Here is a 72,089-nt window from a genome sequence, read left to right on the forward strand (position 1 = left end):
TGATGAAATTTCCACGTTTTATGCAACAGTTACATTCATCGATTACAGTGATCTAGTGAAATGTGCTTCCAGCTAGGTACCTGGAGAATGGAACTCTAAGGATCATCCTATGGATCAGACGTTCCGAATTTGGATTGGACACAAAGGCATGAAATTTGCATAGGATCAACAAAAGGACTTTACTATCTTTGTACTGATTTTCGTAGGGCAATTATCCACCGTCATGCCAAGTCTTTGAACATACTGCTTGACGAAAATCTCTGGGCTAATGTTTCTGATTTTGGATTATAAAAAATTGGTCCGGAAATTGATCAAACACATGTTCTTATTGCAGTGAAAGAAAGTTTCAGATATCTTTATCAGAAGTATTTGACGAGGCAACAATTAATTGAGAAATCATATGTCTATTCTTTTAGGGTTGTAATGTTTGAAGTCCTCTGTGGCAGGCCTGTTATGATTTCACTCTTCCCAAGGAATCGGTAAATATGTCGAACGTGTGCTAAAATATTTAATGACAGGAGAATCATAAGCAATTATTGATATTAGGAGTCCACGCGAGAAAACACCAAAATCCTTGATGTTTGTAAACACTACTGAGAAATGCATGGTTGAATATGGTGCAGATCGACCGACTATGGAAGAAGTTTTGTGGAGCTTGGAATATGCATTGAAGCTCCGAGAAGAAGACAAAAAAACAACAGAAGAGAACGAGATCCGAATAATCAATTGGATAACAATGTGTTAAGTACAAAATACAACATGGGGAGTATGACTGATCTTGCTGGTGTTTCAATGAGTAAAGTGTTTTGCCAAATAGTGAAATCCGGAAACAAAGACTTATGTGACATATGTTAAACTCTGCCTCTGGTTTGTATATTTGTCTTCTCTTTTCTTTAGATTATGTATATAATGGAGACTTTTGTTGCATGATAGAGCACAATACAAATGCGTCTGTTTGAGAGGGCTAATGACCATTTTATTTGAAATTTTGTATGTCCATTCATCAGCACAAATTCACAATTCAATATCATAATGCTATTGGATCTATAATTTTTGGTTAGTTTATGATATTCTTCAACTATATTTTGACAAAACTCTCTGAGATTATACAAGACATTTACTACCTCTATGCACCTGTGAGATGAACACACTCCATCAATATTAAAATGTATCTTGCTGATATGTTAATTCCTTTTGTCGCCTAAGTTCAAGAGGGTTCTGCTAAAGATTATCCTTTTTTTCAAGTGAACTATATGTGAATTGTGATTGATAATTAACTTCTATGAGTTAAAAGTTTCATTCCTTTGTTAATGTTTCCTGGAGTATTTTATCAGAAGTAAATTTATTATGTACTTTTTATGTACACAAAAGCAAAAAACAAATGGTGCTAACAAATATTACAATCCGAAAATTTAGAGAACATATGTAAGACTTTTGCAATTTTTCAGTAGAAGTTCTTGAGATATATTAACGACGTTAAATTTACTAATTAGAATGTTCTTACTATCTTTAGTTTTTATCTTCTTATTTTTAACATTTAAATTTGTAAGTTTAATGAAGTCATAAATCGCTGCTTGTGCGCAGCAAATTACCTAGTTGACAAAAAAGATAAATACCAATTGCCATACTAGAGAGGTGTCACATCACCTTTTCTATGCCTAGCTTTATATTATATGTAGATAGATTTATGAAAAGCAAATAGCATAGCAGTGCATATAGTTACTAGATTATGGAAAACGCCTGTACACCTTCATCTTTCAATAACTATACAAAATAACTCAATAATAATTTAGATTTGTGTCCGTTTCAAAAAAAAAAAAATTCAAGGTGCACAATGATGTATAACATTACTTCCCCTTCTCTTCTTTCTAACAAAAAATAATTATGAATTGGTAAGACCTTCTTTCCATGAGAGCAGATTGTTGGTATCAACTATCAAGGTACATTTTTCTCCATTTGCAACGTACAATTAATTTGCATGTGTCAAGTTAGATAACTTTATTCCTCGTTTCGTTAATTTTTTAAATATTATTGTGGTAATATTAAAGATGTTCTTTCCTTATATACTTTTCTAGAATCGTTATCATGAATTTGTACATCAAATTGTAAAATTGTTTGTTTGCTTGAAATTTAAAAGAAGAATTGTCTAACCTTATTTATGATTCTGGAAGAATGTTGCACAAATGTTCAACTGCATAAATTATTTTCTCAATCTTTTATTTACATTTGTTGATACAGATTTTCACTTTGTTCAGTATATATATTAAATTAAATTTTTTATTTTATTTCTTCAAATTGTGCCTGCTAGCAGCTTTTAAAGTTGGAAAGCCAAATTTGGAATAAATAGTTAAATTGCAAAAATTGCTCTCTCCAATATATGATGCTTTGAAAGATTATTTTATGATATGTTTTGATTGTAGTATCAAACTCCTTGTCAAATTCCTAATGTTAGCTTGTATTTCCCGCACATGTTTTCTCTTATGGATAACTGTACGTCACACTCTCAAGAATGATATTAATGCTCATAACAAGAGTTCGGGTTATGACAAACATTATAATGGGAAATATACCACCAAATCATCTATAAGTAGGTGCTTGAGTGAGACACGATCATATCACATGTTTGTACCAAAGAAAATCAAAATTTATTTCACTACACATCGTACTTACATAACTAAAAATTTACTTATTCAATTTTCAAATGTTAATCATTTCACATTTAACAATTAAGTGGATCGAATAAGCTCAACAATCATTAGTTTGAGCTTTTATTTTTCGCTTTTAATTAAATTTCTATAACTCATCACATATATTCTAATTATTTATATTATTTTAGAAATATTATACTGATTAGCATAATATACACATGCAACACACGTGTCGAAAACTAGTTTGTTGAAAAGTAGCACAGTTATGATAACATGCTCATATAACTTAATAGTCATGTTTTGATGTGAAACAACTAACAGATCAGTCATGATTTCTATGTGCTAATTCATTTTGCTGATCTCAAAAAGATAATGAGAAATTTACAACAGACGGAAGATGAAAAATCAAAAGTCTAGTGACTATTAGATTTTCCAGAATTTTACAGATATATGGAAGATACATCAGAGGTTTAGTAGGCATTTGGAGATAGATTTAGTTGAAACTTAGGAAAAAAAGAGGTTTTGAAGTTGACATTGGAAAATGGTATTTGGAAGCCGTGGTGTATGCTATTGAAGAATATCAAGGATTCATGATTAAGAACCTTAATTACAAGAACAAGAATGAACAAGAATATAGGAGAAGAAGAAGAATATGTTTAGAAGAAGAAGAGAAGAATCATTTCATATTCAATTGAGTATAATGAAGTACAACATTGTATATATACACAATGAATTAGTTAGCTAATCAACTACTAATCATGATTACTTAACTAACTAAGTATAACTAACTTTGACTAACTACTTCTAACAGTTTAACTAACTACAACTAACTGTTAATGACTTAGTTACCTTTAACTGCTATACTCAACACTCCCCTCCAAACTTGGTGTTATGAAGATGTTGAAAACACCGAGTGTGGATACAAGATACTTATGTTGTACTCTATTTAGCCCTTTTGTCAATGCATCAGCTGGTTGATCATTGGTTGATATGTATTCTGTTTTTATCAGTCCTTACTGAATCTTTTCCCTCACAAAATGACAATCTATCTCTATATGCTTGGTTCTTTCATGATAGACAGGGTTAGCAACTATTTGTTCCACTGCCTTGCTATCACTGTAAATGCATACTGGAAACTGAATCTGAATTCCGAAGTCCTTGATCAGTCCAATTATCCAAGTGAGTTCTGCAATAGTTGATGCCAAACTCCTATACTCAACTTCTGCTGAACTTCTAGACACTGTAGACTGTTTCTTTGATTTTCATGAGATCAAAGAGTCACCAAGCTTCACTGCAAAACCTGTAACTGACTTCCTTGAGAAAGCACAAGTTGCCCAGTCTGCATCACAATAGGCAGTTAGAACATCTTTCTTGTTGCTGGATAATAGAACTCCTTGGCCTGGTTTTCCTTTCACTTATTGATGATTCTTAGTGCAGCATTCATATGAGACTTTTTTGGTTGTTGTAGAAATTGGCTCAACGTTTGCACACTGTATGCAATGTCAAACCTAGTAAGAGTCAAATATAGTAGCTTTTCTATAATTCTTTGATATGCTCCTTGGTCAGTTAACTCTTCATCATTTGGATCTATGAATTCTTTACAGTGTTCCGTGGACTGTTTGCAGTGTTCATCATATTCTCTAGTTGTCAGTTTGTTAGTAGTATCCATAGGTGTGTTTGCTGGTTTTGATGCACTTAGACTAGTTTCTGATATCAACTCTAGTGCATACTTCCTTTGATGTATCACAATGCCTTCCTTGGATCTTGCAAACTCAATTCCACGGAAATATTTCAACTCCCCTAAATCCTTCATTTTGCATGCCTTGTGAAGAGCAGTTTTAGTTTCTATAATTTGCTCAAGATTGTCTCCAGTCACTAGCACGTCATCAACATATACCAACACTATAGTTATTCCTTGTCCTATTCTTTTAATGAACAAGGAATGACCATATTGACTCTGATGGAACTCACAGTTACGAAGAGCCTCACATTACTTGACATTCCACTGCCTTGGTGCCTGTTTCAGTCCATACAAGGATTTTGAAAGTCTGCATACTTGCTTACTCTCCCCTTGACTTTTAAATCCTTGTGGAAGGTCCATATAAATCTCATCATGAAGATCCCCTTGCAGAAATGCATTGTACACATCCATTTGATGCATGTGCCAATGCTTGGATGCAGCAATTGCCAAAACTGTTCTGAGAGAGACCATTTTTACCACAGGAATGAATGTTTCTTAGTAATCAATTCCTTCTTTTTTACTGTACCCTTTAGCTACTATCCTTGCCTTGAATCTTTCCACCTCTTCTGCTGCCTTGCATTTGGCTTTGTATATCCACTTGCATCCATTTGGTTTCTTGTCCTTAGGAAGTGGAACAACATCCCAAGTATTGTTGTTCTCTAGTGTTGCTATTTCAGCTTGCATTGCCTCTATCCACTTTGGGTCCTTAACAACTTCTGCATTAGAAGCAGGTTCAACAATATTAGAAAAGGCTGCAAGATAACTCTGATAAGTAGGAGATAACTTTTCATAAGAAATATAGTTTGATAATGCATTAGGTACACTATCATGAACATTTAAAGATATAAAATCCTTCATCCATGCAGGTGGATGTTTTCCCCTGGCAGATTTTCTTGTATCATTTTGTAGAGGTGGTGCAGGTTGTTGTTGTTGAACTTCCACAATAACTTGTGATTGATCATTCTGTTGTTGTTGCATGCAACAACTATTCATTGAGGATTAGATGCTGCAGGATATTACATTGGTAATACTTCCTCAGTTAGTTCCATATTTGGAGGAACAAATAGACTTAATGAAGCTTGAGTGTTGTTTGTCTTAAAAGGAAATACATCTTCCCTGAAACTGACATCCCTATTCACAAAAAACACTTTATTAGCAAGATCATATGTATATGTATCCTTTTTTATTTTCTTAATATCCCATATGCACTGCTTGTTTAGTTCTAGACATCAGTTTATTTGTGTCCTGAACTATCTTGGCATGACATAAACAACCTAGAACTCCCAAATGTATGAGTGAAGGCTTTCTGCTATGTAGTTTCTCATAAGGTGATATGTTGCTTATGACAGTAGATGGCATTCTATTTATGAGGTAAGTAGCAGTTTTAACACCATGACCCCCAAAATCTCAAAGGTATGTTCCCTTGAAATCTAACAGCTCTTGTAATTTCTAGAATGTGTTTGTGTTTTCTTTCTGCAATACCATTTTACTGAGGTGTATAAGAGCATGATGTTTGATGAATAATACTTAGATTTCTAAACAGTTCATTACACATAGAGTTTATAAACTCAGTTCCATTATCAGTTCTTACAATTTTATCACCAGTGTCATATTGAGTCTTCACATAAGTAAGAAAGTACTTAAGCACAACAATAACATCAGACTTTAGTTTCAACAAAAATATCCATGTCATCCTGGAAAAATCATCTACAACAGTTAGGAAAGATTTATAACCATCATATGTGTCAACCTCATAAGGTCCCCACAGATGCATTGCACTAATTCAAAAGGTTTCTTAGTCACTGATGAACTAGGAAATGGAAGCCTAGTTTGTCTAGCACTAGGACAAATACTGCATTTATTTAAAACTTCTACTACAACACTTTTTTGCCCTGGAAACAAATTATGTAAAGTATTGAAGGGAACATGTCCCAATCTCATATGTCATAAGCAGATATTCTCATTATTTAGTCTAGCTGCTGCATTATTTGAGGTAACACTAGCTGTCAAATTCCATCCAGATTTTCTTTGTCTTGGTAATCCTTGATTGACAAGAAAGTATAAGTTATCCTTCTCTCTACCAATCTCCTTCACTTTTCCATTATAGAGATCCTGAAACACACAAAAGTCAAGAAAAAAGGAAGCTGGACATCTTAACTATCTTGTGGCTTTAGAAACTGATAGTAAATTATATTTAAACTGTGGTGCATATAAAACACTTTGTAGGGTACTTCTGCTTAAAATATTACTGGTGCCAGTGCATGTAACTTGTGAAATATCACCATTTGGTAAGAAAACCTTCTTTGAATTATCATTTTTAGTGATAGTATTTTTATTTAATAATTCCACATCTGATGCCATGTGGTTAGTAGCCCATGTGTCAATGATCCACTATGGTGGTTCATTTGTAACCAACAGGGCACTACTGTTACCTACTGTTACCTGCTATGTTGACTGAGTTGGCTGACGCTACACCACTACCACTGCTTTGATTTAGCTCAAACATCTTGCATATTTGTCCATACTGCTCTTAAGTAAGCTTAGGTGGTATGGCTATGTTGCCCAGACTTGCATTGTTCATAACACTGTTGTTGGACAGTCCTGCACTGTATTTACTGCTTGAAGGTCCTTGTTGTTGATAGTTTGGATCTTGAACACCTTGGGACTGATAATGTGTAACTTGATGTTGTCCTTGTGGCACGTATGCACTTTGAGATGGGCCCGGTGAACTCCAACCTTCTTCTGCCACCACATTATGTGCACTAGGTCCAATTCTTCTGTGCTTGAACCTATTATCATAGTTTTCCCTCTCATTGTTGTTTCTGAACTCATGATTTCTGTTCTCAATACCTCTATTCTCATTGTACTTAGGATGACCAGGTGGATAACCAACCTGTAACAATCCTTCTTATAATGTCCTTTCATTTACAATTATCACAGAATGCATTTGGATTATAGTTGGAGTTAAACTCTTTGCATATTTCCCTTTTGAAATCTAGTTCTTGAGTACATAACAACTGAATCATTCACACCAGGTGGTACTCCTAACGGACCTTATGCATTAGCAGTTTGGGACACAGCTTTTTGGACTTTCATATATATATATATATATATATATATATATATATATATATATATATATGAATTAGTTAGTTAATCAACTACTAATCATGATTACTGAACTAACTAAGTATAACTAACTTTGATTAACTACTTCTAACAGTTTAACTAATTATAACTAACTGGCAATGACTTAATTACCTTTAACTGCTATACTCAACAGCTATTCGCATGTGACATAGTATTAATTGACGAGGACGCGTGTGGAGTTAACGATGGAGTCGAAGTTTGGCGTCATGCCACTGATTCTAAAGATTTCGGATGTAAGCGGTTAACTAAAATGTTGTTGAAGTAGTTTGTAATAGTAGGAGGTTTTAAATGAAACGACACAACCGTTCGTGAAGGATGACGTACGACTATTCTCAACAGCTATCTCTCAATTTCTATAAATATGAAAATGGACATTTGTTAGAGCATAAAAAATCGCACATACTAGAGCCTTTCATTGAACTCGGGCTTTAATCGTACGTATCTCCAAAAGAAATATAGGGCAATATCTCATTAAGGACAATTGATTTATCCATATATATTAGATTGGTTTCTCGGTTAGTCTTTTTTTTTTTTTTTTAAACTCGTCTTAAAAAGACTATGACAGTAGAACCAAATATTTCTTAAGTTTACATTTGACTTGTTTTAGGTAGTCTTTTTTAAGACGAGTTTAAAAAAAATAGACTAATCGAGAAACCAATCAAATATTGTGAGAAAAATCTAGATTTCCCTTGTCTTTCTCCATAACTTTCTAGAATTTACATTACATTATCAACCCACCATGCTTAAGGGACAATAATACACTATTTATGGGCAGTGGGCACCATGTCTTGTTAATTGTTATATAGCTGTTTGAACAGATTTTTTTTTCCTTTTTTTCAAAATAATTTCACATATTTTTTGGCTATATATTGACTGGTTTCTCATTTAGTCTTTTTAAGACAGGTTTAAAAAAAAAAAAAAAAAAAAAGACTAATCGAGAAACCAGTCAAATATATAGCCAAACAATATGTGAAATTATTTTGAGAAAAAGGAAAAAAATATCTGTGCAAACAGCTATATAACAATTAACAAGACATGGTGCCCATAAAAGGGTGTATTATTGTCCCTGAAGCAGGGTGGGCTGATAATGTAATGTAAATTCTAGAAACTTATGGAGAAAGACAAAGGCAAATCCAGGACTTTCTAACAATTGAACCCAATGCACTTATATCTTGAAAACATCTATGTCGATGCTTACCGTACCCCACGTGTGGAATTACACACTGGGTAGGTCATGTTGTTGTTATCATGTATGTGCTTTGTGCAAAAAAATGATGGATTGATCATATAGACAAGAGATTAGAATTTTGAAGAAATGAAAACATCTGCTATGTTTCTCCCCAGCTGTCAATAACAAACAGCATATATATACATTAATCCTAAGTTAATTCCTTTCTCAGAAATATACACATTTTTTCATATTTATCAGATCAGTTTGTTCATGTTTCTATCTGTACATTAGAGGGAATCTGCAAATTGAGGAGCTCCTAAGTCAAGCTCTTGTTTCATGACACAGTTCATAAACCAGTCACTGCTGAAAGTCCATATTCCCTTCTTTACTGCTGACAATGCTTCATCCATGTCTTCTTCGCATGCGACGAACATGGCTTTAGATTCATCTTTCACTTGATCAAGTCCACGTATAACCTGAGAATTTGATAAGAAATGCACGTCATAATATTGCAGAGGAAATTAAACATGTCCATTGGGATAAGTATTTTATATACCTAGAAGTGTCCATAAAAATAGATCCCCAATAAAGGGAAGCGTGATGCACTAAGCTCCCCCTACGCATGGGTCCTGGGAGGGCCGGACCACATTGGGCCTTATGCACGCAGCCTTACCTAGCATTTCTGCAAGAGGTACGTTTCCATGACTTGAACATGTGATAGATGCTTAATGGAGCTATAAAATCTATAAAATGTAAGGATGCCATAGAACCAAATTCTCCCAAGAAATTTGGCCAGTGTTCTTTCATTCCTTTAGTTTCATTTTATCCTGTAGTGCTGGTGTTCTTTCAAGTTTGACATGATTTTGGAACATAAAAATCATTTTTTACAACTTCGTCCTAGTCCAGCACAAGTTGGGATCAGCTACATGAATCCAGAAAAACATTCTGAATATTCTGAAAAATGCTTTTTCGTTAAGTAAATGTTAAGTTGTTAGCTCACATTTCCTCCTGCAGATTTCACAATGGCTGATAAGGTACCAACTGGAGGATGAACATGAGCTGCAAAGCATATGTCATAACCCTTGAGTAGAGCTTGGGGGTATGTTTTTGCTCTAATAACTGCCCCTTTTAGCTCAGTTCTGTACTTCAGTTCATAGTCTTCATCCCTCAAAATAAATGGCATTTCATCTGAAAAAACCAATGGGACTGATCAACAAATGTCCAAGGTATTCCAACTAAGGTCATAATTAGCAGTTTTGACTCACCTACAAATTTGCCATTCCGGAAGCTTTCTTTCAACCAACTTGGTGACGGTATCCAAGCTCTGATGACATTCCCACAAGACCAAAAGCGAGAAAACATGCCATCAAATTTAGAAGTCTAGCTACTTACAAGATGTAATTCTGGAAACCAAAAAGTAAAGCTGGAAGAACAAGAAATAGAAGTAAATAAATGAAGTACTGTCTATACATTTAGAAAAAGTAAAGACAGTAGGCCTGAGTTTAAAAATCCCAAGGACATTTGAATAGCATCTTAGCATTTTGGCACCATTACACCAAATTATTTCCAGCCATGATACTCCTACATATTTTACTAAAAGCACAACCAAAATCAACTTATCAAAAAGTTGTCCTAATGGATGCAGACCTAGATTTCACATAGGTTTGGATCTGCATTAAAATTTTCCCTAATTTGTTATTTGCATGTGCTGTGACAATTTGTACACGCTCTTAAGACGTCCATCTTATACAAAATATCCTTTTCATGAAGGAAAGCTGAAAGTAACCTTAAGAAAGAAATGATCATCAATCGACCAGAAATAATCCAATAAAGTAAAATATTGTCTTTGATTTGATCGTTCCTCACTGACTGTAGTTCACATGGCCATGGCCGGTATTGAGCTAGACTTAAAACGTGGACTTACTTCTGACTATTCTGAACTATTACTTTAGCCTAATTAACAAAGCTATATGCTTTTTCCTTTCCTGGCTTTTTTTTTGTTTTTCCCCTCTCGATATTACTACTGATAAAGAAGGACAACATGTGACCTAGCTGAAACAGTGGACAAAAGAAAATAGAAAAACAACGAATCTCAGTTTATGGATAGTCAAGAACTCAAGATAGATGAAAATGTCATAAAAGTTGCAGCAAGCAGCATCCGGAGGAGAAACTGACCCTAAGCAGAGAGCAGAGCAAAAATTCCAGGTTTTCCTCACTTTGCCAGTGACTACGTGTATGCTTAAACTTCCATTAGAAGTAACATCTCCACCAAGGTCTCTGATTATCTACATAAGCAGCATAAATGTGCATTTAAAAGGAAGAATAAAACGAGAAGAATACCTCAAATCAGTGACAAACACTGTTTACAAATTTATATTAGGAAAGGGGCTAAGCTTAAGCATCATCATCAACAACATGCCCAATAGGTTCCCACAAGTGTTGTCGGTGGAGGGTGGGGTGTACACAGACCTTAGAACAGTATCGGGGGAAAAAGTCGGTAATTAGAGTACCTTGGTCAAATTTGCCTTTTTACTATCATCAGCAATGTTCATCAGCATAATTCTGAAGCTTGTCCCTCTTGAAGAAATGCCTTGACTACAGTGACCTTCATTTGTCAAATTAACTGCTGTAGCTTCTTCAGCATTCTTTCCCAGAAAGTGGCTTGTCAAACTGTTGTTAGGAGTAACATCTACCTGACATTTGCTCTTAGAAACTGCAGAAGAACTATTCCCCATAACACTTTCTAAACTAGTGTCATTAGCATGCAAGCCGCAGTCAGTTTGATGACCTCCCTTTATTTTTTTGGATTGAACAGAAGTGTATGACGTTTCCCAAGTCCTCTTCTTTGATCCTGATGCTGAACAGGAACATCTCTTCAGAAAAGCTTGGCTTTCGCTTTCCTTGAAACCCATGTGCCCGTGCTTGCTGCTCCTGACAGCACCATCTCCAGGTTGAAGGTCTTGGCAATCTTGAAAGAAATACAGAAATGAGAATACTGATACGCATGGATGGACTGGTCGTGATATGCTGTAGACTTAATTTCTATCTTTCAAATTCAAAAATTACTAAAGCTAATGTTGATGTAGACAGAAAATTAAGGGTTATAACTTATAAGATTATCGGTCACCATGGAGCTAGTAACTTGTTTTGATGTGTAACAAATAAGTAATGTTGCAGGGATAAAAAAAACTTACCGTGGAGTTGATACAAGATGAAAATTAAAGGCCATGCTTTTAGTTGCCTGATTTCTGTGCTGGGAATGGTCATTTCCCTCAGACAGAGTATCCTTTTGCTCTTGGAGAACTAGAGATTGGCAATCCCCTTCTGAAGGCTTTAAGGGGAACTTCAGATTTAGATATACTGCAGAATCGTGTAAGTTAGCCTTATTGAAATGAGAAATCATGAGATCTGGGAAACACAATGCTTTCCGAATATCAGCCTTCATAGGGAGCCTGCGAGCTCGGCATTTTGTGTCGACTTGACCAATAACTGAAAAGCCCTACACATATTGCTTAATATCATAAAGTGTAGTAACAGCAGTGTAAGCATGTGCTCACAAGATGTGTAATTATTATCATATGGCAGTACAAACAGCATCTATGCACCTCTTTGATTTGGGTTATCAATATCAAACTATTCATGGGGAATGCAGAGGGATCCATCAGAGGGTAAATACCATGATGCATTTTGATATATTTGGTTTTTGGTTTGATAAAGGTCATAAAAAATATGAAACTTATCTTATAAAGCATGCTTTTTGAGAGTCTTTTGTATTAAGAAAATACAAAGGATAGGTTATATTTCAATCTCATACAAGCATCATTGAAGGTTTACCTGCTTAAGCCAAAATCCTTCAGACTCCTTATCTCCCCAGCAAAGTACTGTTCGAACACCCACATGTTGCAATCTTTTTCTCAGCTCCAAATAGATTAAGTGACCAATCCCCTGCAAGCTCAAAGTGTTAATACTGTCCCAAGTTCCTATACCATTGAGAATTATCAATTGTGATTTTTTTTTTTTCAAAATTAATGCATGCAGATGTTTAAAAGCATCGAAATGTTAAGCTTTTTGAACTTACAAAATAGTTGCACCTTGTAAGAAATTCAGAATAGTTATGAAGGAATTCTTGAATGATGTATACGGTGTTATCTAAAAGCTTAAACTGTTAATGATGGATAGTCTTATTTGGTTAATTTGGGTCTGTAATAGGCATCTCTCCTATAAAGGACAGAGAAGAGTAAATAAAGAATAAAGAAGAAAAAGTTTAACAAGTTTAAACAGAAAACTACATCTATGTTTGTCCCAAAGTTCACAGTTCTGACAGCAATATTTGCAGTTTTGCATCCATAGCTCTTGAAAGCTAGAGATGCATGACTGTGAATCAAAGCGACAATCACAAGTCAACATTAATTCATATTAAAGCAAGGGAACAACTAGATGACCTTGAGTTGGTACACCGATTTAACAGCAGCAGGAGGAACCTCAGCAAATTGCATGTCAGCTGGGACCATTTGACAAGTGACTGCAGCAATGACCTTGACAAATTGAAAAGAGAAAAAAAAAAAATTAGACGAAGATTTCAGTTAAAACTATGTGCATTAGATCATAACTACTGATATAAGGGACAGACTATTATATAAAACCAGCAAATCTTCAGAAACACACAGACTTGTACACTAAAGTAGTAATGTTAGTACGTAGAAATCATCTATATACATGCCATCATGCTCAATGACCTGGAGGATGGAATTTTTTAGTTCCATTTATCCCACGTAGCACATTATAAGTACAAGTGTAGCAATGCTTGAGTGTATACCTCCCCAGGGTCTATGTCTGTCTTTGGTTTTCAGAACTAGCGTGCGGTACTTCCTGCAAAAGCTATCAACATTCAAAATGCAGATTGTAATTCATCCGAAAATTTTGTGAAATCCTACTTTGATAATTCTTATTGCAAAAATGATACCCATTTGATACACATCTTTCAAGGAATTGTGATTCTTTTCCTGTGTTTGCAGCATAGTTCATGGCCGGATGCTCTTTTGAATAAATGTTCAATACTTCCTGCCACAACATAGACAGAAAACAAGTGAGGATTAGCGAAGGCTCAGCTCAGCGTAAGCAATTAGAACAGCCAATTTGTCTACAACTATTAAACTGGGTAAAAGACAACCACAAACACCAGAGCAAGTAACACAACCTTCATTTGATACACAACACGTAATGTGCCCTGTTCTGATTTTGTCAATCAATGGACCTAGAAACAGTGTTATCAAAAGCGAAAAGCACAAAAAAGCTCTAAGGTCTGCCTGGGGCTTTAAGCGCAAAGCACAAATAAAGTGTGCGCTTTAATGGAAAAAGGCGCAATGGTGGAAAAATACAAATATATATATGTTTAGTCCAAGACTAATAATAATAAGCATGAATAACAAATATATGGACAAAGAAATTGTAAAAACATTGCGATAAAGTGAAATATCAATTATCTAGTGTCACGTCTTCAAGAGAGGCTCATTGGCAAGGAAAGGTATGTCTTAGAGCCTTGATGATGACACTGAAGCACACATAAAGCGAGGTGAAGCGCTCAACATGTTTTGAGCCTCGCTTCAGGGCTTAAGCGCGCCTTTGACAACACTGCATAGAAAGGTCAATTAATCGCAAAAGCACAGACATAACAGCTTTCCCCTATCACCCTATGCCACGCTTTTTCCCTATTACTGATGCATCTATTTGTCGATGCTCTACACAAACATATTAAATTATGGTCCGACGCACACTTAGAATGCCAGACACCATTTCCTGGCAGAACTCTGTTGAGACTTGAGTATTGACAGAGACAAGCAGGAAGTTATCTTCGAAAATACAGAGCTAATATTAACCAAGCAATCATTTACTTCGGAGAATGGTACCACCAGATTTGCATAATGCTGGAAACAAAATGCCAACCAAATTCTTCTAATTTTTCTTATCAAATTACCATTTCATTTCTTAATTTCCTCAACAAGTTCCAAGCACAAGAGCAAGAATCATGTAAAAGTTGTGTCCAAGAACTAAGCTAAAGGAACTATCCATATGCAGAACTATACACATTCACTACAAATAGTCTAATTATGGTGAAAGAATCAGGCAAAACGTACAAAAAGAACTCATAAAACTAACCCGAACTAGGTTGGCATTAAAGATATTTGATTGAATTGAATATATAAATATACATAACACTCAAACCTATAAACAAACATAGCATACACGCACATAAAAAAAGGTATTACCTGAAATAAAGACTTGGTTTTTCCATCATCATCTTTGGGATTAATGAGCACGAAACAGTAATTTCCTAATTTTCATGACCCCATAACCAAATTGATCATTTCACAAATCAAGAAAACCCATAAATACAACAAACTCAAAAAAAAAAAATGAAAGAAGTTTATCCAAAGTAAAAGACTCTATACTCCATACCATTTTCCTCATACCCAATATTTATAGGGCTTTTGGCTTCCTTTGAACAATTCCCATCATCCACAACTACAAACACATTAACATTAGCAACCACACACTTTATAATACTACAGATACATTGAGGGTGTTGGGAATGACGGAAAATGTTTTCTTATTTTCTCTTATTTGGTTGCACTAAATATCTTGGAGAAAATGTTTCCTTAAAACATAAACAAAAAACATTTTTCGAATCAATAAAACCACACCAATGCATCCCCCAATCCACCTCCCACACTATCCACCCCACCTGCACCCTTTCACCCAACCCCACAACCCCCTACTACCACCCACCTCCCACCCCATCCCTTTCACCCACCATCCCAACCACCCCTCCCCAGCCACCCACCCACCCCCTGCAGCATACCCTATTTCTCACCCTGCCTCCTCCACCACTGGAAGTTGCACTCCAAATTCAAGAACCTTACCAAACCCGAGAAACTAAGTAAGACACTCGCTTATTTTTCGAGAAAATATTTTCTTGAAAAACATTTTACCAGAGATTTTGATTTTGGAATTCTTTGAGAAAGTGATATTGAGACTATTTTCATTTAATTCTTAGCTAAACTTCCCAGATTCCACAAAAAAAAAAAAAAAAATGAAAATTAAAGATTTTATGAGATAATGATTGAACTGTTTAACAGAATAATTTTGGTCCTTTCTTACTAATTGGAATAGGAGTAGAAGATAAGCTGGAACATGTTTTTTTCGGTGCCATAGAAATATTGTTTAGCATATTATTTGCCTTAGTGTTTTTGTTTTTTTTTTTTTTTTTTTTTAATGAGAAATGGAGAAAAATATTTGTGGGAAAGGCAAAGTTTCTATATTTATAAAAGGAGGAATTAAGCAGGAAACCAAGTGATTTTTTAATTTTGTCCCTCATTTCATTTGTTTATCTGGTTTTGACTTAGCACGGAGTTTTATAGCTTGTTTGGCGAAGCTTTTTGTTCCCCAAAAGTGCTTATTTTAAAAAAGTGAGGTGTTTGGCCAACTTTTCGACTGCAAAAATAAAATGATTCTATAGCAGTAGTTAGCAGTTTTTCAAAAGCCTAAAAAAGTTTGTTTTTGTCCAAAAGCACTTTTGAGAAAAATACACTTAAAAATACTTTTAAAAGTTTTCATGGCCAAACATTAATTCTTTATAAAAGTGTTTTTTCAATTAATTGGCCAAACACAAAATGTTTTTCGCCAAAGTACTTTTTTTAAAAATATTTTTCAAAATAAGTTGATTTTAGAAGTTTGACCAAACAAGCTAAGAAAGTTTAGAAATGTTGAATCTTGTAGTCTTAAATTAAAAATATGTATAATGTATCAAAATCTCTTTTAATCTTATAGTCTAATACGAATATTAAAAAAGTTGAAATTAAAGAGTTTTCCAAAAAAAAAAAAAGGACGTTCTTTTTTAAATGGAATAAAAAGAATTAGGACAAACAAATTGAGATGAGAGAATAGTATTTTTGGTCTCATGTCACTTGAAAGTTTTAATTGTAATATAATTGTGGTGTATATAGAAATATATTTAAACTTCAATTTATTGAAATGTGCATATTTGGTCAGTTATAGGTAGAGTGTCATATGAGCTAAATGGGTTTGTTTGAGCATGTGAGTTAGTCGTGTGCCTCAAAAATAAAAATATTTAATTAAAAAATAAAAAAATAGAAAGAAAGTGAAGATGTTAAGATAACCTTGTCACAAGCAGATTCAGATGTGCTCGATGAAGATAATGTTCTAGTGTTGGATACACCATAAGTGTCATGGAAGTTTTTTTGAGAAGTTTATTTTTACTTTAAATGGATGGAATATTGTCATTTTCTTATGTGTTTTATTGAGATATTGGAACAAAGCTACGTTAATATTCCTATTTACCGAGTTATATTGCTAATTATTAATTGTTTAATTTGCTATTAATATATGCATTTGGTTCGAGTGATATCAGTTATTATTATGTTAAGTGTTAATAATGTCAAAAATTATTCAGTTTCGCAGAAGGTTTGATCCTATAAGATTGTTTTCTTGTCAGTTGTACCCAAAATATTTGCATAGAATGATAGATTTCATGCCAAAGTCATACAATCAAATCTTTACTTGAAGTCAAACTTAATAAGCATTATTAGAATCATTTTTGTGGATTTGAGACTTGGTTAGCAAGTAGTACAGTCAAACTTCTCTATAGTGGCAGCGTTTGTTCGAAAATTTCATAGTTGTTATAGTGAGGTGTTGTTATGTATGTATACTGACATTTGATATTTAGATCTCATTTAGCTGTTATAAACAAAAGTACACATAAAGTTAATTTTCTATACTTTTTTTATATATGTTATAAACGAAAACAAAATACTTGTTAATTTTAAAATATCGATTGATTTTTCTGTTTCATTAATAAAAATTGAAGTGACTAATAAATTCATAACTGGTTGTACCGTATTAAGGAGCATATGCATTTTAAATTAATTTCAAGTTTGACGTTAGAATTCTACAATCAGTAGGTTGTTTCGTAAATTCTAGATCTTAGTGATAATATAACGCTTGAATTAACGAAGATTTTTGTCAAACTTTCAAGAAAAAGGAATTGAAGCTTTCCTTGATGATTACCATAAATATTTTAATATTTTATTTTTATACTAATATATTTCTTACAAAAGATTGCTTCCCCCAGTTCAAAAAGATTGTCCACTTAGCCATTTGCACGCCTCTTAAGAAAATAATAACTCCCAGGCAAAAATAAGTAACTTGACTAAACTATCCCAAATTAAAAAATAAGTAACTTGACTAAACTATTTCAAATTAAAAAATAAGTAACTTGACTAAACTATCCCAAATTAAATAAATATTGGGATTTGATCATTTAATACCTAATAAGGGAAAATTTGAAAAAATAATGTTAATTCTTTCTTGATTAGGTAAGTGGACACCCTTTTTGAACCAAAAGATAAAGGTTAAGTGGACACTCTTTTTGAATTGGAGGGAGTATTACACAATATTTGAGTATGGTTGTTATAAAGAGGTAATTTTACAAAGAATGTCTGCCAGAATGAACGTCATCACTGTCAAGTAAATGAATCTTCTATGTATAAGTAAATATAACATGAAAAATCGATTCCGCAGAAAATCAAGCCATTGTAGTGAAATGTCGTTATAACGAATGACAATTATAGAGAGGTTTGACTGTAACATCATATAATATTGTCTTGTAAATATTTATGTTAGCATTTTTAAATTAGAATTTAAATTAAAGAGTTATGAAAAAAAATTAAAAAGGTAGGTTGCCCAGCCATAGCGTAGTGGACGGGATGGGGGTTTGCGATTAAGGCCCATCAATATGGTGGGCTAGCCCGACCTAACTTGTCAAATTTCAAAGTCCGCATTTTTTTACCATCCCGTTTTGACAGCTCTACTTATAGGCTACGCTTAGACTATTTTAAAATTATATGTCTCATTTATGGGATAATAGTTTAAGAGTCTGTTTGGATTAGCTGGAAAAAGTGGCTTTTAAGCATAAGTGCTTAAAGTACTTTTTAAGTGCTAAAAGCTATTTTATAAATAAACAGTTATGTGTTTGGACAAAAGTGTTTAAAGGATTTTTAAGTAAGGTAGATTGGAATTAAATTTAAAAATATAACGGATAAAAGGGTAAAGTTGTTGGTCAAACCAAAATGACTTTTAAGCCAAAATGACTTTAAAATTGGGGTTGAACGACTTCTTGTTTTTGGCTTATTTGAAGCACTTTTTAACTTAATTTTAGTTATTTTTTATTTTTGCCAAACACTTATTTAAGTTAAAAATGGCTTATAAAAAGGGTTTGACCAACTTATAAGCCAATCCAAACCAAGTTCTAAGTTTCAAATGTTGTAATAGCATATTAATTCATTATAATTGTGAAGATTCATAAATAAGAGGAATTACCATTAAAAGTATATGTTTCAATTAAACAAATATTAAAGATCAGTAGCTTGATTATTACCAAAATAATCCTCATTTATTAGAAACAAAAATAAAAATTAATAGATTAGTTATTATTTTTATCGTATTACTTGAATACTTGTTTATGCTTATTATAAAAATTTACTTGTATCTCTTTCGCCAATTTAGTTGTAGCATTCAATAATTACTGTTTCCAAACCAATTGAGCATAAATACCATAGCAAAATAAATGCTCGGTAGATTCTAAGATTGAGTTCACACTATAGAGTCGATTCAACAATAACATGCAAGGGTAAAGGAATAATCAACGTTTACAGGATGAACTGAACTCATAACATATTAGATATTTTGATGAATGTAAACAAATAGTAAATAAATTGCTATAAGTTGTTCAATATTTTGATACCAAGAGTCATTTTGTGATAAATCATCATTATGAGTCAAGGCACATTTGACTTTATCAATGGCATGATTCTATAAATATTTTTACTTATTGAGTGCATGAAACATTTTTCCGTTTATGCAACTTATTTGAAATTTACTGCCCTTACTAATCCAGCCTCGCATCATATAAAGACTAAGGGTGCATGTATTGGTATTGACTGAAATCGTGACTATGTATTCATGCTTTCGAAAAGAAAAAAAGCATCCACACGGAGCGCTATTTGTTTACGTTGCATTAATTGCCTCTAATTTTACTCGTTAGATGTAAAGTCATTCCACAATCCACACATGTATAAAGCATCTCCTCTCAGGATTCATCGGACTTTGTAGCTTGAAACAATCTGTCATTTTCCTTTTTTCAATTAAGATGTCTTAACATTAAGATGTGTATTTAGATCATAAAAAAGAAAAAACATTATTTATTTATTTGCATTTAAATTTTAACGTTATTTCTAATAAAATAAATAATCAAAATAAATTCGAACAAATAATTTAAATATTACGTCACAAGATATTATACTGTAATGTGGTGGCTGGTGACGATTGTTGTGTATATGAGTGACGGCAATGTTGGTTAGCAGCCACAAAAGTGATTTTATAATAATGAATATGATAATGTCATTGTGACAATAGAGGTGGTTGGTGGTAATTACTAGATGTAACGACCCGTTTGGTCGTTATAGCCTTTTCGGTGCTTTTGACCCTTTCCCAAGCTTGTTTAGCTCACATTTGACCCGAGGGGACCGTTGACACGCTTCCTGAGGTCTTTGGTTATGATTTGGGTGACTTTGTGGGAAATTTGAGCTTAAATCGAAAAAGAGTTGACTCAAAGTTGACTTTTGGGTAAACGGACATTTTTCGGAAATCCGTCGATTTCGAGAGGTCTAGATGGTCTTTTAGAATTTGTGCGTATATTCGGTTTGGTTCTCAATGCACTCGGGTGCATTCTGGGACTTGGGTTGGAAAGTTAGTTTTGAGGTATCGGGGGTTGACTCGGTCAACGAGACCTTCGTTGGAAATTTTGAGGCCACGATTGTGTTCGTAGAGTGTTTTTATGTATGTCTGCATATATGGTATGTGAGCAGATGGTCCCGGGTGATAGTTGGGATTTCGGGTTGAATTAGTGAAACTTGGGAGTTTATGGTGTCTAGTGCCTGGTGCCCGCTATGGCGGCACCGATTTGCGCCAATGTATCGCTTTAGCGGTGGCCAAATTGACCATAGCGTCCATGTGTAATTACGTGGACCGCAAAAGCGCGACCGTTGAAGCGCTAATGTGAGCACGGAAGCGGGTGATGGGCAGTTAGATTCATTAAATGTGTGTTTAAAGCCCTAAGTCTTTCATTCAATACCATTCCGACTTTAGAGCTTTTTGGGAGCATTCAAGGCCGTTCTTCATAGAAAATCATTGTGGTAAGTTCTTTCACCTTCCTTTCCATTCCTTGTTCCATTAATCACTGTAGGAATCCATTAAACATGCTAGTTCCATTAAGAGCTTGAGGATTAAAATAGGGTTTTGTGGGTTCTTCATTCTAGGCTATTAAATCTTAAATTATTCATTGGGTTAGCTTCATTAAGCATGAAATTGATGATTAGAATCTATTATTGCATGATTCCTTCCTAATTAGTGGTTAATTTATGGAATTGGAAGTTAGGGTTCATACTCAAATTTGGGGATTTTGCCTAGAATCCGAATTTAAGTGATTTGTTAGTCCTTTTAGCTTATAATTGATGGGAATTGATCACCTAGAACATTAATTTCATGTTGAGACCTAAAGATTTCTTATTTCGTCTTTTTAGTTCATAAACCCCATTCCATAGGTTGGGATTTAGGTCTTGAATAGAAGTAAGGTTTGAATGATGTTTCTTCTTGATTCTAATTTCATAGGTTTGAATGATGTTTCTTCTTGATTCTAATTTCATAATTCGGATATGATTAGAATTCCATTATCTCGAGGCTCAAAGGAAGGGAAAGACTAAGGTTTGACTATTGGAGACTTTGTTGCTCGGCTCTCTAGATAGGTTACGGTTTACCTTATAGTGAGACTTCAATTAGCTAAGCGTATGTTTAGACAAGTTGGGTCGGATATTGTCTTAGGTTGGGCCTTGTTGAATGATTTAGGGCTAGCCACCCTGTTGTGTTATTGACTTATCTTGATCTATTTACTTTTGGCTCATTGCCACGTTGAGACATTGAGTATTGGTGACTAGTGATATATCATGACTATGATATTGCGGTACTTTACTTGATTTGATATTGAGATGAGAATTGTGATTCCATTGTGGCTTATTGTGTAGCCTTATTATTGATATTAATGATGTGTCATGTGTGGTACTATTTGGGATTGAATTGGTTGTTGATATTATCTTATTCATAACATGTATACATAGTATAGTTTTCATGAGACATGAGATTCATGAATGATTCATGGAATATAGCAATAGTAGTTCATATACATTTTCATGTTACATGCTTGACGACTCATGGAAATCAAGGTATGAGTATTCATGGATTACGCAATGAGTTCATGATGCTCAGAATGATATACATGAATGAAATACGAAGTTTTGATATTTAAACTGTAAGAGCATTTAAGTATTTCATGAAACTAGGGCATAATACTCATAAGGATGAGAAATTCATGGAAACATGAACAAACGTGGCATGGGGAAGAAAAATGGTATTCACATATGTAGATAGATGCCCCACATACGTTATCAGCTTCAAAACCCAAAGAAAAATCCAAACTTTTGATAAAGAACTCTAATTCCTTTACTTGAACCCTCGAGAAAGGTTTTCTTGAAAATTCATGGATTGCATGAGTAGGAGATATTAATTTGTGTTAAGATGAAGAAATCATCAATATTCTGTGGCAAAAACTTACCTCGGATGATGGAGGGACTTTAAAGGAAGTTGGGTTCTTGAGAGCTTCCCTTTCTAAAGCAAGTCTTCGTATTTGGGGTGTGGGGAACGACTTAGGGCTTTTAAAACGAATTTCCCGGTGCGCGGCTGTGCATCTGGAAGGCCCTACCGTGTAGCAAAACACTGCTTCTGGTGCGCTGTCGCGCACTTGAAGCTTGGCCGCACAAACTGCGTAGTGTCCAGTCAAATGCGCATAACTTTTTACACAGATCTGTTCGGCCCGGTCCTAATATGGATGGAAAGGTATTTCAAAAGCGCTACAAATTTTATCAAGGAAGCTTTTTCAAATTTCTAACTAATAAGGGGGCTATTGCTTCCTAGTTGACACAATATTTCATTTAAGGCACACTGAGTTCTCAGAATCTTTATTGTGGAGACCGCAATAAAAACTGGAGGCTTTCTTTTTTGTTTTTTTTAATTATGTTCTGCAAAGCTCTAGTTATTGGTATACTTTGAAAGAGATGGAAAATTACCTTCTAGTGCAATAGTTAAGAACGAAACTGCTTACAGCCATCAATGAGTTTAGGTCATCAGTGATGGTTTCTGTATACTGTGTAGATTTCTATGTGACCAATAGAGATTTTTTCCCTTTCATACAGCAAACATTTGTGCTTTCTTGTCTAATTTCACATTCTGATTCTTGAAAGCAGGAAAAAGACGTTGAAGCGATCAAAGAGAGTCTCCACGGCTATCAGAATAGCTTTTGGACGTGCAGTGTCTCTAAGCTTGGATAATCTGGTACTGCAATCATCTCAGGGGTATGATCCTTTGCCCTTACCGTTCTCTTTTTTTCTTTTATTTTTCTTGATTGAGAAAAGAGGATTTTCTTCTTCATACACAGGTCAAACTATCTAACTCCACCATGCTTGCACTGAACATGGACCTCCAAATACACCGATCCATAAATGTAATACCTAAGTTTGAAGAAGTTAGAGGGGAAAAAGGTAGACTTAAAATCACATTGAAGGTGTATGTAGACTTAAAAAGGTGTCTGAATAGACCTACTATCTCTCGGAAGCTATGTAGACTTAGCAAAAGGAAAATGCAACGGAAGTAGATTATATATAGATATATGCATTTCCAACTAGTTGGGTTACGGTAGAGATGTAACATGTTAGTACGTTACATTAGGACCGGAGACAGAGTCAGGATTTGGAGCTTATGGGTTCTGGATTCTAATCTTTTTAAGTTCCTGGTTCTAATTTAGCAATTTATGCATATTCAATAGATTTTTAATACAAAACAGTTTGAACAAAAGCAACTGGGTTCGGCCGAACCCGTAGCCAACACTCTCCCTCCGCCCCTGATTACAGTGTTTGCTAGGAGTGTTTTTTGGTTTATTTAGAGATATGTATCTTCATAGAAGATAAGGAGAACTTCTACTGCAGTATTGATATGAAACTGGTTGAAATCGAGCAATTTATAAGGATTCATATAGCTGATTCAGACTAGCTTGGAATTGCGTGTAGTAGTAGTAGTTGTCCTCGTTGCTTGAATAGTAAATCACTTGTTTTACTAGCAATCCGGTCGGAGAGTAAAGCAATGTGTTCCTTTTTTCTGTCTAACGACAATGAAGAGGGTGACTGTATTTTTATCAGTGAATAAAATTTAACATTCTGAGATACTTTGGACCTTATAATTTATTGTTGATGAAGTGTTGAGTACATTCATTGTGCCACATGGACTACCTTATCAAAGGATACGAAAGTACGGCAAATATTAGCACTGTCGTAACTCATTATAAATGTACATTTTCTTCATCCACATGCATTTCTTTGTGCAAGGTCTTTAAATAGTCTGTGCAGTTTGAGCTTGTTTTTCCTTTATGATATCTTTTTTATGTCAAGCCCTCCATTGGGTGCCTTACTTTAGTCTTTGAGAAATATTTCTTACTAATAGAGTAGAAGGAAGAAGATTGAGCTTCTATGTCTTCTTTCCTTGAATTGTTTTTGGTTTCTCTGGTATATAACCAGTATTATCCTTTTGCTATCCTCTTTGACAGATTAAACCACTTTCTATCGGATATGGTCTCGGTATACCCGATCATGATACCGAAGGACGGCTTGTCACGGTGGAGTTTGATGACTTCTATTTACTGTGTGGATATGTTCCAAATTCTGGTGATGGACTACGACGATTAGTAGTTCACTACGTCTTATATCTCTTCTTTGTATATGCATTTCCTCTTACGGACATGACTAACAAGATGTACTTTATCAGACGTACAGAATTACAGAGTGGGATCTTTCTCTTGGCAATCACCTGAAAGTAAGTGTTCCTTTCTTTACTGACATCTTACGCACCATGTATCATTTGTCTACAGGTACCTCAATTTTCAAGGTTAAGCTCTTTTGACTTTTTCATTTTTGGATAGGCATCTTGAATCTCATCCATTCAAAATCATCAAGCCATTTAACCTTCATTCAATGAATACAGCCAGGGATACTTCCACTTTTTGTCTACTAGCACTATTTGTTCTTAACTTCCACTTGTGGATTTTCCCCTTTCGTATTTGTTTCGGCTGTATCTTGTTTTTCGTGTTCTAGACATTACTATTTTGGTTTGTTAACGTCTAATCTCCCAAAAAAAAAAAAAAAATCTTCTGTGGCTTTGCAGGAGCTAGAAAAGTTGAAACCTGTTGTTTTGACAGGTGATCTAAATTGCGCCCACAAGGAGATAGATATCTATAATCCTACTATATGTACTATATTGTCACGTTATACTCTTTATTTAAGAGCTATACCCTGTATTTATTTGAGAATCAACACATTGATTTATCTCTGTCTAAATATGTCAAATCTTGACCTTATTGCCTTCAACAACCTGAGCAAATAATGTTGTATATCTTCTTTATTAATTTGAAAACCATTAAACAATTGTTTCCGCTTTACTGTATGACTTATAATTCAGTTGGTCTGCGATATTTAATCCTTGTTTGATGCTCCGCAATTCTATGTTTAACTTTATGAAGTAGGCTTCATCTTATCTGAGTATCCAATAGTGATTTTGTCTGCACCGATGAAGATTCCTTTAGAAATTATCATCTCCAGATTGTGTAGGAGCAATTTGACTATATGATGGATCAAGCATTATTATATACTTCCCGAGGCACATGCGGTATATATTCGCACGTGGTTGTGGTGCATATATACGGCCAAAAGAGAGTAGCTATGGAATTTATAACTGACCTCAAACTAATTGATGAGATTGAAGTTTAGTACTTTGTAGTCATATTACAATAAAACGGACCTGAGTCTGCCAAAATAGATACAAATGATTTATATAACCAAGCTCAACTAATTTAGAATTAAGGTACATCAATGAACGATTGATTGATCACATTGTGTGAATCACTAAAGGAAAACATATTTTTTTGTGCCACTAACCAAAAGATAATTAAAAGAACGAAGCTATATACTGTTGTCAACATGGTCAAGTTAATTGTAAGGGAGGAATAGAACATGAACTAAGAAAAAGGAAATAACAGACACAAAATTACCCCCCAAGCTCCAAAGAATCTTTGACCAAATGAATGTTATTTTTCTATTAATTGGAATGAAAAGATACATATTTTTCGCAAGCTCAAAGCAACATTTTTAAAACCTTACCAACTTAATAGTCAATCATTCCCAAGAAATATGTAATGATCCTTTGGCTTACAGAAATTTCTTCTTTCTCATTCCTGAATAAGTGGTGCAAAATTTGCATATAAATCATAATTGCCTGTAGTTGGAAGTTAATTGGAATTAAACATCATATCAGTGGAAAGAAGCTAATTAGCCTAACGAATTAAAGATCATAATACCTTGTTAACGGCTGGAAGTAGAAGACTGCTGGCCTGAGAGAAGGCGATGGTAATTTTATCCTAAGCTAGACCTAGTGATCTCATAGGCCAAGAAGCAAGTGGCATTTGCAGGAACACTATGCACCATAGCCGGTCCAAAGCCCTTATAAAGGCCTTTCACTCCCTCTGATGCAACAATCTTTCTAAAAGCATCAACAAAGCCAGAGAACCTCGGGTTTTTGTAATCGTCAACTTGGATAACGCTCTTGATTACATCCGTTGGATACACAGAGAGCCACAATGCACCACCAGCCAACCCTCCAGCTACTATAAGAGAACTTCTTCCCAACTTAGAAGTATCCGTGCCTCCTGCCAAGAACTGTTTTGTCGCTTCATACACACCAAACATAGCAGCATTTCATACACACCAAACATAGCAGCATTTCCCAGTACTTCACGTGCCAAAGTCGGGAACAAGCCCTTGAAAAGACCCCGAACACCTCCTTCGGATTTAAGAACGTGTCTTGCAACATCCATAGGCCCTCTATACTTCACAGCCCTGAGCCAACACTTGCCAATGCACTCTGTGCTTGCAATCTGCGAAATGACAAAGGCACTTTCATTAGAGTTTTTACCTTAATACAGTGACAGGGTAGAATTCTTTTACACTATCACACCAGTTAGAAGATAACTCCAGGTAACTATATCTCAGTATGATGTGGTAACCTAGACTATACGAGCAATGTCGGTTTGAATCTTACTTTGGGGGATTTGGTTGATTCTGAATTCTTTAATTCAGAATAAAGGGGCTCGTTATGCCAGTTGAGAGTAGGCAAACAGTTCTGTCTTTGTTTCTGTTACATTCTTCCTCATCATATCACATTCTGTTCTGCATCGGATCCCCCATTCCTGTTCACCCCGGATGATCATGTTGGGTGGATTATGACCTCGTACAATCGTGTCGAATGAGAAACAACTGCTTCGTCATAGTACGTACTTATGGGCATTGATTTGAGTTTTCCCCAAATCAGATTCAAATCAATGCCGAATACAAGAAAGAAAAAATAGCTTACGGTTAATAAGGAATAAGGTCCAGGATTCTTCAAACCTTCAAATGAAGTTGAGTCCAACCTGCATTTTATCAGCTCAGTGGGGCAAGCAAGGAAAGATACTGCAGTTCCAGCTACAGCACCACAAATTGCAGTTCCAGCTACAGCACCACAAACGACTTGCTGACTCACAGTAAGAGGGGCTCCAGATTCAGGCCTAAAGAATGCCTCCGTTTGACCTCTCACTGTGAAAAGGACAGCATTAAATGCTGCCACAGTTGCAAGTGGAGCCCCCATACCTTTGTATAGACCCCTAGGACCTTCCGCACTACTGTTTACCGGACAGCATCCATGGCACCTGAGTACTTTGGAGGCTGCCCGGGAAGCGGAGTGGGCTGGCTTTGGAGCTTGACTTTGATTGTATCAAAAGGGTGACCGACGATCGATTGTGCAGCCCCTCCAACAGTACCAGTGTTAAATCCTTGGCTACATCATCCATCTGCAAATTAAAAACGGAAGAAAAAATTCACTATCGTTACTCCAGTTGTGAATTTCAGTGTATCTATGAAGATATCCTTTTTTAGTAATGAACACCACTACAATTAGTGCAGTTGTCTCAAGATGCAGATAATGTGGAAATGGAATGTGTGTAAGGGAGAAGTTGATGTCTTTTTTCTTGATAAGGTAAAGAAAGAAAGTAAAAAGGAGTTGATGTCTTTATATATTGCAGGATTATAGATCCTCAGACCTGAGAAAATCTGATAATCAGAAACACGAATTTCAGATGCCAATCCTAACACAGATCAAAAATACACAACTCAATGGCATTTGGTCTGGACTTGAAGGTGCATTCTTTTGGAACACTTAAAGTGAATATCACGGCACTCAAAACTGCCAATATAGGAAATACAGATCCCCTAGAAATACTACAAAGATACAAACCCCTTAGTAAAATAACAACAAATTAGATATATAATTATGCCCCAATGAAACCTTTGTAATACACCACAATCTGGGAGTTCGTGTGGAACAGTACTAAAATCTCTTGGAGAAGTGTTGATGTTAGAGTTAAGGGAATTGGCAATTCTTAAACTCACTCTTTCTTAGTCTAAACAGACCCCCACAAATGAATCAGAAATAATTGCACGAGATTATACTTGAATGACAAGAAAAGAGAATGGCACTAGATAAAAGAATAGGATATGGCAAAGGACAACTAAAAACGACACCACGTTTGGAACAGATAATACCAAGATCGAGCCTAGGAAACACTACTGCAATTTACCATCAAATAAATGGCACCGAAAAGAATCACGGAGAAGCAGAAAAGAACAAAAAGCACTTTAAGAAGATTCTATCAACCTACAAACTGACTTTCCTCTTTTTACTTTGTCAAAAAACCTCAACTTTCAGAACTGATTTTCAATCAGAAAAGGGATAGCATGTACATGAGGAACCAATTAGCTCTTGAGATTAACTACAATTAGCCTAAATCATTTACTTTCCATTCACTCTCCGACTTGTCAAAAATCTGGGCACTCAACTCAAGAATCTTTGAATCTTTCCAACTAACTCTTCTCTCTCAAGAGAATAGTGTCACTGTGTCACTACCATTACAAGATGCTGCAGCCCCTTTTCCGAAGAAAACTAGTAACCAACAAAAAAATATAAGATAACCAACAGTTTTGTTTTCAACATCCGCATGAGAATCCCAATAGTGAAAGAGGATTTAACTATACATTACTTATTACGCTATCAGTGTATTTTAACATGTTGTAGCAGGTACCTAGCCCTAGTGTCCGAGTCACTAATACCACTTTTTATGGACAAATACTTGTAATTATCTTTTAGGTGACCTGATTATATAAAATTTCTTTTATATTATTAGTATATAGAAATTAAACTCATCCAAAGATGACTTACACACCATATGTTTAACCACCATCAGTGGGAGTGTCATTCTCTCTATTCTAATGTACAACACATAGGTACCAAAACCCCATAGAGATTGAAAACATAAGAACAAGTAGACTGACTTCAAGTTTTAGCCACAGACATAAGCCATAAGACACTAGCACAACTATGAATTCAGAATTTTAAAAAACAAAATATCAGAGAATAATTGATAGACGGGTGATAGAACGCATCAGAGACAAGAAGAAGAATGCTGGTCCATTTAAAACAAGAGATGACCATCTTTCTAAATTTAACCAAAAACAAAAAAGGAATGAGCCTTACCCTGACTGGTTCTTCTACACAAAATGAATCCCCAACCTCAACACCACCAAATCTAAGCACATTATATCAAGGCCTGGGGCAGAGTAATCTGAAATTAACATACAAGCAATTTTACAGTCATCGCTTAATCAGATCAAATATATTCTGTAATTAAAGAAACAACTATGGTGATTGAAAACACAAAAAGATGAAAGCTTTAACATAGAAGATAATGTGCTTGATAAAAAGAAAGAACATGAAATATACCAAAAACGGGTATCAATCAGTTCCCATTTTCAGCTTATCAGCTTCAAACAGAAAGTGAAAAAGGACCAAGTTCTCTCTACACTTCAACTAAATTTATTTATTTGCTTTATATTCAATGGTGGCTTGATACCCTTGAAAGTGAGTTAGAGCCACATAGTGAATTGAGGTAAAGAAAAAAAAAAAAAAAAGAGAGAGAGGAGATTGATTAAGAAATTAATCAGCGGATACTCTCACACTTGACTAAATGGCATCCACGCAAAACCCCAAAAGGGAAAACTTTAACATAGAAGCAAAGGAGTTTGATATAAAAGAAAGAACATTAAGAATACCAAAAGGGTATAACTCAATTCCCATTTTCAGCATATCATCTTCAATATAAGGTGAAAAGATCCAAACTTTTCTACATAACAGCGAGTTACATTCTTTATATTCAATAGTTGGTTGATTACTAAATAGAGAACCAGCACTAAAAAGAAGATAAAAACAAGAACCATTCTTGAAAGTCAATCAGAGGCATGAGATAATTGAAGTAAAGACAGCAAAAGGAATTGTATTAGGGAAAGTGATTAAGAAATTGCTTAGTTAGATACTCTTGACAAAAAGGCATCCACGCAACACCCAGAAAGGCGAAAACTTTAACATAGAACCAAATGAGTTTGATACTATAAAAGAATAGAACATTAAAAAATAACACAAGGCTATCTCTCAATTCCCATTTTCATCATGTCATCTTCAAAGAGAAGGTGAAAAGATCAAAACTTTTCTACATAACAGCAACTTACATGCTTTATATTCAATGGCTGGTTGATTCTAAATAGAGTAAAAGCAGTAAAAAGAATATAAAAACAAGAACCACTCTTGAAAGTGAATCAAAGCTAGCCACATGATGACATAATTGAAGTGAGGACAAAAAAAGGGGGATTGGGATTTTGGTTAATTCAAAGATTGCTCAGCAGTAAGATCCTTACAGTATAGAATGATGCAAGCCAAGAAATGAAGTCAGCAAATCTCAGCCTCTTTTTCAGTAACCATCAAATGGACTGTGCAAGATTCTGAGAAAGTGAGAGACTAGGGAGTTGGAAGTGTTACATGTTAAAGAATCAGCGCCACCAACAACTCCCGATTACCTATGACTGTGTCACTGATTTTAATAGGTTGCCTTTTTGGGAAAAAGTTTGTTTCTTCATAGGTGGGCCAGTATTAGAGAGGGATGAAAAAGATTCGAAAAAAGATCCCTTCAGCCTTTTATATTTTTTGTTAGGGCCTGTTTGGAAAGCCACGCAGTTAATTGGAATTGGGTGAATTAATTGATTTAGCGCACTTTGTTTGATCAAGAATTCTTAGATGGTAATTAGCCAATTAGGTGTAATTGAGAAGATGTAATTACACATGATAGTAACATAGAAGGTCACCCAACTATGAGTAATGATCTCTCAAGGTCATGTTTCTTTATTTTGTAACAACAAGGTCACCCAACTTTCCCTATATCACATCAAAAGTTTTTTTTTTTTTTTTTTACAAATTAAATTATGATGTGTAAGTCAGAAGTAGCTGGTTGTAGTAATCACGTATTAATTCAGATATCACATCAAAAGTCACCCAATAAATATTTGACAAATAAAATATGACATGGCATGTAATTTTGTCCGCATGGACTTTTTCTCTTTTTTTTTTTCCTCAGTCCATGTGGCAAATAGACCCGACCCGATCCAAACCCAAATTAACCCTTATTAACCTATTCTCTCTTAATTAAAATAGAGTTTCTCTCTCTTTCTCTCTGAAAAAAATTTGGTCCATCATTTTATTAAAATCGTGTCGTCTTCTTTAACACTTCTTTGTGACTTCTTGAACATAGTCTTTCATGACTCTTCTCTTTAAAAAGCCTGCCTCTTTTTGAAACACCCACATCACTTGGCACACACATAACACCAGAAATGCAATTTGTTCATCATTCACACTATCCGCGACTTCAACTTGTTCGTTATTGACACCCTCAAAACCTTCTGTAACATCAACTTGCTCGTTAGTCACGCCAAATGAGAGAAGGAAAAAGAAGACGATACGATTTTAATAAAATGATGGGCCAACTTTTTTCACAGAGAGAGAAACTCTATTTTAATTAAGAGAGAATAGCATTAATAAGAGTTAATTTGGGTTTGGGTCGGGTCTACTTGCCACGTGGACTGAGAAAAAAAAAGTAAAAGTCCCTGTCGAATAAATTAAATATCATGTCATATTTTATTTGCCAAATATTGGGTGACTTTTGATGTGATATAGGGAAAGTTGGGTGACCTTGTTATTTCGAAACAAAAGAAATATAACCTTGAGAGATCATTACCCATAATTGGATGACCTTCTGTGTTACTACCTCGTAATTACACTATCCGATTCTCAAGCGGGTTGAGAATTGGGTGTAGTTACACCCTATAATTACAGGGGCACCTTTTAGTTCCTTTCTTTTTTGTTTTATTTTAATTTATTTTTTACTTCTCTGATTTTAACTTCTTTTTTATTTTTACTTTTTAATTATTTTTCTTTTTATATTATTTATCTTTCATTCCTTTTTTTCTCATTCCCAACCTTTACTTCTTGTGATTTCATGTAATTGTTCGTATTTTTTAATTTCCTTATTTTATTCATTTAGCATGACTGTGTTATTATTCTAATTTTTAAAACTACATCTCTCAATATTAGAAAGAATGGGTCATTAACAAACTTCACATATAATGAGTGATAGAATGAGTCATTAACAAACTTCACATATAATGAGTGATGCTATTAATGTAGAATTTCATTGTGAATGAGGTTATATATAAACTTATATTTTCCCTTTCTTTTGAATTATATTTACTCAAGTTACGCTGGAACTTACTTATGTACCTTTGGAATTTGACATGAGAGTGTTATGTTAAAAAAATGGATGGATTTTGAATTTAGGTTATATTTTTTATTTTAATTTATTTGCTTTAGTACTGTTGACTTGTTATTTCACACTGCATGTTGTTTATTTTTCACTTACGGTTGATACATTTTTTTTTGTCAAACATTTGAATAATGTTATGGCATTATATTTATAAATATTAATTTTTTTTGTCAAACATCTAATTCATGATATTCTCACAAAAAAGTTTGCTTTTAATTTTTATAATAAATAAAAATTAAAATATTAATAATTTTAAAAATAAATATCAACTTTTTGTTACAATATTAGTCACAAATATATAATTATTAATTAATATATTTTCAAGAAATAATGTGTTGTTAAATACATAATATAATATCATCTATAAAGGCACATATTTTTCAAAGATTAATTTTAAATTTTTTATAAGAAATTTTATTTTTAAATTAAACTAAATGTGTAATTACGCTTGTGCAATCAAACAGTACGCTTGTAATTATACTGTAATTGTGTGATAACAAACAAACAAGTTGTTGTAATTACAATACTGTCTAGTTACTAGGTTGTGTAACTTTAAATTCCAATTACCAGGTGACTTTCCCAATAGACCCTTAAGGATATTACGAGAATTAAAAAAGAATTAATATAGGCAGTGAATCCTATTTATAATTTGCACTTAAAAAATTTGAATGTAACACCCCGTACTTTTGGGCTAAGGTTTGACTTGTAAGATGGGAGTATAATAGAACCAATATGAGGAGTTGAGAAAGGGTTTTGAAACCTAATCAAGGCATAAGAAGAGTCTTAGGATAAAGTAAAGTCGGAAGCTACTACGGAGCATGTTTTCAAGTGAGTTTGCATAAGGTCTCACTTCAAGCGACTATAACCCCTTTATTAATTGGAAATTTGAAAAATCTTGCTTGATAAAATTTGTAGCACTTTTGAAATACCTTTCCATCCATATAAGGACCGGGCCGAACAGATCTCTGTGTAAAAAGTTATGCGCACTACGCAGTTTGTGCGGCCAAGCTTCAAGTGCGCGACCGCGCACCGGAGGCAATGTTTTTGATACATGGTAGGGCCTTCCAGATACGCGGCCGCGCACCGGGAAATCCGTTTTAAAATCCCTAAGTCGTTCTCCACACCCCAAATACGAAAACTTGCTTTAGAGAGGGAAGCTCTCAAGAACCCAACTTCCTTCAAAGTCCCTCCATCATCCGAGGTAAGTTTTTGCCACAGAATATTGATGATTTCTTTATCTTAACACAAATTAATATCTCTTACTCCTGCAATCCATGGATTTTCAAGAAAACCATTCTCGAGGGTTCAAGTGAAGGAATTAGAGTTCTCTATCAAAAGTTTGGATTTCTCTTTGGGTTTTGAAGCTAATAACGTATGCGGGGCATCTATCTACGTATGTGAATACCATTTTTCTTCCCCATGCCACGTTTGGTCATGTTTCCACGAATTTCTCATCCTTATGAGTATTATGCCCTAGTTTCATGAAATACTTAAATGCACTTACAGTTTAAATATCAAAACTGCCTATTTCATTCATGTATATCATTCTGAGCATCATGAACTCCTTACGTAATCCATGAATACTCATACCTTGATTTCCATGAGTTGTCAAGCATGTAACATGAAAATGTATATGAACTACTATTGCTATATTCCATGAATCCTTCATGAATCTCATGTCTCATGAAAACTATACTATGTATACATGTTAAGAACTATATTATAAATTATGTTTTGAAAACCATTGGCTCAAATGCCACGTATTATCCATGTTCATGTTTTGGGAGTAGTATAGATTACCGAGAAGGCTCAAACAGCCTGAAACTTCATATGCCAGCGTAGGATAAGGATCGCTCTGCCCAGTTAGGATGATTCCTTCATGTTACCCCTTGTGGGATTAGTGCATGGATCCATTCATGTCATGTTCATGTCTCATACCCCGACAAGGTATGAGATGGCTCAGCTGGTCGGGTCAGAGGCCAGACGCCGCGTACTCATGTGGTGGATTACATGTCGGTTTTACTAATTCTCTCCCACACACACATGTGTGTGTGTATTATATATACACGTATGTATATATACATATATATATACACATATGTATATGTGTATATATATAGATACATGTTACAACTTGATCACGCTGATCATGGTCATGTTCAGGTTTCGATTATAGTTTAAGCTAAGCATTGCAATTTCGTATTACTTATGTATCCATGTTATTGGTTTGGGCTGCCCGAGCACCCCACTTACAGTATATATGTATACGTATATATATACATATATATATATATATATATATGTATGTATGTATAGATATATATATGTATGTATGTATGTATATATATATATATATGTATAGATATATATATATGTATGTATGTATGTATATATATATATATATATATATATATATATATATATATATATATATATATATAAACACATATATATATGTGTGTGTGTGTGTGTTTGTGTATATATACATGTTACAACTTGATCACGCTGATCATGGTCATGTTCAGGTTTCAGTTATAGTTTACAACTAACAGTTACAATTTCAGATTACTTATGTATCCATGTTATTGGTTTGGGCTGCCCAAGCACCCTACTTACAGTTCTTTCTTTCAGTTGATTTACATACAAGTACAATTTCAGTGTACTTACGTCCCTTTTGCCCGGGGCTTGCATTTCACGATGCAGTTACTGATTTTCAAGGACTACAGATCTGCTCGTTAGGACTTCATCGTATCAGTTGTTTGGTGAGCCCCATTTACTTCGGGGCGTTGTCTTTATTTATCAGCAGTCATGTCATGTTAGACAGTCGGGTATGCTGGGGGCTTGTCCCAGCAACAATTCAGTACTTTTCAGACTCGCGTCAGAAGTTTCGTAATCAGTTTCAAAATTAAAGAAGTTATTTTATCGGCTTGGTTGCAATTAAAAGGACATAAAAGAGTAACACTAGTTTGCTGTCTAGGAAAGTCTTCAAAGAAGTAACAAGTTCTTGCTTAGTACCTCTGGAAGGAATCCCAAGACTCCTAAAAACGCAAAACTGACAGTCATGTCACAGAACCAAAGTGAAAGCTGCTGCAAATTACAAAGTGATACATTGTGCAAATTTTTCCTACCCACGTAAATCATTTCAGAAGTGGAACATCATCAGAACAGAAGTTTTAGACCGATTAGTTCAAGCATCAGAGAAATCAATTTGTGCTGTATGCTATAATGCTTCCAATCACTTGCTTAATAGGTCCAATCGAGGGTCAAGACTCTTTTAGCAGCAAAATTTATTCAGAGACTCTTAAGGATAATTTTTAAGTATTCACTACAACAAACAACTACTACCTCTAAGGTGTGTAACCAGTGCATAATGTCCACGACTCAATCTTAAGCAAATTGGAATAGGAATATGAATCCTTGCAGTCATGTTTAAGGATAATTCTAATTTCCCTACTATAATAATCACTACGCCTTAATCCTTACGCCAAGGATAATATTATGATTCACTGCTTAAAGGAGACTTTCTTCAGACCAAGCCTGCAATTATAGACCCGTGCAAAGCTAAATTTCTGAATGCATAAAAGCAAGGCATGTTATGGCTGTCAGGCAATCATTTTCACACATAAATTCCCTATATCAAACATGGGAAATTATGATAAGAAGCAATATGGAAAAATCTTTCATATACACGCCCTTGTCAGGGCGGATGGCACTGAATCATCTTTGCTTGAAACAAAAAGTCCAGCCCGTGTTTTTTTCCATTTTCTAAGCAAACTTATGCAGGCATTTAACGGACATAGGAAATTATTTGATCAAATCACTAAACCAAGTAAAAATTTGAATTCGTTTCTACAGCAACCAAGAAACTAATTGCATCACCACAAACATGCCATGCAATACACCATCTTTGTTTCCTCCATTCTCTACACTCTTTTTTTCATAACAGAGAATCCCCGAGGGCCAACCGAGCATGGCTCAAAACTCAGTGATAGCAAACAAAAATTTGTTTACAACATCATAGCATATGTTGCCAAACAGTGAGCACTATAAAATATACTCCCTTCATTTCAATTTATTTGTCTTAGTTTCATTTTTTAGTGTGTTTCAAAAAGAATGTTCTATATTTAGTAACTATTTACACCCAACATGACATATTTAAGACACAAGATTCAAAGTCGTTTTTGGTATATTACACAAACCTTTTAATTTAAAATTTGAGATTCAAAAGTTTGCTGTGCGATCAAACTAAGACAAACAAATTGTATAACAATAGGTGTACCTAAGTTTCACCCTGAGCTGTGGAACTGTCATTTTCTCCACTGTCTCCATATCCTCCACGAGAATCTTGCCACCTTTTTCCTACATGTAATAATAAAAACTCAAACAAACAAAAAAGCCTCAATCTGTCCAATTAAACCATCCTCAAAATGCTGAAAAAGACATTAATAGGTCAAAAAGAAACAACCTTTGAAACACCCTTATCAGCTTTCACACTCATTGGTTCATTTGATTTTGCAGTAACTGATGAGGTTGAAAAGGGTCTTTTTTTAGACCCCATTATTGTCAAATTCACAGAAACCAAAACCTGAAACTTGGATTTCCTTAAAATGACTCCAACACTGAGAAAAAGGTAACAGTCATGAGAAAAAGGATCAAGAACACAAAATAGAAATGATATATATTAGTAGTACCTATTAGGAGTGATGAAATTGTATAGGTCTAACTTGAGAGATTGTAACATTGATTGTAATAAGATCACTATATTATGAAGGAAAAGCCAAAAAAGTAGCTTTTTTGGCGGGGGGGTAGGTGGTGGAGTTTTCGGGGGCGGGGGTCGGGGTGTGGAGGAGAATTTTGGAGGCGAAGTTAAAGCCACGTGGTTAAGAACTAGGCACTCCGGATGCTTATAAATCTTATGTGAAAACCCTGCAGGTGAATTTTGTATCCGTCACATGATATAAGTTAAGCGAAAATATAAAGGATTCAATTAGTCAATAAATTAAATTGTTAATAATTTAATTTAATTGATTGGTATCTATAATCTTAACATGGGGAGTTAAATAAGATTTAACGAAGGATTGCAAAATTGAACAGAGGAGTGCATTTGCGATTTTTTAGTGGAATAATTCGTAATTTATTATGGTAGCATTAATTCAGATATTTCAAATTAATTCTATAATAGGAAGCCTCATTAATTAAATTATGTGATCCCTGCTGTACTCGAATAATAAAGAATTAAATGGAATATTATTTTTTGGTGGGAAATAAAGACCCGAATGATTTTGGAAAAGGGTGAAAACCTAAAAACCTATAGTTATAAAATAGGGGTCTTATTCCATAAGGAGGCTTCGCCCACATGAATTTCGTAAATTCTAGTATTATTCGGGTTACATAGCAGAAGACTGTGGAACTGAAGTATGACGTTCTTGTGGATGGTGTGTGTTCGTGGTTGAAGATTCGATTCTTGATCGCGGTCAGGCTTCAAGAGATAAGTATCAATTTTGTATTTGATTAATATCTTAATTATGTGTTGTCTATATTACATGCAAGTTCGATCTTAACTATTTATTTCCGTTGTTTATGCTTGTATTCCGTCAATTGGCATCAAGTGCCACACTTACATCTAAATAGATAACCATTATAATTGCTCGCTGCTGAAACAATATTCCTAAAGTGTGTTCTTAATAATCAAAGTGCAATTTCATGGGTTGTTTTTGAAGTCTACGAAACAAAAGGAGGAATAATTGGTTTGCGGTGGCGGATGCGTCGGGATGCGCAAAGTGAGTCGACAAGTGCAAAAGGAATGAAGATTTTCCCATCTTTTCTTATATTTTGTTGTGATTGAATAAGTATTTACCATTCAATATGTCATTAAAGGGAATTCCTTGGTTTTATACATGTGAATTTATCATTATATAAACTGAGAATTTATGATTAATAAATAGTATTGTTAAGTTATCTATTTATTTGAAATCATAGAAAATTTTCGAAGTTTTATACATGTGAAATATATTGATACGTGAATTGAGAATTATGATTAATATATAGGATTCACTAATGTGGTTTATTTATTTAAGTCATTGCATATTCTCAATGTATTGTGAAAAATTGTCCTGAATAAGTTTACAATAGTGGTGGTATATTATCTGCTGATAGAAGATGTACCTTTAGATGCTAGTAACGCTTAACTGATTCATGAGAAGAGATATTGGGGTTTTCCTTCAAAATGAGGAAACATAATATCTTGGATTCTCAGGTGTATTGATCAGAAGGGCATTATTTGAAAGAAAATTTTGTGTTTCTTATTGAAAGGAAGGACATAAAGTATGTCTTGTGCTCATGAATAATTATAAAAAGAGAATGAAAATCAAAATTAGTTTATTTATGTCACACCCCGATCTTACTAGGGTGTGATGGGCACCCGACCCCGTAACCGGAGCCGAGTGAACCCGCTAACTCTTACTACGTACTTAAATTTTTTTAACCTCTAAATCAAGTATACATAATAAGATTACTAAAATATTCTTTTGTTGCTTTTACACCAAATATAATATATAAACGTATGAAATTTATATCATTATACAAACCGACGCGTCGGGCCGATGGCCGTTAATGATCGACTCCCCGATACCCACGACTCGTCTACCGCAAAGTCTCTAACTTCGAACATAATGTCATAGTACGTATGCTCTGACTCGGCAGCACTCCAGGACAAGTGGAGCCTGCCAACTCTGCTGAAACATCTTCTATAATAACTTCGCATCATCTGGGTGTACCTGCGCGGCATGGAACGCAGCGTCCACAAGAAGGGACGTCAGTACGAGTAATGTACCGAGTATGTAAGGCATGAATAATAATAATATATGGAAAATATAGAACAGGGATAATGACATAAGAGAAATATAAAGCCTGTCTTGAAGTAGAAAAATAACCACAATACATATAAGTGCCCTTTGGTGGATACCATGCATGCTTAGCGGCTGGAACGTGCAGCCCGATCCATATGTGCATATACTATAACATATTGCTGCGGAACGTGTAGCCCGGTCCATATACATATATTACTTTACTTTCTTAGGAAGACATTTCTTTTCATATATATAGAAAATAGAACATGTCATATTGCCGAGGCGTCGGCTCCGATCCATTTAACCATATATCCCGCGTCCGGAACGACATCATGTGCCATACTCCAACTGATCTGGTGGTTGTGCGTCTATAGCGCCTTCCCTTTTCCAATCTTCCCCACATACATATACATATACTTATCACATATAAACAGCATGCATGAGAGCTCAAAGAAAATCATGTCCGTATTGGAGTGACATAAGGTCGGTAGCCTCCGATTATCTTATGGAATAACCATGGTCACTTTGTCTCGCCTTGGAGGAACTAGTACTATAAGGCAAGACTATAAATGAAGAGTAGTATTAAGAGAAGACTTATAATAAGATCACAAACCTCATAAGGTGTCAACTTGTATTCTTGAAATCTTTAGAAAGTAGAGTCATGTTCAAAGAAATAAGATTGAGGATTAGAACTAACTCTATTTTATCATGTTCATATTGAGTCCATAATTCGAGATTTTCAAATATGAAACCATGTTCGTCATAATCATCACAAAAATATTCTCATTAGAATAGTTACAATACTTATCGTTCGATAAACGAAACAATTAAGAAAATCCGGGAATAACGGGCCCACCTCGGGTCAAATGAGATGGCGTACACGATTTACATACGTTACATTTCATGACATCACTTGTGAGAGTTTTAAGGTAGTCGGGTCCTATTTGTGCAAGTTCTAGATGTTTAGGCAATTTTCAACATTTCATACAATATTTAATTCAATTCTACCGAATGAAAAAGGGTCAACTTCAAACTCGGATTTCAAGGAATAGGATTGTCCCCAGGGTCGTATTCAAACCTATTATGTCTAAGACATGCCAAAGAAGGAAGAGTGAAGCCTTACATACCTTTTCCACTTCTTACACGACTCCAAATTCAAGTTCCAAGTTCGCCAAAATCTACAATTTGGTCACAATTACCAAATGTTAATTGTAAGGCTTTAAGATTTCAATCTTAACCAATACTTGTCTACGAAATTTGGGCGCATCTCCCCCTATACATACAACATCCCCGAGATTTCAACTCGGCCAAAATATCAACAACCATACCAACAACAATACCAACAATTTCATATCAAACTAGAATTAAATTCATTCTTAAACTACTCCCAAAACGCCCAATATACATTCGGATACTAATGCTTGTATACACTTCTTTATTTCCGTATATCCATAATATGACAACAATAACTACAGCCAATCCTCCGATATTCCAAAAACCCCACAAACCGCTCCATAACAACCATAAAACGGTCCCAAAATATCATCGCAAAACAAAGATACTAAACGCTCCTAAATATTGTCACAAAATAGCCACGAAAATTATGTAAAACATCCCCAAAATATGGTTACAAAACAGCCACGAAAATATAAAACAGCCCCAAATATTGTTACAAACAGCCCGATATTTTGTATACAATATCTTTATACACTTTATTCTCCCAAATTCAAGAACAACAACTTATCAAAAACATCAACAACAATATCAACAATTATTATACATCATAACTCAACTAACTTCATCCATTTAATCCACCTAAAACAGCCCTTAATCCATAAATCCCAACAAAACAACAAGAAGTTTATAACGCTATTTTCTCCGTTCTAATCCGTTAAAACTCTAAATAAACTTGTTAACAATGAAAAAGGGACCTTATTCTTACCTTAAGTATGCAGCAACCACTTCAACAATCTTCTTCTTGGCTGATTTTTAGCTCAAATTGAAGGCAACGCGACGTACAACACTTTTCTCTTCATGAGCTTCGCGATTCGGGGCTTAGATTTTGATCAAAATTGATTTCTCTCTAAATTTCTCCTCCCTTTCTCTCTCTAGAATGTTCTAAAATTTTATGGGTGTGTTTTGGTCTGAAATGTGGAGAGAAGACCGAAATTTTTCATTATATGACAATAGAAATGGGCCTGACCCGAATTGAAATCGGGTTGGGCCGAATTCACTGTTTATCTCGACCTTTCTGCCTTAAAACATTCATATCTCCTTATTCCGATGTCACCTATTGTCCCACGACCTATGGTTGGAAAGCTAATTCAATTTTCTACAACTTCTATTTCTTGATATTTTTCCAATTTCCAAACTTATAATATCGTTTTTGCTCCTCGAAGTCAGGTCACCCGAAAACGTTTTCTTAAAGATATTCGTTTGGAGGGCTTCTACTTTGATTTGGCCCAAGGGTCCTCCTTGAGTTGTGTTCAACTTCACATATGTGATTCATATGACTTTTCAGATGGTTCAAAAAAAATCTCAATGTGTGGGCCCCACCTCAGCTTACAAATAATCCGGCGCTCAAAAATACGGGATACAACACTATCAACGTGAGTTTAAATTATGTAGCAACAACATGATTGTCAATTCAATTTCTTTTGAGGAAGCACGTATCACGCTCATGCTCGAAAATGCGGGATATAACATCCTCCCCCCCACTTTAGAACATTCGTCCTCGAATGTTCAACCGGCCTCATGGGTGTTATGATACTTCGGGAGGGTCCCTCATATAGTTATACTTCGAGAGGTCTCTTTCTTTCCTTCAAAATTTTCCAAACGTTACAATTGTTATCCCCTTTTTCGTACTTACTTTCTTTCCATTCGTCCCTTATTCCTATACTTGTGAAAATTTTTGTTTACTTCCCAGGAGGTCACCCATCCTAGAATTGCTCTGGTCCTAGCACGCTTAACCTTAGAACTCGGATAAAAAACGATGCTCTAATGCCAGTGTAATCGTGTCAGCTTCGTCACAACCTTTATTACATATTCTCGAGCAAATTGAAGTCCTACGATTTTCGAGACTTTTCATAGCACATCCCTTTTTTCCATATTTACTGTTTTACCCTTCTTATCCCACAATATTCATCTTTCGTCCTAACCTTCCAGATTCCCAATAGTAACAAATATACCTTCATCGTCATTACATATAAGTGTTTCGGGTATTATCCTGCTTAGATCTCCACTCACCATCCCTACATAATAATTTTTCGCAAAATCGATTGTCTACTGTCTCTAAATCCTCCAACAGACTTTACTTCTACTAAACATCGAATGTCATTCGTCTCGATTTTTCAGACTGCTAACCGTCTTTCCCATAATCATTTTTTTCACGCCATACCCAAATCCATAACTCCTCCGAACAGCGCATCTCATTTATTGTCTACCTACGATATTTTCTTTCTCCCCCTTTTCGACATATCTGACTATATATCCCTATTAACAATTTTGGCGAACCTCTCTTACTATTCTTTCTATTCAAAATATGTACCCAGCAATATCAACAATGTCTTACAAAACACATGGTCATACGACATATTCGACCATCCAGGGCCTTTGTATACATTTCGTACCATATTTTTCCATGTCATATCATATCATGTCATCTCGTAGAATCATGTCATATCGTATCATATCATATCGTATCATATCATATCATGTATTATCATATCACGCCGCTCGGGGCTCCCAATATCAATAACAAAGACGAGAGTGATGAACATACCTTGTTCACCTTCCCTTTAGGCTTCGGCATATTTCAATCGTACTTCAACATCTTACCCGACATATATTTTTCGTACCTTTACTTACCGTGTGCTTTGTAACCCCCAATATCACTAGTTACTTTCTCCGTCGATACCACTTTCCGCCGGTTAAAAGTTAATAAGGAAACTCACTTCCTATATGGGGCTGCTATCGCACGATCTAAGACAAAGAAGGTCAACAATTCCTAGATGCCCCGCGGCCTCCTGTTTATAAATGTGGCCGGCTTCACACCCATAAACAGGACTCTCTTGGACACGACTTTGCAGACAACCCTTAGACCGACCGCTCTGATACCACATTGTCACACCCCGATCTTACTAGGGTGTGATGGGCACCCGACCCCATAACCGGAGCCGAGCGAACCCGCTAACTCTTACTACGTACTTAAATTTTTTTTAACCTCTAAATCAAGTATACATAATAAGGTTACTAAAATATTCTTTTGTTGCTTTTACACCAAATATAATATATAACTGTATGAAATTTATATCATTATACAAACTGACGCGTCGGCTGATGGCCGTTGACAGACTGACTCCCGATACCCACGACTCTGTCTGCAAAGTCTCTAACTTCGAACATAATGTCATAGTACGTATGCTCTGACTCGGCAAAGACTCCGGACAAGTGGAGCTTGCCAACTCCGCTGAAACATCTTCTATAATAACTTCGCATCATCCGGCGTGCCGCGCGGCATGGAACGCGGCGTCCACAAAGGGACGCGCACGTTTGTGTAATGTACCGAGTATGTAAGGCATGAATAATAATAATATATGGAAAATATAGAACAGGGATAATGACATAAGAGAAATATAAAGCTCGTCATGAAGTAGAAAAATAACCCGTACATATAAGTGCCCTTTGGTGGATACCATGCATGCTTAGCGGAAGCGAACGTGCACCGATCCATACGTGCATATACTATAACATATTGTTTTTTAACGTGTAGCCCGGTCCATATACATATATTACTTTACTTTCTTAGGAAGACATTTCTTTTCATATATATAGAAAATAGAACATGTCATATTGCCGAGGCGTCGGCTCCGATCCATTTAACCATATATCCCGCGTCCGGGACGATATCATGTGCCATACTCCAACTGATCAGGTGGCTATGCGTCTATAGCGCCTTCCCTTTTCCAATCTTCCCCACATACATATACATATACTTATCACATATAAACAGCATGCATGAGAGCTCAAAGAAAATCATGTCCGTATCGGAGTGACATAAGGTCGGTAGCCTCCGATTATCTTATGGAATAACCATGGTCACTTTGTCTCGCCTTGGAGGAACTAGTACTATAAGGCAAGACTATAAATGAAGAGTAGTATAAGAGAAGACTTATAATAAGATCACAAACCTCATAAGGTGTCAACTTGTATTCTTGAAATCTTTAGAAAGTAGAGTCATGTTCAAAGAAATAAGATTGAGGATTGGAACTAACTCTATTTTATCATGTTCATATTGAGTCCATAATTCGAGATTTTCAAATATGAAACCATATTCGTCATAATCATCACAAAAATATTCTCATTAGAATAGTTACAATACTTATCGTTCGATAAACGAAACAATTAAGAAAATCCGGGAATAACGGGCCCACCTCGGGTCAAATGAGATGGCGTACACGATTTACATACGTTACATTTCATGACATCACTTGTGAGAGTTTTAAGGTAGTCGGGTCCTATTTGTGCAAGTTCTAGATGTTTAGGCAATTTTTCAACATTTCACACAATATTTAATTCAATTCTACCGAATGAAAAAAAAAAAGGGTCAACTTCAAACTCGGATTTCAAGGAATAGGATTGTCCCCAGGCTCGTATTCAAACCTATTATGTCTAAGACATGCCAAAGAAGGAAGAGTGAAGCCTTACATACCTTTTCCACTTCTTACACGACTCCAAATTCAAGTTCCAAGTTCGCCAAATCTACAATTTGGTCACAATTACCAAATGTTAATTGTAAGGCTTTAAGATTTCAATCTTAACCAATACTTGTCTACAGAAAATTAAAGATCTCCCCTATACATACAACATCCCCGAGATTTCAACTCGGCCAAAATATCAACAACCATACCAACAACAATACCAACAATTTCATATCAAACTAGAATTAAATTCATTCTTAAACTACTCCCAAAACAGCCCAATATACATTCTGATACTAATGCTTGTATACACTTCTTTATTTCCATATATCCATAATATGACAACAATAACTACAACCCAATCCTCCGATATTCCAAAACCCCCAAAACGTCCATAACAACCATAAACGATTCCCAAAATATCATCGCAAAACAGCATACTAAACAGCTCCTAAATATTGTCACAAAATAGCCACGAAAATTATGTAAAACAACCCCAAAATATGGTTACAAAACAGCCACGAAAATTACATATGTTACAAAACAGCCCGATATACGCTTTGTATACAATATCTTTATACACTTTATTCTCCCAAATTCAAGAACAACAACTTATCAAAAACATCAACAACAATATCAACAATTATTATACATCATAACTCAACTAACTTCATCCATTTAATCCACCTAAAACAGCCCCTTAATCCATAAATCCCAACAAAACAAGAAGTTTATAACGCTATTTATTTTTCTCCGTTCTAATCCGTTAAAACTCTAAATAAGCTTGTTAACAATGAAAAAGGGACCTTATTCTTACCTTAAGTATGCAGCAAACACTTCAACAATCTTCTTCTTGGCTGATTTTTAGCTCAAATTGAAGGCAACGCGACGTGCAACACTTTTCTTCTGCCGAGCTTCGCGATTCGGGGCTTAGATTTTGATCAAAATTGATTTCTCTCTAAATTTCTCCTCCCTTTCTCTCTCTAGAATGTTCTAAAATTTTATGGGTGTGTTTTGGTCTGAAATGTGGAGAGAAGACCGGAAATTTTCATTATATGACAATAGAAATGGGTCTGACCGAATTGAAATCAGTTGGGCCGAATTCCTTGTTTATCTCGACCTTTCTGCCTTAAAATGTCATATCTCCTTATTCCGATGTCACCTATTGTCCACGACCTATGGTTTGGAAAGCTAATTCAATTTTCTACAACTTCTATTTCTTGATATTTTTCCAAAGTCCAAACTTATAATATCGTTTTTGCTCCTCGAAGTCAGCCACCCGAAAACGTTTTCTTAAAGATATTCGTTTGGAGGGCTTCTACTTTGATTTGGCCCAAGGGTCCTCCGAGTTGTGTTCAACTTCACATATACGTGATTCATGACTTTTCAGATGGTTCAAAAAAAAAAAATCTCGATGTGTGGGCCCCACCTCGACCTTACAAATAATCCGACGCTCAAAAAATACGGGATACAACACTATCAACGTGAGTTTAAATTATGTAGCAACAACAAATGATTGTCAATTCAATTTCTTTTCGATAAGCACGTATCACGCTCATGCTGCCAAAATGCGGATATAACATCCTCCCCTTTAGAACATTAATCCTCGAATGTTCAACGCCCTACGCTGTGGGTGTTATGATACTTCGGGAGGTCCCTCATATAGTTATACTTCGAAGGTCTCTTTCTTTCCTTCAAAATTTTCCAAACGTTACAATTGTTATCCCCCTTTTTCGTACTTACTTTCTTTCCATTCGTCCCTTATTCCTATACTTGTGAAAATTTTTGTTTACTTCCCGCAGGTCACCCATCCTAGAATTGCTGCGTCTAGCACGGCTTAACCTTAGAACTCGGATAAAAAACGTGCTCTAATGCCAGTAATCGTGCCTCACTTCGTCAACGACTTTATTACATATTCTGGAGCAAATTGAAGTCCTACGATTTGAGACTTTTCATAGCACATCCCTTTTTTTCCATATTTACTATTTTACCCTTCTTATCCCACAATATTCATCTTTCGTCCTAACCTTCCGCATTCCAATAGTAACAAATATACATCTATCGTCATTACATATAAGTGTTTCTGTATTATCTCGCTTTGTGATCTCCACTCACCATCCCTACATAATAATTTTTTCGCAAAATCGATTGTCGAAAATTTGTCTCTAAATCCTCCAACGGACTTTACTTCTACTAAACATCGAATGTCATTCGTCTCGATTTTCGAGGCCCGCATCATGCAACCGTCTTTCCCATAATCATTTTTTCACGCCCTTACCCGAATCCATAACTCCTCCGAACAGCGCATCATTATTGTCTACCTACGATATTTTCTTTCTCCGCTTTTCGACATATCGACTAAATATCCCTATTAACAATTTTGGCGGAACCTCTCTTACTATTCTTTCTATTCAAAATATGTACCCAAAGAACTATCAACAATGTCTTACAAAACACGTGGTCATACGACATATTCGGCCATCCAGCCTTTGTATACATTTAGTACCATATTTTTCCATGTCGTATCATATCGTGTCATCTCGTAGAATATCGTATCATGTCATATCGTATCATATCATATCGTATCATATCATATCATGTATTATCATATCCAAACGACAGCTCGGGGCCAATATCAATAACGACGAGAGTGATGAACATACTCGTTCACTCTCCCTTTGGGCTTCGGCTTGTATTTCAATCGTACTTCAACATCTTACCCGACATATATTTTTCGTACCTTTACTTACCCGTGTGTTTCGTAACTCCCAATATCACTAAGCATTTTCTCCGTCGATACCACCTTTCCGCCGGCTAAAAGTTACAAGGAAACTCACTTCTCCTATAACAGGCTCACTGCACATCTAAGACACGGGTAAAGAAGGTCAACACCCGATGCCTCGGCGTCTTCCGTTTATAAACGCGTCGCTTCACACCCATAAACGTGACTTACCGGACACGACTTTGCGGTGTAACCCTCAGGACCCACCGCTTCCGATACCACATTGTCACACCCCTATCTTACCAGGTGCGTACGGGGTACACCCACCGTAACCTAGGCCGAGCGAACCCGCTAACCTAATACTACGTACTTAAATTTTTTAACCTCTAAATCAAGTATATATATTATGTTTTGCCAAAATATTTTGTTGCTTTTACACCAAATATAATATATAACCGTATGAAATTTATATCATTATACAACCGACGCGTTCTATCACGGTCGTTGACGTACCGAATTTCGATACCCACGACTCGTTCGCAAAGTCTCTAACTTTCGAACATAATGTTACAAGACGTATTTCCGACTTAAAAACTCCAGAGATACGGGAGTCACAACTCGTCAAACATCTTTCTATAATACCCCCATACCATCCGGTGTACCCGCGCGTACGGGAACGCAGCCGTCCATGGCAGCGGACGCGCACGAGTAACGTACCGAGACAAGCATGAATAAATAATAATAATATATTGAAAATATAGAACAGATAACGACATAAAAGAAATATAAAGCCTTCCGTCGTAAGAAAGAGAAAAATAACCTCGTATATAAAGGCCCTTGCGGATACCACGTATCCGTTAGCCGCGGAACGCGCAGCCCCATCCATACGCGCATATACTATAACATATCGTCGCGAACGTGTAGCCCGTCCATATACATATATTACTTACTTTCTTGCAAGACATTTCTTTTCATATATATAGAAAATAGAACATGTCATACTGGGCGCGCGAGGCGCGTCCGATCCATTTAACCATATATCTCGCGGGGTCTCGCACGCACCGCCGTGCCATACTCCAACCGACTGCGTGGCGCGCCCAGGCCGCCTTCCCTTTCCAATCTTCCCCACATGTACATACATACTTATCACATATAAACAGCATGCATGAGAGCTCAAAGAAAATCATGTCCGTATCGGAGTGACATACAGTTCTGCCTCCGATTATCTTACGGAATAACCACGTCACTTTGTCTCGCCTCGAGGAACTAGTACTATGTATTAAGAAGACTCATAAATGAAATAGTAAGATAAGAGAAGACTTATAATAAGATCACAAACCTCATAAGGTGTCAACTTGTACTTCTCTGAAATCTTAGAAAGTAGAGTCATGCTCAAAAGAAAATAAGATCGAGGATTAGAACTAACTCTATTTTATCATGTTCATATTTAGTCCATAATTGAGATTTTCAAATACTTAAACCATGTTCGTCATAAATCATCACAAAAATATTCTCATTAGAATAGTTACAATACTTATCGTTCGGGAACCAAACAATTAAGAAAAATCCGGAATAACGGGCCCACCTCAGTCAAATGAGAGATACATACACGATATATACGTTACATTTCAACGACATCACTGTGAGAGTTTTAAGGTAGTTCGGTCCTATTTGTGCAAGTTCTAGATACAAGTTTAGGCAATTTTTCAACATTTCATACAATATTTAATTCAATTCTACCGAATGAAAAAGCCAAGCCAACTTCAAACTCGGATTTCAAGGAATAGGATTGTCCCCCAGTGGTCGTATTCAAAAACCTATTATGTCTAAGACACGCCAGCATGAAGAATGCTACATACCTTTTTCCACTTACACGACTCTAAAATTCAAGTTCCAAGTTCGCCAAAATTCACAATTTGGTCACAATTACCAAATGTTAATCGTAAGGCTTTAAGATTTCAATCTTAACCAATACTTGTCTACGTAAATTAAAGATCTCCCCCATACATACAACATCCCGAGATTTAACTGTTTCCAAAATATCAAATAACTATACCAACAACAATACCAACAATTTCATATCAAACTAGAATTAAATTCATTCTTAAACTACTCCCAAAACAGCCCAATATACATTCGGATACTAATGTTTGTATACACTTCTTTATTTCCGTATATATCCATAATATGACAACAATAACTACAAACAATCCTCCGATATTCCACCACAAACTCGTCCATAACAACCATAAACAAATTCCAAAAATATCATCGCAAAACAAAGATACTAAACAGCCCTAAATATTGTCACAAAATAGCCACGAAAATTATGTAAAAACATCCCAAAAAAATATGGTTACAAAATGTACTCGATATACGCTTTTGTATACAATATCTTTATACACTTTATTCTCCCAAATTCAAGAACAACAACTTATCAAAAACATCAACAACAATATCAACAATTATTATACATCATAACTCAACTAACTTCATCCATTTAATCCACCTAAAACAGCCCCTTAATCCATAAATCCCAACAAAACAACAAGAAGTTTATAACGCTTATTTTCTCCGTTCTAATCCGTTAAAACTCTAAATAAACTTGTTAACAATGAAAAAGGGACCTTATTCTTACCTTAAGTATGCAGCAACCACTTCAACAATCTTCTTCTTGGCTGATTTTTAGCTCAAATTGAAGGCAACGCGACGTGCAACACTTTTCTCTTCATGAGCTTAGCGATTCTGGGCAGATTTTGATCAAAATTGATTTCTCTCTAAATTTCTCCTCCCTTTCTCTCTCTCTCTCTTAGAATGTTCTAAAATTTTATGGGTGTGTTTTGGTCTGAAATGTGAGAGAAGACCGAAATTTTTCATTATATGACAATAGAAATGGGCTCCTGACCCGAATTGAAATCGGGTTGGGCCGAATTCACCGTGTCATCCTCGACCTTTCTGCCTTAAAACGTCCATATCTCCTTATTCCGATGTCACCTATTGGCCCACGACCTATGGTTGGAAAGCTAATTCAATTTTCTACAACTTCTATTTCTTGATATTTTTCCAATTTCCAAACTTATAATATCGTTTTTGCTCCTCGAAGTCAGGTCACCCGAAAACGTTTTCTTAAAGATATTCGTTTGGAGGGCTTCTACTTGATTTGGCCCAAGGGTCCTCCTTGAGTTGTGTTCAACTTCACATATGTGATTCATATGACTTTTCAGATGGTTCAAAAAATCTCGATGTGTGGGTCCCACCTCGGCCTACAAATAATCCGACGCTCAAAAATACGGGATACAACACTATCAACGTGAGTTTAAATTATGTAGAACAACATGATTGTCAATTCAATTTCTTTTGAGGAAGCACGTATCACGCTCATGCTCTGAAAATGCGGGATATAACAATTTAATCCTTAGCTATGCCTAAAACGGTTATTATTCAGATTTGATTATAGTTTGGCGGTCATGAACTTCATGATCTCTGATTAACCTGAAATTTGGTGTGTTCATTGAAAACTCCCAGTAAGAAATAATCTGTGAGGCTGTTTAGATGGGTTTTAGGTTGTTCTTTCGGATTAAAACGTATTTTAAATACGAAAAACTACTCTTTATGTCAGTTTTATTTATGTTAAATCTGGAACATGATTACACATGATGATTCAACATGACATTGATATATGATAAGGATATAGATCAGATTATGTTTTCCTTAAATCACTCCGAATCGGTTATTTTTTGAATTTGGTCATAGTTTTGGAGATCAAGAATTTTACGAACTCCAGTTGACCTGAAATTCTGTAGGTTCATCGAAAACGACCCATTAAGCAATATTCACCGCTTTGCAATGAATCATGTTGTTTTTTGATGATTCGGGTTGTTTAGATGGTGTTTTGGGTAATTTTCACTTTCTGAAAAATTAATTTTTTAGGAAAAATTACTTGGCTATGATCTAATGGTGACAAAGATTCTTCCTTATGGTTTTCATGACTAAGTACTAGTGAAATAATAAATTTATGTGTTGACTTTAGGTCTTCCTTCCCATCAGATAGATTTATTATGGGTTGTCACTAGGTATAATCACTAGTTATTGATAACTTGTATTAACTCTCCATCTGAGTTACATGTTCGGTCAATGAAACTAGAGATGACATTCACTGCTTAAATTAAAGAAGATACTCTTTGTTTGAGTTAGCTCTGATTTTAAATTTATAGAGTGAATATCTGACATCACATATATATGTTGCATGAATTGTTCTTTTATATTGAAATTTGTTGTTCAAGATGCATGGATATCTATGTGGTGTGTTTTGAATTTTATATTCAATGATTACATAAACATGCTAATTTACAGAAAGCAAGACTGAGATCATGTAAACATATTTTAAAATTTTGTTCGTTGTTCTTGATTCATGTATATTAGTACGCTAATGATGATATGTGATAAGAACTAATGAACAAATGTATATGTTTTTTAAATTCTATTTTGGCTGGAAAAAAAGGGATTTTTTTATCCGAATTGGTCATGATTTCGGAATTCTAATTTTTGTTGAACTTCGATTGGCTTAAAATTTGGTAGGTTCATCGGAAACGACCCAGTGAGCAATACTTTCCATCCGCGGTCGTTTAGATGGGTTTTTTGGTCATTTTTCTCGTTTTTTGGAAAAATTTTGTTAGATAAAAATTTGATTTCTTCAAACAATGATGGTAGGGTTCAATTTCTATGGTCACCATTGTATATAACAGTGATATAATGAATTTATATGTTGACGTAGGTTTTCTTCCCCATCGGTTAGATTCATTATGGTTAATTACTATGCTTGAGTCCCTAGTTAATTGATAGCTTGTCTTGACTCTCCAACCGACTTACACATTGGTTCAATGGAACTAGGGTTTATTAAAAGTTGATATTTACCTAACTTAAATTAGCAAGTGTACTCTCCATCCGAGTTGGTCCCGTTTAATATATACGGGGTGAATTATCCGGCATGACTCATAGTTTGCATGAATAGTTAAGTTTCCCTATCGAATCTAGCTATTCGGTGTGCATGGTTGTATGTGTGAGGTGTGTTTTGAATTTTATTATTCTTACTACATAACTAATGATCCATTTAATGATTGTATCTCAAATTCTCAATAGACTTTATCCAAAATTCCACTTACTACTAGTCGAATTTCTTGATAGAGATAAGACATTAATTAAAGAATGCATTTTATGTAACTTCTGTTAGAAGGAATTTACTTTCAGTTTCTAACCAAACAAGATATGGATAGTTAGTTTATTTTTCTTTTAACTCTTGTGTTATTGAGTTTGATAAACCTTTTATCTCTTGTGGTACATTGATATGTGGACACTTTAAATTAATATCTCTTCTGAACTGAATAATGTTAATCCGTCTCATAAGAGATTTTTTTTTCTTTTCGGAAATTGAATGAGCTTATCTCGTTGGCACTTGTGTCAGGTCATTTTAATCAGATGTGATTTCGAAGTTGGTCAAAAGATGAACTTTTAATGTTCATTAAAAGTGGAGGCACTACCAACTTGTGAGTCTTATTTAGAAGGAAAAATGACTAAGAGATCTTTTCTCTTAAAAAGAAATAAAGTTAATGATAAGTTAAGTCAATCCATTCTGATTTGTGCGTTGTAATGAACTTCAAGGCAAGAGTTGATTTTGAGTATTCTGTGACATTCATTGAAGATTACTCATGATATGAATATATTTATTTGATGCTCTATAGGTCCGAATGCTTTGAAAATTTCAAGGTATTTAAGGCGAAAATGAAAAGCGTCAGGAAAAATATATTAAGTCACTGCGATTTGATCGTAGTGGCGAGTACCTCTTCGTAGTTCATTAGTTACTTATTAGATAGAGGGATTGCTTTTCAATTGTCTATACCAAGTATTGTACAATAGATTGGTGTGGAAAAGAAAAGAAATATGACTCTTTTGAAGGTGGTAAGATTAATGATTGACTTATTTACATTTGCTTTTTCGTTTTGGGATATGTCTTAGAAACTGCGAGGTACATTCTTAATTTAATTCCTTCTAAGTTAGTACCTTTGATACCCATAGAACAGTGGATTGGATGTAAGTCAAATCTCCAACATGTTTGGATATGAGGTTGTCTAGCACATATGTTCAAGGGGAAAACAGATAAGTGGGAATCAAGAATGGATATACGCATGTTTATTGGATATCCAAAGGGAACGAAAGGAGGTTTATTTATCGTCCTAAAAGAAAATAAGATAATTGTTAATACAATTGCTAGATTTTTAGAAAAGACTATTTAAAAACCAAGTTCCTTAAGTAAACTAGTTTTATAGGAACTCGAGCAAAGAAATAGCAAATGAGTCATCTAAAAATCAGAAGTTCAAGAACATCTAACCGACAAGTCAAAGTTGACATTCCATTGCATTTAAGTAGTGGGAGAAACGTTCATACGTAAGGAAATTCACTACCTCTAAGTACTAGGAGTGATGTTGAGCAAATAACACTATATGAAGGCGTTAATATTTCAATATTGAAAGAAACATGCTTGATAGTGTGACTATAATAGTAGTAGTACTTAGTCGTAGTGGGAGAATAATAACCAAGATAGGTTCGGTGTATACTCTTGGGAGAATTTCATGATAGGATTCCTGAAAGAAATACATTTTTTTTTAGAGTTTCACGATAGGATCCCTGAAGATCTCAGTACAGAACCGGTCAGTTACAACGAAGCACTACTAGACGAAGTTACATCAGAAAATAACTTGGTAAGTTATTTTTTGCAAAGAGCTTGTTGGCTAAGACTTATGGTATTCGTACAAAAGGAATACATGTGAAAGTTGTAAATGCATGGTTAAATGTCTAAGTGGGAGATTATTGGGGTATATACCATTAACCATGCGTTTAGACATGGTATATTCTAACAATTGTCATGGTTAAAAGTCTTAAGTGGGAATTTATTGGGATATATACTATTAACCATGTGTTTGGATATAGTATTTATTATAGAATAATTATTTATTCATTGTTTAATAAAGAGTTAAATAGATTATGTACTAGTATGTGTGTCCTTTACTTATATAGTGATGTCACGCCCCGAACCATGGCTCGGGACGTAACACGGCACTCGGTGCCATCGCATATGACCGAGCGAACCAATCGGTTGGATCAACACGTGGTATACCGATATCTAAGTATGATAAATACATGCTAATCGAGCGAGAATAATCGATCGAAATATATACTGCGGAAGTTGATACTAAAAGTCCGCAACATCGAATAAGTAGTAGCCAAAAAGGGGCTAACTCAATGATCCAACAAAATATTGAAATATCTGATTGACTGTAATCTATGAAGCCTCTACTGAATAAGGAAATATCGACCGACTACCGGATGTGCCCCCGGATACCTTAATACCGAAATACTATCGCTAACCGATCGAATATAAAGATAAAGATAGGCCTTGGAGACCGAGGCTCACCACTAACTAGGCGAATCGAAAGCCTCCCTAGCGAGCCGCGTTCGCCCCGTATATCGGTATCCGATCTGAGATGCAGACCACGAGCAAATGGGACGTTAGTACACTGGAATTTTACTGGTATGTAAAGCAACTGAATGAAATAATAGGCTGAACCGAAACTGAGCTAAGATGCTGATAGCTAGAATGAAACAAAGAAGTAAAGATATGGATACTACCCCTATCCTGAATAATGAATAATTTTTTTACTGTCTGTGACCTTAGGTCCAATAATAATAGTATGCATGCAAAATCTGTGGCATGATGCCTAAGTATACGTATACATAATTTGTGACCTTAGGTCCGGATCCGCGTCCGATGCCTAATACGTATTCAATAACAAACATTGAGACTGAGATATAACTGATAACATAATACTGATTATTGATTATGAAGATAAAATTGGTAACTGGTCATAATAATTCTAAGTATTCATACTGAGACTCATGAGATACAATTCACAAGTCTATATTGGTTACGTACTGAGTTCATGATATTCAAATCAATCATCATGAAGGAATTCTGAAACTATAAACCTAGAAGATAACAGTTCTACAACTATTCACGAAACTAGGATAAACTGTATTCTGAGTCAATTTACTGATAAGTACGACGAATGAGGCGTAGGGAGAATCATGAACACTCCCTAACGTAGATAGTTAGCCTCACATACCTTATTTGGTTCACAATCCTCAATCCAAAAGTCTGAATTCTGAGAAGAACCCAAAAGCTTATGTCTCAAACCTTATCTGTGGGTTTTTATGAAAACCCTAGGTTAAGAACAATGAATTCTATCTTAGATTATCTAAATACATGATAGAATTCTATTGGAATGGGTAGAACTAGCTTACCTTAGAGTTCTTGGGGTTGAAGAGGAGAAACAAGTCGTGCTAGGGCTTAAGAGGAATGAGACTTATGAAATAAAACTGAAATTCCCGTCTTTTAATTTTCCCAGTCGTGGCATTGTTAAGGACCGTGTATGGTCCGTAACAGACCGACCGTAACGTGTGCCAAAATTCCAAAGAGGGACCTGATTTTTGGGGTTGGGTTACGGTGACTGTTACGAGCCGTAACACGTGTTACGGTCCGTAATCATGAACCGTCCTTTAGTCCAAGTTACGAGACGATGATTATTCAAACCACATGCTTTGTGGTATGAGCGACGGTCTGTAACACATGTTACGATCGGTCCCTTTTAGCGTAACGCCGAGGTTTCTGAACTGAAATATATTTTCGATTCCAACACTCTCCTTCTTGGGTGTCTAACCTCCTGAGTCATGAATACGGTTTAGTACGGATTTTACGAGGTGTTACAATAGATGATTTAGTGTATAGAGTTTAGCTTATATACAGAAGATTAAATCGTCAGTTCTTATAAATATAAAATTTATGTTCACAATCTAAGATGAAAATTGGACAAAGCCATCAGTAGGATTGTAGCACAAGATTAATATAATGTATCTTCATTATGGAAACGGCATTGTTCTGTCTTCTCGTGCTAGTACATTTTGTATGCATTGAACGGACCAAGTAGAGATAAGTGTTTTTGTACTGAATATATAAAATAAATTATCTAGTTCATTAAATGTACTTATACTCTTAATCTTTATATAATTATTGTGATCAATGTGATTTGTTCATTATTTTGATTTATTAAAAGGTACGACTCAATTGCGGATCTATGTATTCCTGGTAAATTGGATAATGGCAAATTACATTTGTGAAATAATAATTAGTTGATAGAATCCATGTCTCGACTTTGAGATTGATGATACCCCTTTATGAATGCTTATAAGTCTCATGTGAAAGTCAGGTGAATTTTGTATCCATCACATGATATTGGTTAAGCGAAAATATGGATGATTCAATTAGTCAATAAATTAAATTGTTAATAATTTAATTTAATTGATTGGTATCTATAATCTTAATATGGAGAGTCAAAATAAGATTTAATGAAGGATTTCAAAATTGAATTGAGGAGTGCATTTGCGATTTTTTAGTGGAATAATTCGTAATTTATTATGGTAGCATTAATTCAGATATTTCGAATTAATTCCATAATAGGAAGCCTCATTAATTAAATTATGTGGTCCCCGCATTGTGCGAATAATAAAGAATTAAATGGAATATTATTTCTTGATGGAAATAAAGACCCAGCAGGTTTTGGAAAAGGGTGAAAACCCTAAAACCTGTAGTTATAAAAATAGGGGTCTTATTCCATAAGGAGGCTAAGAGTTTTACATGTTTCTACACTTTTTCGATAGAAATTCGCCCACACGAATTTCGCAAATTCTGGCATTATTCGGGTTACATAGCAGAAGACTGTGGAACTGAAGTATGAAGATCTCGTGGATGGTGTGTGTTCGTGGTTGAAGATTCGATTCTTGATTGTGGTCACGCTTCAAGAGATAAGTATCAATGGGTCGTCTTGAAGGCTTGATGCTGAAATTTATCTTGATGTAATGGGTCTTGCAGACACCATCAAAGATAAAAATTAGGCATCAAATCAAGACTGTGCTAAACCAATGATATTTGAAAGAGGGCTTGAAATTGAAATATCTCACTATTAAAGATCTTGTTATGCTGTCCAATAATTTGAAAGATAGATGTGACCACCTAAAAAATGGTCATTCTTCCACAAGCACATTTTGACTGGATTTGAGGGAACCTATTTGGTTCAGGACCATTTATGCCTCAAAATTGTTCCTAAAGAACAATGTTGTTAAGAGGGATTATGTTGTTAATTTCATATCTCTTAATGGCTAAATGAGAGTTTGTAAGAAATATGTGGTCACCAGAATTGACAATATTTCCTATGCCTTGTTATTGCTAGGATGTCAATAATTACGTGGAGTGGTAATATTTACATAGGCTTGTTGTGATTACAGCTGATGATTTGTCAATAATGTATGCCTCGATTTGCTCCTGAAGTAACAATATCTTAAAAGAGGTTCTAAACTATCACAATTTGATATGCTTAAGGCACGTTCAGATGATTGTATTCCATTCCTGAAGAATGAGAACTTTTGATAAAAGCTATAAATATGGATCTATTCCCCGAAGTGAATGTGAAAATAATAAAGCTTATCAATACTGACATGCACTTTGTTGTGAAGATATCACGACCCACCCCCAAAAGACGTAGAATATTTGAAAAGAAATCTTATGAATATTTTATGCTTTACTCCTGGAGTAGTAAGGCTTTGAAATTTCCTTCTGAAGTAGTAAATACTCTGCAATTTACTCCCGAAGAAGTAAAACTTGCAACTTACTCCCCGAAGTAGTAAGACTCTGAATTCTATTCCTGAAGTTGTAGAACTCTTGAAATCTGCTCCTGAAGTAGTAGATATTTAAAATTGAAGTCTCTCGAAGAGGTTATATACGATAGCACCATTTATCCTAGATTGTGATTGTTGCGATCGGAATAAATTGTAGTAAACCTGAAATTTACTAGCGAAAAAAATGGTTATCATATTGAGACTACAAGTGATTGAAAGATTGAATATCTCCAAGTTACCGGGTAAGAAATTCGTATGTGATACGTTACCCGAGCATGATGGGATCACATGTCACAATAAACCAAAATTTTATGACATAAAATCTCATGCAATAGTATATCAGAAGTTTACTAAAATAAATAGCACCCGTCATGATAAACTTGAAGTTTACAGGTACATATAATTTTTATCAGTTGACAAGACCATTACGATCGTCCTGATTTAAATGTGATGTGCTAATTGAGTATTCGAAACATTTTGAAGAACTGGGAGATTCTTCAAAAATTTGTTTGTGTTGCTTGTTCTCATGATAAGTTGATTACACCAGCTAATGTTGAGACTGAATCCCCGAAATTCTGAAAAATATAAAAGGTGAATGTGGGGCCCTTCACCTGAATATGTGATGTCTTAAATAAATGCATCTATAAGACGGTCACATCTAAGTTTATTGTCAACCGGCAATTTGACATTTACGAAGTTGCTGGCTAAAAAATAATTGAGTTGGAAGCACAATTTTTAGAATATGTAATCAAGACAATTCATCTTGATAATGCTGGTTTATATCTAAGTTGGTTTGGCATTCCACGCCTTCGTAATATAGCTAAACCATTGCTTATGAGAACAGAGCTTCAGATGTTGGTCTGAGATATGATATATTGCATACAACGGCACTTGTGTATGTTTCTAAATTAATAAATTATGATAAATTCTCCCCTTATAATTGGTTCAGGGTCAAGAACTAGATATTTCCATTTTATAGCTTTGATGTACGGTATATTATTAATGCCATGATGCACACAGATGAATTTTTCGAAGAAAATGGGGATGTGTGTTAGTTTTTTCTAACATAAGGGGGAGAGAATATGCAGCTAAGAAATATGTTGTGAATTATCATCACTATGATCCTCAGATAATTCAAGTCAAATGCTAGAAGCATTTGCTAACCTAACTATTTCATATTTTACTATTTCATATTTTATCTGCAAATGCTCCCCTAATGTTCTCAAGGATGTAGTCTACAATATACAGAGTATGGTAGACCAATGGCCAAGTAATCCTTGAAAAAAAGGGAGAGCAAATTATCAAAATGATCATAATAAGGAGGCAATGTGGTCTTGAAGAGCCTACGATATAATACTTCATAATACCTCGTATAGGAGGTTCAGAACCTAAAAGTAATGATGATGAGATCTCGCAAGTTATATCAATTGCGAACCTATACAAAATGATATCTTGTCGATGATATCTTTGATACTATGTAGCGCGCAATATTGTATAAGAACGTGAGGATGTGAATTCTACATCTCCTAGAGTATGCTGACGCATAAATAATTACAAAAGTGATATAATGCATCTTGGTAAACGTAAAGCTTATTGACCTGTAGTCCAGACAGCAGATGATGTCACACCATTTAACAACTAAATGAATTTTGTCATAGTCTATATGTCTTACTTTATAAAATTCAAAAATTTCTGAATGATTCAAAATGCCTGAAATATATACAAGTTCTTGGAGAACTTGTTCATAATCCTTATATGTATTAAATTAGGTAAGGTGAATGTGATTTTATCACCTTAGTGAATATGCATTGACGAAGGGTACAATGATGACCCTATTTCCCTTGTCTCGTTATGATAATCATAATCTTTCATATTGTTGTGCAAGTTGATGACTTGTATATTATTGGAACTCTTGAAGAAGTTTTAACGCATTAAATTATCTCGCTAAAAAGGTTGAAATGAAAAATTGAATTGGTCCTGAAGTACCATATATTTGTGCAATTGATGCATTTATATATCTTGTTATAACTATGAGCCCGGTATATTTTTACTCCTACATGGAGATACTGAAATAGATCAATTGTATATTGCAAATGAAATCCCCGACATGAATGTGTTTATTCTAACAAATATCGTCAAGTGTTTTGGATATACAGGGCATTCATCTGATTGACCTAAGAGTTCGATTCAGATATGTTATCTATTTTCATGAAAGATTACTATCATTCCATGTTGTTTTATATGACAGTCAAATCATAGAAAAACATCAACATATTATAAAGCAAGTCAAGAATGTATTTAGAGTGATTGCAGCAATATTATATGGTGATGATGCAACTGTCTCGGGAATGAAGATGCAGATGATTAACCAGCTTCATCAGATGACCATTTGATGATTCGATCAAGGCTCTACCAACCTCAAAATATAATAAGTTGGTATAAGAGATTGTAGTACATCATCTTCAAGAATTGTGTGATTCATTAATCAGGGGGAGCAAATATGTGTTGCACTACTTTTTTCCTTAACTAAGGTTTTGTCCCATTTGGATTTTTCCAGTAACGTTTTTAATGAGGCAGCTCTCAAAGCGTATTACTAGATATGTGTACTCTTTTTCCTTCACTAGGACTTTTTCCCACAAGATTTTTCCTAATGAGGTTTTAACGAGGCACATCATCTAATTAATGGACATCCAATAGGGAGTGTTGTAAATATTTATGTATGTCCATTTGATAACTTGCAGAGCAAGACAATTGCTTGGTCACCAAGATAGCTTGGCCACCAAGCCATTTCCCTAATTACTTGGCCATCAAGTATTTTTTTTTCTCTTATCAATAACAGGTTAATTTGTAAGATATGATTTTATACAATGAAATCTCTCTTAAGTTAAAAGTTGAATAATATATCAATTTCTTTTTATATATTTGTCTTTAGTGTATTTACTTTATAGTCTTTATTTTATAACAGATAACAATATTATGTACTTATTGCAATTATTTTGAAACAATCAATTCATTCGTATAATGCTTTGAGAAAAATTGAAAAGGCAAAAATATGGACAATAAATTTTTTGTCCTTAAATTCTTAAAAGACACGATGACCTTATAATGAAGCTGCTAACATATATATGTATATATAATATAAAGCTAGGCATAGACAAAGTGATGTGGCATCTCTCTATAGCCACCATTCCTATTTATCTTTTTTCTCTTTTTTTTTTTATATTTTTTTTTCATCATTCTAATCATAAACTATATTTAAATTAAAGCCTATGTAAAGGCAATAAATAATTAGAGTAAATAATCTATCTATATAATAAAATTCACTATATGTAAAGCCAACAAAGCTTCCACTGCATAAAAATAAATTCCTAATTTTCCCATTTAAGTGACATGTTTTCTAACCCATCCGTTGCCTCATTTTTAAATTCAGAAATCCCATCAGTTGCCTTATTATTTTATGCAGCTGCCTCTTTCATTCATAAGTAATTACACATTAAATATCTTTTGTAACCTCCAGACACAAAAACAACTAACTCTTATAAGTTATAACCTTCCCTCTTCATGTAATAGTTATAGATCCATTTCCCATTTTTCTTAAAAGTTTGCAGCTTTCTGAAATTGTGGTTCATTGTTATCTGCTCTTTCTTTTCTTCTTTTCCTACTTTCTTTATTTTTGGTAGATTTTATATTTTTGATATATATATTTAGAGACCTTTCCCAATATAAATTTTATATGTATTTGAGACCTTTTCCAACTAGAAATACTTCACATTAGAATATCAATTATCACGCTTTCCTGTTTTTCTTATCTATGTGTTGTTTGTTTCTTATATGGACCATGAGTGTCTACAACCGATGAATGTGTTGCTTTCATATTATAATTCTTGTGAGCCTCTTAAGAAATGGTATATGTCTAGATTCGGTACACTTAAGCGTTTACTCATACAGTCAAGCTTCAAGTTGTTACGATAAAATTAGAGTTTCCCAAAAGTATGAAGACGTGGATGGTATACGAAGTATAATGAAAGAGGTCATAGAGCGTTGTCAAATATGAAAGACGCTTAAAATAAACGACAGTATGTGAAGGATATTCCTTTTCTTCTTTTGGCATGTCCTTAATGTAAGTGAAGCGTAATGAAAGTCTTTCTTACGATTCCATTCATGATAGCCGAAGAAGTCCTTGATTCATTCACTTCTTGCAGTTGAAAATATTGTGATTTATTTTTTGTTTGAGGCTTTCCCGTTTGAATTACTGAAAAGTGAAAATCAAAGGTGCTTAAGCGTTAGATTCTGGTGTTTCTTTCTTCCTTTTATGGTTTATTTTTTTTATATATATTTTATTGATTTTAGGTTTTTAATTTTTTGGTGTATAAATTTGCCGGATTTGAATTATTTTGGTTTTAATTTGAAGATATCGTTAAATCTGAAGCCATTTGTAATTTGTATACCAACTAGATCTATAACAATATTGGGTCAACCGTTTATGTGGATGATTATTCGTGTAACACCTCGTATCTTTAAAATAGGCTATGATTCATAATTTGGGACTTAGAATATCAGACGGGAAGTGTTGGAATTTAAATTACTATAGTTCAGCAAAATTCCATTTTCACGACCATCTATACGGACAGCATATGATAATATGGCCCGTACTTTGCGTCCGTAAAACTCCTTTGTGAAATTCCAATTTCTGGAATTTGATCATCGTTAAATACGGTCAGTTTATACGGACCGTATAATAATATACGATCCGTATAATGGGCCGTATAACACCCCGAATCAGTTAAGTATAAATACCCCAGTTCAGCCTTTTTATTCTATTTTTCATACTCTCAAGCCCTAGCACGAAGGTCTTCTTCTCCCATCAATCCAAAACAACAAGGTAAGCTATTCCAAGTCCTTCCAAGTCAATTCTAACATATATTCATGTAATCTAATAAGGAAATCATTGTTCCTAACCCAGGCTTTTCAAGAAAACCCATCTCAAGGCTCAAGGTTTAATTTTTTGGAATTATATTACAAGTTTTGGAGCACTAACGAGTATGTAGGGTTTCTATCTACGTGTGGGAACATCTTTGTTCTTCCCCACGCCACGTTCTTCCATGATTATGCGAGAGTTCATTAAACTAGGGTTTTAAACCAAGTTCATGATAACCCTAAGTCCATGCACTATGATTTACCATGTTTGAAATATATATATCTGTTGTTGTATTCCTAATCTTCCGTTTTGGCTATTGGGAATCGTCTGTAATCCATGAAAACCCATATATTACATTCCATGAGTTCCTACATGCAAGTCATTAAATATTATGCTTACTTTCATGAACATCCTACATGTCTATACGTTTTCATGGAAATAAATTACATAATATTTATCCATGATTATGAAACAAGATATCCATGTTATACCTACAAGTCATGCTTTTACTAAATTTATGGGTTTCTCGGCCAATTATATCATGTTCATGTTTTTGGGAGTTCCACAGATTATCGAGAAGGTTTTATACCTGAAACAACGTATGCCAACATAGGATAAGGATCGCTCCGCCCAGTAGGACGATTCCTTCATATATTCCCCATTAAGGGATGTGGATCCATTCATGTCATGTTTATGTCTTGTACCACGGCAAGGTACAAGATGGCTTAGCTGATCGGGTAGAGATCAGACGCCACATGTTAACGTGATGGTTATGGTAGCATGTCGGTTATACTAATGCTCTCCCACATATATTCTCTCTCTCTCTCTCTATATATATATATATATATTCATGTTCCTGCTCATGCCTAGATTTAAGTTTCAGTTTCAGCTCTTACCATGTTTATTTCATTCAGTTGCTTTACATACCAGTACATTCAATGTGCTGATGTCCCTTTTCTATTGCCCGGGGGCCTGCATTTCACGATGCAGGTACGGATTTACAGGACGCCGCATCTGCTCAGTAGGATTTGCTCGTATCAGCTTATTGGTGAGCCCCATCTTATTCAGGTGTTATCCTTATTTTTTTATTATTTTTATGTTATGTTTAGCAAGTTAAGGTATGTTGGGGGTCTTGTCCCAGCAAGTATGTTTTACAGTTCAGATTCATGATAGAGGTTTCATAGACTAGTCAGTCAGTCATGTCAGATACTCAGAGTTGTGTAGCCATCGTTGGCTCAGTTTACGATATTTCCGTATACACTTTTTATACAAGTATTTTATTAAATATATTATGACTTCTCATGTTTTGTTAAGGCTCATCATGTTTCATGTTATATTCTGCTCATGTTTAGGCCCTCATGTTGATTCAGCAAGCCATGTGGTTTGCTCGGTCACATATAGTAAGGCACCGAGTGCTGTGTTATGCCCAGGACATGGTTCGGAGCGTGACAAATCGCAAGGTAGATGGAGTCACTCTTCAAGTTTCGACTACCTATTCCTTTTAAGGCGGAGCTTCACTTCTCGGTGTTGCAAAGGTTATAGCCCGACCCTCCTTAAAAGCTCTCGACATGTACGTAAGACTTGATGATGGATACTAATCAATTATATTTTGGTGCTAAGGGTTTTCAATATATATAATAGAGAGAAGGGAATGGAGGAGATCAATGTAAGAAATTCTATCACCAAACATCTTTTACTGCCAAATATCTTTTGGCGACAATGAAAGAGACAAGCAATGGAATTTTCGATTCTGTTTAATTTTGAGTTGGAAAACAAAGTGCTTGACTGTTTACGGTGCTTTTTATCTTTATATCTTCATTGTTTTATTTTGGGGATTTTCATATCAACAAACATTTTTTTTAGACAGTAATGATTTGAATTTTATATGAAGATCAATGTAACCTCTAATTAAATTAAAAGATTATTCAGCAAGAGTAAAAAGGAATATGAGATTAACTCAATTTCATCTTCTATTAATATTATAACCTATTACACCTTTGTAATAATAGTTTATTCTATATTATCTAAAGAAAATTATATTGATCAATATCATGAATTTGGTCTTTAGTTATTAAGTGATAATTATCTTTCGAGTTTAGAAAAAAAGAATGAAAAGATAAGGTGCCAAAAAAGTATATGAAGTTGAATTTCTATTTATAGGTGACTTAAATAGCTTTCAAATTTTATGTCACACCCCGACGAGGAGCATGACGGGCACTATAGGCCGGATACCACCTGGCCTAACAGTTACCATGATTATCATATAATATGCCTCAAACATGACTCGAAGGACACCTGCATGCAGAAAAGGCTCAAATACAGAAATAAGCAATAATTCAACACACATACACACACGTATATATACATATAAGCGAGCCGACAAGGCCGCTACAACATAATAAGTGTCATAAAGCCGGTAAAGCGATCAGGAGAATACCAAAATCAAAGCATGACCGACAAGGCCAGACATAATTTCTACATACCCCACTGTGTCTATGAGCCTCTAAGAGTGTCCATATGAACATATATCATGATAATATAAATATACCAAAAGATAGCAAGTCCGGAGTAGTGGCACATGCTGATCATCCGCTGTAGTTGATAATCCTACTGAAGAGGTCCTCTGCTCTGTCTGTAAGGACCTGTAGCATGAAATGCAACGTCCCGTAGGATATAACGTCACTGAGTATGTAAGGCAGGAAACAACATCATAAGTAAGACATAAAAATAAAAGAATAGAAGTAACTTGAGCCATCTGAGAATATGCAATATGCAATGCATGAGTTTAAAAATCATATGCAAGTATGTATGTGTATATATACACATACATATAGTACATCATCATCATCATCATATCATCATCATCCCGCGTCCGGGGCATCATCATAACATGCCCACTGTAGTGGTGTGCATATAGCGCGGCACAGTGTAGTTAAATAGTGCAATATATGTATATATAATGCATGAGGAGTCAGTGAACTGACATTGGGCCTCTCGAAGTGATGTAAGGTCGTTAACCTCCGAATGAATTATGGAATTTGGATGGAATCCAAGTAAATACCTTAATGATGATAAATATGATAATATTTTAAAAATCAATCAAATAATTAAGGCATTAAAATTTGAAATACAAAGTATAGGAATGGAGTGAATTGTTATGGAACGCTCGTGTTCATATTCTAGTTGGATTCGTGCCAAAGAAAGAGGAAAACGAACACCTTACATACCTTAGTTGTCAAGCTGTTACTTGAAAGAATACTTTATTCCGATGCTTGCCCTGCACCCGAACCTATATTGAAAAATATATCCTTAATCATATTCCATCATGTTCATACATCAACTTAGATAAGTTGTATATCGAAGGATGATTCGGGTTACGAGAATTTGGGCAGCATTTTCCCTATATCATCTACTTCCTCCAAATTCCAAAACGACTCCCAAACATAATTAACAACATCAACAATAACATAATCAAGATATTACACGACAAACATAGACAAATCCGTCAGAAACTTCGTTCGAAAATCAGTCCATAAGCGAACAACACCGACATATCAAACTATGACCTTTATACTATGTTTTCCTTTACTTTAAACCATTGAAATCCTCCAAAACAACTCAATATCAAAGTTAAGATGAAGAACATATCTTTTCCGATCCAAAAACTCTAAATCCAAACCCTTCTTTCAAGCTTAACAACCATAACTTCAATAGCGACAATAGCTATGATGTTGCCACAAGTTTCCCGAGCCTAGATTACATAACCTCCTTATGATTTCTTGGTTTTAATGATAAGGAATGTTGGGAGAGGTGTGCTAGATGTTTCTAGAACTCTAAGGGTGTAAGAATGGGGTGTAAATGGGTGGGATTTGGTATTTATAGGGTCGAAGGTCGGTTTCCACCGACTTATCATTTGCCCTTCGAGTTCGCAAAGCCTTGGCTCCCGTTCGCGGAGAATCCTATGACAGCCTATCTTGAAACGCCCATAACTTTCTACTCCGATGTCGTATCGACGAACGGTTTGTTGCATTGGAAACTAAACTCAATGAACTTCAATTCATATAGGTTATGCATTCCATAACTCCTCATATTATAGAAGATACAGCTCCCTCAATTTGGACCAAAAATTCTATCCGGAATTCTGCCAAGTTTTCCCAAAATTTCGACAAACTTAATTCCTTCATTTCGCTTGATCCCGGAACCCTTAGATACTCTCTTAACACTTGTTAAAGGTCTTGTTCCACCTTATAAGAGTTCCATGACCTCTCCGGCTTACGTTACTTTATTTACGACACAAACGACGCAAAAAATTTCGAGGTGTAATATTTTAATTACTCAAATTTTCACATCGTATTTTATATAAAATTGTAACTTGCTAAACTTACCATTTTTAGATGTTTAAATTAAATAAATTGTTCATAATAATAGTTCTTTCGTGATATAGTCCCCCTATTTTATAGGGTTATACTTGCTATCCACTTATAAAAACTTTTAGCATTTTATAGGGTTATAGTTTCCATTATCAATAATTTTTGCTTACTTAATAGTTCACAATTAAATTTCTAGACAAATTAAGATGTAATTCACTCAGCTAACAAATACAGATATCTTCACTTTGCTATGGAATGTGCGGATTCGAACATTATTGAATGTTTATTTGCATGATCTTCTCTATTTCTCAATATCCTTTATTACTTTGTTTGTATACGAAAGGTGAAGAATTAAGAGGTTAAATATAACTTCGATCTTCTTTATAAGAATTAAGGTAGCTTTATTATTTATAGTTTTCATTTGTTAGAAAGTCGCGCTTTTACATGTTCAATCTCAAGATCATGAATTTACAACTTAGTGTATTTTTTCAATTAGGCTGCTTATGGGATTACTCATCAGTTTTGTCGCCAAGAAGAAAAAGTGGCGTTACTCAACACTTTGTGTAATAAGAAGTCTTATCGAAAGAAAAACTTTTTTTAAATTAAAGTTGCTTCATTACATAGATTATTTAACAATATGAGTAACTTTTCTTCTCAACCCCGCGAAGCGCGAACATATTCACTAGTTACTTTTAAAGAAATATAGAGCGAATTTCCGTTAGAACTATTGGTATGAACATGATTCGCATAATGGTTACTTACGCTAACGGGAAGGTGGATATATACAATTTAGGTAGTCTTGTTACTTTGGATGTCAGTAATGTAACTTAAAATTACAATTGCGTAAGAATAATAGCGATTTTGCATCCGTTTGGTTCACCATCTGTGTCACTTTGCTTCTCCATAAATAATTTTCTAGGCCATAGAGAGGTTTCACAACACCTTATCTATGCCGAGCTTCAATATTATATATATATATATATATATATATATATATATATATATATATATATATATATATATATCCTTTTTGTATGCAACTACTTATAATATGAATTAGTTTCTATATATTGATAGTTCTTTTCAAATCTAAACATATATAACGTAGAAGTAAATTAAATTTTATTCTATCTCGTAAGAGTTAAACATAAAAACAAAAATTCTCTTCACATTTCCATATGTAATGTATGTAAAATGAAATATAAAAGGAGGAGTGAGAAAAATATATGATCAGCTGTGATGAAAAAAGTAAGAAGATATTTGAAAGAGAACTGCAAATACAAGAGGAGTGGAATTTCAATGTTAAATTCTATTCACATTTACAAAGACAACGCATGCAATGAACATAAAATGTATGCCAACATATCTACACCTAATGAATTGAAAGAGCAATCCGTCAAATCAAATTACCTCACCTCATTTTTCATTAATCTAAGCCTCTTTGTACTCTTACAAAAGAATAATCTTTGTAGGAAAAAAAAATTACAAATAAGAAGAAAAATGATATTGGGAAACAAAGAATTAAAGCTACAATTCCCTTGTTACCTTATGTACCAATCATAGTCATTTCTAATGTCGTTGTTTTGTCAAGCAACCACCCTTTCTTCAAATTCACCTAGATAAGAAAATTTATAATATTATTACTAAGGTGACATGAGAAGTCAAAAATAAGGCGATAGAAATTGAACAAGATAAAGGCTTTTAATGAAGAAACACAATTATGTCAAGAAGAAATTAAAAAAGGTCGGAATTGAGAAAGCTAAAACATCAAACACTGTCAAAGGTACAACAGAAAAATTGCAAAAATGAATGCACAATTCGCGTTGTCTTGTGTGGTTAATATATACAATGATTAAGCACTTCACATTCCAAATGAATACCACATTCAATATACATTAAAATCAAAAGAAACGGAGTGGAAATAGTGTAATTAAGGAGATTAAGAAAGTGACTTTTGGTATAGCTAGTAACGTAATCTGTAGGAGTAATATTTAGTGCATTACAAATTATTATACAAGATATAATAATGGATAGTAATTATCATAAGATGGATGTTAGCGTGCCCCTCAAATTTTAAGCTTTATTTTACTAACCCTTGACCTTCATTAGGTTCATAACTAACTGCAATTTTAAGTACCGATATTAAATAAGGGAGGAAAGGCGTAATTAAGAAAATTAAGAGTTGTAATTAAGAGAATTTAGAGAGTGGCTTTTGAATTATTTAATATAAAACACATTTATTAATTTTAAAATGAGGAAAAGTTTAAAAAAAAGAAGAGAAAAATGATAAATAATTTTCTAGGCCATAAAGATGTGCCACATCACCTTGTCTATGCCTAGCTTTATATTATATATAGATTAATTGGTCAAACACAAACTGCTTCTCACCAAAAATATTATTTCTAAAAGTATTTTTCAAAATAAACGATTTAAACTCGGCTAAACAAGCTATTGCACTCCTCGAGCATAAATATGACCAACAACTCACAATCGTCCCTGATTTTAATAGTTTGCCTTCTTGCGAACGGTTGTTTCCCTATGGGTGTGCTCGGTACGAAGGAAAACATTTTCCGAAAAATGTTTTCCAATTTTCTCATGTTCATTTGGTCAAAACTTTGGATTTTCTTTAGGAAAATAAGTTTCTTCAAAATGGGAAAAATGACTTCCCTAATCAAAGTAAAAAAAACAAGTCCACAATTGACATTTTACCAACCACCTTACCACTACAAAATACTTTGAACCACCAAACTCCAACAACTCCGACAATCCCACGCCCTCCCCAACCCACCCCAACCCCCCCTTCTTCTTTTTTTGGGGTTTTCTACACTACCCCCCCCCCCCCGACCCCACCCGGTCCCGGTGGGAACCCTTTACCGCTTCCAAAAAATATTTTTTTTCTTAAAAAAAGTTTTAAAAAGTTTTTTTAGTTGGTTTTTACACCACCCACACTACCACCCCCTCCAAAAAAATTATTTTTTTAAAAAAATAATGAATTTTTTTTTCTTTTACATACACCCCACCCCCCCCCTCTCAAATTTTTTATTTCATATTTAATTTTAGCTTTATAAAAAATGTATAGAAATGAAAAATTTGTGTGGTTAAATTTGGTGTGGTGCGGGGTGGGTGGTGGTGGGGTGGATAAGAAAAAAATTTCTATTTTTTATAAAAGTTAAATAAAATATATGAACTAGAAATTTTGGGAGGGGTGGGTGGTGGGAGGGTTGGATAAAGCGGTGGTGTGAGGTGGGGTGGGTTGGGGTGGATGGTGGCGTAGGGGTAGGGGTGGGTGAACATGTAGTAGTTGGAGGGTGGTGGTTTGATGGGGGTGGGTTGCTTGGGGTGGGTGGTGGTGTGGGGGTAGGGGCGGGTGAAGATGAAGTGGCTCGTGGGTCAGGGTGGGTGGTGGGTGTGGGGGTTGGTGCATTATAGGGTTGTGGGTTTGGGGCGGGGGCATGGGTGGTATTTTCCAAAAAATATTTTCTACCAACCAATCGAACATGATAAAATAAGTAAGAAATTCACTTATTTTCCACTACCCAACCGAACATGAGAAAATAAGTAGAAATTCACTTATTTTCCACTACCCAACCAAACATGAGAAAATAAGTAGAAATTCACTTATTTTTCACTACCCAACCGAACATGAGAAAATAAGTAGAAATTTACTTATTTTTCAAGAACACATTTTCCTCCATACCGAACACACCCTCTAGATGGACCATAAATATTACTCTCTCCTATCCATTTTATTTGTCTTTTTTTTTTGGCACATCTATTAGGAAAAAATATTAACTAAAGAATAATTTGACTAAATTATCCTTATTTATTACTCCTCTCAATGTAATACCACTCTTCCACCACATTAATATCTCTCCATTTTTATGAATAAGGGTAAAGATGAAAATAAACAACTACTAATTATACCTTGATTTCTTAAATGTACAACTATTTTAGACCGTCTATTTTTAATTAGAATGACAAGTAAAATGGACCAAAGTGAATACTATTAGAAAAAGAGGAA

At 34.8% G+C, this 72,089-nt stretch overlaps 1 protein-coding gene, 3 long non-coding RNA genes and 1 pseudogene across 4 annotated transcripts; 1 reads left to right on the forward strand and 4 right to left on the reverse strand.

Annotated features, from left to right (window-relative positions):
* Positions 1-8,883: 8,883 nt before the first annotated feature.
* Positions 8,884-14,503, reverse strand: LOC132044256 (uncharacterized). Its single transcript, XM_059434745.1, has 12 exons — positions 14,485-14,503; positions 13,888-13,964; positions 13,674-13,771; positions 13,527-13,579; positions 13,153-13,256; positions 12,545-12,655; positions 11,905-12,209; positions 11,221-11,641; positions 10,798-10,995; positions 9,976-10,090; positions 9,711-9,898; positions 8,884-9,186 (listed from the first exon to the last, which is right to left on the reverse strand). Exons 1-12 carry the CDS (start codon positions 14,501-14,503, stop codon positions 8,998-9,000), a joined length of 1,878 nt encoding a protein of 625 aa, XP_059290728.1. The 3' UTR covers positions 8,884-8,997.
* A 467-nt stretch (positions 14,504-14,970) lies between these two features.
* LOC132044258 (uncharacterized) lies at positions 14,971-15,789 on the reverse strand. Its single transcript, XR_009412091.1, has 3 exons — positions 15,700-15,789; positions 15,167-15,232; positions 14,971-15,041 (listed from the first exon to the last, which is right to left on the reverse strand). It is a non-coding gene; the product is annotated as an uncharacterized LOC132044258 (long non-coding RNA).
* A 7,016-nt stretch (positions 15,790-22,805) lies between these two features.
* Positions 22,806-25,373, forward strand: LOC132044261 (uncharacterized). Its single transcript, XR_009412093.1, has 3 exons — positions 22,806-23,247; positions 24,492-24,629; positions 24,710-25,373. It is a non-coding gene; the product is annotated as an uncharacterized LOC132044261 (long non-coding RNA).
* Positions 25,374-26,349: 976 nt separating this feature from the next.
* On the reverse strand, positions 26,350-27,821 carry LOC132044262 (mitochondrial carnitine/acylcarnitine carrier-like protein; annotated as a pseudogene).
* Positions 27,822-35,652: 7,831 nt separating this feature from the next.
* LOC132044259 (uncharacterized) lies at positions 35,653-37,536 on the reverse strand. Its single transcript, XR_009412092.1, has 3 exons — positions 37,421-37,536; positions 37,009-37,348; positions 35,653-35,767 (listed from the first exon to the last, which is right to left on the reverse strand). It is a non-coding gene; the product is annotated as an uncharacterized LOC132044259 (long non-coding RNA).
* Between the last annotated feature and the right edge of the window lie 34,553 nt (positions 37,537-72,089).

Source organism: Lycium ferocissimum, unplaced genomic scaffold, assembly GCF_029784015.1.
Source record: "Lycium ferocissimum isolate CSIRO_LF1 unplaced genomic scaffold, AGI_CSIRO_Lferr_CH_V1 ctg4089, whole genome shotgun sequence".
Taxonomy (NCBI): Eukaryota; Viridiplantae; Streptophyta; class Magnoliopsida; order Solanales; family Solanaceae; genus Lycium; species Lycium ferocissimum.

What these genes read in the sequence shown, in the direction of transcription:
- LOC132044256 (XM_059434745.1), bottom strand. An exon ending in CATCTTGTATCAACTCCACG is followed by an intron (nt 11,642 to 11,904) that starts GTAAGTTTTTTT and finishes TGGTGCTGTCAG; the next exon opens with GAGCAGCAAGCACGGGCACA. An exon ending in TGAAATCTGCAGGAGGAAAT is followed by an intron (nt 9,187 to 9,710) that starts GTGAGCTAACAA and finishes TCAAATTCTCAG; the next exon opens with GTTATACGTGGACTTGATCA.